Here is a 72,089-nt window from a genome sequence, read left to right as displayed (position 1 = left end):
CTCCATCCCGAGGTCCGCGTGCGGCTCCATCCCGAGGAAGGCCTTGCAGGCAGTGATGAAACCAGCTATATGCAGCACCCCCATCAGATTGAGGTGTTGCAACTCCAAATCCCACTCATTAAGAAGCCCGCGCAGGAACCAGTGCGCGGGGTATCCTAGCTCGCGCTCATGAAAGGTAAGGAAGGACACTACCTTGCCGGGACGAGGTCGTAGGAACTCCTCTTCCCTAGGGACCCTCCAATGCGCCACCTCCTGCGGTGGCAGAAAACCCTTCTTGACGAAAGACTCCAGCACCGACCTCCTCACGGTGGACGACCTCCAGTCCAACATCTTGCTCCGGCTTGCAAAAAAGGATCAGTAAGTTCTCCTCTTCTCCCTCGCCCTCTCCCCCTTCCTTTCCTAGAAACCTTCGTAGCTCTCAGGAATGCTCTCGGTAAGGAGGAAAAAGAAAGGCGGCGGCGGCAGACGACGAACAGGCAAAAGAACGAGGCGAACACCCTCTCTCTTCTCCTACTTAAAGGAAGGGGGCAGCGGTTAGGAAAGGACGTGCCGATCGAGAAGGCGAAGCGACGGGGCGAGAAACTCTCTCTTTCTTCCCATTTAATGCAGATGGGACGCCCCCTGATCGACGAGACGTGCCCAACGTGATGAAACGGCTCCTAATCAGACGGGACACGACCGTGACATGGCCCACAACTACCGCATGACCAGCCACTACCGCACGTCGGGCACAAAAACCAAAGCGTCACCACATGTGGACGGCTCCCCGTCTCCCCAGGCGTGACCTAGAGAGATCCAACAGCGAAACCTCCGCCGGGAGAGACCAACCGGCCTCCTGAGTCAATCGATTCACTCAGGATAAACACCTGAGATACAGGTCCCGGTTGGACGTCTCCGACTGGAGCTCTCCGAACCACGTCTCTCAGGACATCAAAGGTAAGCAATGTTCATTAAATACAAAACTGTTCACATGAGGACTAACCCACGATTGACAAGCGTAGGTCCTGGACGGACGTTTCCGACTGGAGCCTGATGAATCCCATCTCTCCGGTCTTCAAGGTAAAACACTATCAAAGCCCCTCTATTTCAATTTAAAACATTCATACATCCATATGTGCATTTCATTCCATACGCCTGAATCCCCCAGATGGTTAGGGCATGAACCGCCCAGGGGCTCAGGAACTAAGCATCGCACGTGCAGCGAAATGCACCAGAACGCTCCGTGTTGCGCCATGAAGCCGTGGCTTGCCTCATTCGACATGAGCAACCAAATAGAGCCAGGGGAGAAAACCGTAGATGAGCACCGTGCGGCCTTCGCCCGGTCTAGCAAACCGGGTCATCTCAACCTTCTCGTTCGATTCTGAACCTCTCGCCAAGCCTACAGAATCTCCATCGAGGGGAGGCCATTAGGCCACTTGGGTCGCTCTATGGAACGACCTAGGCATCTATCGGGCTACATGTAAAGGAGTATTGGAATGCCACAAGAGGGCTATGCCAACCCCGTCATGAATGACAGACCCGGATTCTGCTCAATCACACCCATTAGCGAGCTCACCGAGCTAGTCTTCGAGCCCAAGCGATCGGGACAGGCGATGAAACTCAACCCCCCTGGTTGTGAGGAACTGGATGGGGTAGCGCAAAAACAACTCACAACCCCCATGAAGGCCCGATAGGGCTCGGGGGTTTAAATGCCATGGGACCGTGACTCCGAACTCGCATCGATAGGATAGGCGACATCCGTCTATGGCTCTTGGGGCTGTGACTCCTGAAATCGCATCGATGGGATAGGCGACATCCAGCTACGGCTCTTGGGACCGCGTACCCTAAACTCGCGTCGACAGGATCGGCGACATCCGGCTATGGCTCCTGGGACCACGACTCCTAAACTCACGTAACGGCTTCAGACGGCTCCACTAACTAAAACTAACTCTCCTGATCCACGGCGAGCACCGACGCCTGGGTCTGCTTGCGACTCCACCTTACCCGATCCCACAGCGCGCACCGACGCCAAAGATCGAACTCTATTGCATCCAAAACTAAGTTATTTTTCATTCACGGCGCGCACCGATGCCAGGGCTTGTTTCAAAACTAAAGACTTCCTCGTCCGATCCCCGGCGCGCATCGACGCTGGGATCATTAAGTTCTATCTCAATCCAATCCCCGCGCATAAAAACACCTCTGCTGCACAATGACGCCGTGGTTAAACAAAATTCTGCCTCAAACTAAAAAACATGCATACACGCCTGCTAAGACAACACCCCCAACTAGTTTGGCTTGAACCGCCTGGGGCTCAGGGGCTACACCCGCGGGTGCGCTCGCACGCACCTACCGGCAAGACAAAAATCCCCTAGACGATTATGTCCGAATCGCCCGGGGGCTCGGGGGCTTCTGTTGGGTTCATAAACCTAGGGTCCCTCGGGACCGGCTTCCACGCCAAGACTCGGCCCAAGAGGACGGCCTTTTCTTCTCCTGGACTGGCCCAAGAGTCTGAACTCAACAGATCGGAGCACTCGCTTCAGGCCCTGGCCACCATCGGCCCATCTTTCCAACCGGAGCACCTCAGGCTCATGCCAACTCCGAATGGCCTCTTTGACCAGAGCGCTGGCTTCAGGCTCTGGCCGCCTTCACACGGCCTCCACTCGGAAAACCTGACCCGAGGACCACCTCCAACCTTGACCCCATGTCTTCGACCGGGGTTCATAGAAAACCCTGCTCATCGCTCATCTCCGACTAGCGCGCCAAAACCGACTAGGGACCATCCGACCAGGGACGCCCGCTCGGAAAGAATCAGAAGGCGTGCGAAGAAAGGCAAGGCATGGCTCACAAGTCAAAACCACTATACCAGGGACCATACCCTACATGGAACAGTGCTCTGCAGCCACCCTGACATGAAGTATTGTTGGGGCCGCTAGAAACTCCCATATGGTAAGCCCCCTCTGCGTGTCTCTGGACATCGATTGCGGTATGGGCTCTAGGATTTGCCATACCGGGTGAACATAGCACAGCTACTCACATGCCACTAGGCATCCAGAAGTATTTTGTAGGTACTGGCGTCATCCTTCCTAAAAAAGATAGCTCGACCTCCCGTGCACATCTGACATCCTACAGTGACATCGACGGTATTGGGGGGCTTCAACCATTATCCAGTTTTCATCACCGTAGGCAGCAAGGCTTAGAAATATCTGTACTCTCTCCCTCTCACCTGTAAAAAGCCATCCCCTTCATCTATAAAAGGGAATGTGCTCCCTCCGACGAGGGGAGATCAACTTCTTCAAGCTCAGACTCACTAGATCGACATCAACACTCCCAACCGCAGGACCACCTAGTTCCGACCATGACCCTTTCGGTCAGAGCTGACCGAACCTCTTGTACACCCCCTTCTTCCTCCTTCTTATTTGTACCCCCACTATAGACTTTGAGCACCTGGGCTCAGGAATAAAGTCACCAACCGACCCTGACTGGACGTAGGGCACATTGCCTGAACCAGTATAAATCATGTGTCATTGAGTGCTAGGCCATCTCCGATCACAACGTACAGCAAAACTACAAATATTTACTAGTTGGTCACTTTCTGCACCGACAATCGGTAACTTAATGAATCTACCCGAAGGATGCCACCCTTTGGGTAGAATCGATAACCTGACCTTAATCTAATTCGAGCAGTGGAGGTCGAACTTAACCGATGCAACCGTACTTGAACTAGATAATGATCGATAAGTAGTTTATACTAGAGCTCGCAAGAGGTCGGCCAGACCGATGTAGCCTTACAAACAGAAACATAAGCCATGACGGTACTTACAGACAAGCCAGAGGTTGGCCGGATCGATGCAGCCCTGCTTATTAAAGAACTCACCAAGATCTACACTACTCCTACTCCTAAGGGTTGGTGTAAAGCCAAAAAAAGTAATTGGTATTGATTGATTGAATGTCTTTTTACAATAGTCATGGTCGAATATTTATACCCGGAATCTAAGCAAGAATCCTACTCAAGTACGACTTATTGCAATCTTTGGTATAAGAGAAAACATTCCTAACTTAGGATAACTTGGACCCTAATCTTTCCCTTTTTGCAGAGTTCGACATGTCTTTCCCGACGCCAACCATGACTTATTGACGTTATCTACTGATGTCATCTGAAGAGAGCCGATTCTAGTGCCGCATCTGAATCAGCTGATATCGATCCTTATGCAATCGATTCCTTGATGACGCAATCTTGGAAGCTTCGAATTCCTGTGTTCTTCTTCCCAAATTTTGGTGTAAACACATGCCCCCCAATTTTGGGATAAAAGTAATTTTATTCTAAAAGTACCACGTCTGCACCATAGTCACGGGTAGAGAATCTGGATCTGGGGCCTACTATCCATCACCTCCACCAACATCCTTACCTGCTTATGAGCTCATACTTCAAAGTTTCACGAGAGCACTATTGCTTCATGGGCACTTGGATCCATCCTTCCAGACCGACTATAAATGTCTATACGACTCTGGCAAGAGCAACCCAACAACTTAGTTATGTTCCTCTTATGCTTGCCTCCTCGAGTGCCCTTGGCTCTGCCAGACCTTTCATGGTCTAATTTCTTGCTATGAGGGTTTTGAGCGGTTAGAACAATTATTGTGCATAGGGTGATTGTGTCGCTCATTTCAGCGCCTTGTCGAGCAAGAGGATTAGTTACTGCAGTTAGAAGAATTCTTATGACATCACCTGAGTTTTCTCACCATGATCACAGAGCTGTTCTAGTGTTTGCAAGGGTTAAAATGTGTGGACACCTTTCCCTTGTTCACTTTATCAAATGCTCATCGGGGAAACCACAGACTTCTTTTCCACGGTTTCCTAGCCACCGAGAAATCGGTTGGATATATGGGAGGTCTTTTTAGTAGGCGGCATTTTCTCTCCCCTAATGCCACTTCTATCTGCTGGCCGATATGACGTGGTCCATGACGACCTTTGGCCTTGTGGGGATCCAGACTCCCTTCAATCCAAAGCAGTCTTAGTGGGTTGATCGTCTGTTAATGTAAACCTTTTGTATCAATCCCACGGTATCTTGTAATTATGGGGAGCAATAAGTCTGAATCCATTATTTTTTATGATCCGTTCCCTGAATTTCCGGAGTGTTGATCCATTTACATAACTGACTTTAATTCCATAACCCCGACAAAGCCTATCTTCTCACCTCCCAGGCTATATATACGGGCCATGGCTGTGGATCAAAAAACAACCTGCTTCGTCACAAACCTTTTGTGTCTTTGGTGCGATTTGCTTTTCAATAGGCTTGAAGGCATGGAGAACAGCAAGCGATTTGCTGAAGAGGCCCTTGACTTGTCTGTGCCACCATGCCAGCGTCTCGTCATCGAGAGGATGCAACCTGTGATCTTGAGCGGATGGACCTTCATCTGAACATGCTATAGGACGTTTTCACCATCTCGGAACATAGGGCCGACTCCACTCAAGCAAGGCTAGCCGAGGCCGAGGCCAGAATCACGGGTGAGATGTCCACCATAATTTTTCTATTTTTTCTATGTTTTGTCTTCAAGATCTTGATTATCTCTCCCTCAAATCTTTCCAGACCTATCGGCCCAGTTGGAAAGCCTTCAATCAGCTACAGAGTATGCGGCAGGATTCGTCAATGCTAGGGGTGCCATGTCGGTGGTTCGCCTGTATGATGTCCCAAACCGTATCAAAGAGGTTGCCCTTCACGGTATTCATCATGGTGTTGTCGTGGCATTAGCTGTCGCGCAAGCTCGTTCTGGCCACGAGCTTCGACTTCTTTCCCATGGTTTCCCAGCCACTGAACACCCTAAGGACCATGAGCGCCTGGTCAAGGACTTCTTCAACACCGCCAACTCCATAGCCCTTGCTTCCTAGGCTGAAGACATAGCGAGCAAAATGTTTCCTATCCTTTAGCTTGTAATAGGAGAAGCTAGCAAACAATCTCTTTGTTTTAAGTGGCTTCTCTTTTGCCCTATACTCATGTTCCATGTACCAATTTGTCTGTGTTTGTTTTTGCTCTATAGGCGATACATATCATATCGGCTTTTATCCCTTCGGGTCTATTTTTTGAACTAGAGGCGATACCCTTCTGGTACTAGCTATTAGAGCCGATGACTGAACAAATCGGCTATCAAGTATTAATCTAAACACTGGGATAATATTTCTTTAGATATTTTCCATTGATTGCTTTGTCAAACTCCTCTTCTCCTCCTAGTGTTTCCAAAATATAAGCATTGCTAGGCGCACAACGTTTAATCCGATAAGGTCCTTCCCAATTAGGTGACCACTTGCCGAACTTGATGTCTCTTGACCCGATCAATAATTTTACCTTCTAGACCAAGCCCCCTTCAGAAATTTTTTTTGCTCTTGACCTTCTTATTGTAATACTTCATAATCCTTAGCTTATTGGCTTCGATATTCTCAAGAGCACGCAGTCGATGGTAACTTAAGTCTTCTAAGTCATCCATCATAAGATTCTTGTAAACTTCGGCTGACAAATCATTTTGCAACGTGGCACGTCTCGATCCAGTTTGAATCTCCTAGGGAAGTACTGCATTATGACCATACACAAGTTCATAAGGTGATGCTTTAATCGATCCATGACAGGCCACCCTATATGCACATAATGCCTCATTAAGCGTTGAATGCCACTTCCTTGGTTGTTCTTCGATCTTCTTCTTGATCAGCTTAATCATAATTTAATTGGATGCCTCTACTTGGCTATTAGCCTGAGCATAGTAAGGAGAAGAATTTAATAACTTAATTCCCATACTGGTAGCAAAATATCTGAACTCTTCTGATGTGAACATGGTCCCCTAATCAATAGTGATAGTTTGAGGAATCCCAAAATAATACACAATATGCTCCTTGACAAAATCAACCATGCTCTTTGAGGTTACCGTCTTCAAAGGAATTGCCTCAACCCACTTAGTGAAGTAATATGTTGCTACCAATATAAACTTATGTCCTTTACTTGAAGGTGGAAAAATCTGGCCAATTAGATCAATTCCCCAACCTCAAAACGGCCATGGTTTGATTATTGGATTCATAGCCGATGCAGGCGATTTCTGAATATTACCAAAACGTTGACAATCCTGGCACCCCTTATAATATTCAAAACAATCTTCCAGTATTGTTGGCCAGAAATATCCAGTCCTGCGAAATAATCCATTTCATCTTATAAGCCGATTGATGAGCTCCACATATCCCTTCATGTATTTCATCCATCAACACCTTGGCCTCTTCTTGATTTAAGCATTTAAGCAACACCCCATCGACTATCTTATAATATAGCTGATCATCTAGCAAAACATACTTAGTCGATTTATACCTTAGTTTCCTGGTAACCTTTGTGATGGATTTTTAAGGTAATCGGCTATTTCAACTCTCCAATCATTAGTCAAGGTTTCACTACTTAAGATCTCTTAAAACGCTCGATAACCTGACGCACTTTGAGCTAACCATTAGCCTCTTGATTATGTGCTCTCGGAATATGCTGAAGGGAAAAATGAGGAAACTCTTTGAGTAACCTCTGGCATTCATCCTAGTATCCCCTCAGAATATCATCTTTACATTCATATAGGTCGATCAACTGATTAATAATTAATTATGAATCTCCAAATACTTCGATCGACTCGGCCTTTACTTCATGAAGAAGCTGAAGTCCCTTAAGAATAGCTTCATATTCTGCTTGATTGTTGGTAACTATTGGTTCAGTTGGAAAAATAAACTCAAAACTTGTCCCCCGAGGTGAAACAATAACAATACCAATGCCACCACCTTACTTGCATGATGATCCACCAAAAAATAACGTCTAAGGTATTAGCTCTACATAGCCAATACTTAGCTTATGATGTTGGGTGACAAAATCGGCTATTACTTGCCCTTTGACTGCTTTAGCTGATTCGTACCTCAAATCAAATTCCAACAACGCAAGAATCAACTTCCCTATTCTCCCATTTAATATCGGCATTGATAGCATGTGCTTGATCACATCAGCCATGGAAACAACTGTACACTCAGCCGATAACAAGTAATATCGTAACTTAGTGCAAGAAAAATATAAGCACAAGCATAATTTTTCAATAGGAGAATATCTTATCTCTGGATCTAAAAACCTTCTACTTAGATAGAAAACAACTCGTTCTTTTTCTTCAAACTCTTGCATTAAGGCCGATCCAATCATTTTGTCATTGGCCAATACGTACAACTTAAAAGGCTTACCTTGCTGAGGAGGGACCAGCACAGGCGGACATTTCATATATTCTTTTATCTCCTCAAATGTCTTTTGTTGTATGTCACCCTATTGAAATTCTTGATCATTTTTCAACTTCAACAAGGGAGAAAATGGCAGAACCCTTTCCGATAAATTTGAAATAAACCTCCTGATAAAATTAATCTTACCAAGCAAGATTGTAACTCTGTTTTGGTAGTTAGGGGCACTGCCTCATCAATTGCTTTTATACTTTTTGACCAATTTCGATTCCTCTCTCATGGACCATAAAACCTAAAAATTGTCCAGCGGATACTCTAAAGGCACACTTATTGGAATTCATCTTTAGACCATGTTTTCTTGTGCACTCCAAAGTCTCCTACAAATCAGCTAGATGTTCCTTGTACTCCTTAGATTTTATCATCACGTCGTCAATGTAGATTTCAACTATTCTGCCGATCAACTTATAAAAAATATAATTCATCGCCCTCTGATAAGTTGCACCAGCATTCTTCAAACCAAAGGTCATAACAACCCATTCAAATAAGCCGATTGCGCTAGGGCACCTAAAACATGTTTTTGCTATGTCTTCCTCAGCCATAAAACCAGACGCTAGGATCAAGACGAGGGCCCCTCCACGTAGAGGGGAAAAAACAGAAAGGATCGCCGCCAACCGGCTAACTTCATGTCGGTCGCCATGGCCGATCACGCGGGCACACAGCCCTGGCAAGACCCTCTAGGCCACTTTCACGAGCTCATGGAGAGCCCGTGCACCAACCACAATTATCCGATCAACCATGTCTACAAGGACTGCAGCTCCTCAAGCGCCTGGTGAGGTAGGCTGACAGGCCAAAGGAGGAAGAAGACAGGGAGGCAGCCCACCGACTGAAGGACGACGATGATGATGCCCTCTCCGTGGACCTTGGAACAAGCTATGTCTTTTACTCTTTTCCTAAGTTTAGTCTTACCTTTACTTAGCGAACGCTCCTATCAGAGCACCCCGACCCGAACACTTTTCGGCTCAGAGCGCTCGGGGGCTTCACTAGGGGGCTCTACTACCCCTTTGTTGTTGTTTTTACCTTAAGTACTCTTTTGCTTTTGTATGGAGAAATTCCTTCCTACCCTAACGAGGGGGTAGTTCGTTCCTTTTTTTACCTTACGTAACTTTGCTTTAGAACATTCTGACTGATCGCACCCCGCCTTTCCCGGCTACGACCGGTCGAGCCTCGTGGCCACGCCCCGGGCTCACAAAGTTGTGACCTACGGAACAAATGGGCAGGTACGAGATAGAAAGAAATTTAAAAAAAATTATGCTAAGGGAAAACTAAGGAACGAAAGGGAACAAGCTTCTCCGAATGGAACGACTCCATCACAAGAACAAAAACCAATCGCAGTCATTAAAACACACCACGAACGTCTTACACGGGGGCCCCCCACGAACTTAAAACTTCCTACATTTACTAACTACTATTATATTTTTACATGCTACTAGGCTGGCCCAGTGACATCCGACGACGGTGCAACCGATGAAGGCGCAGGCTGCTCACTTCCCGATGGCACGGCATCCGGCTTGGCCAAAACTGGGGCAACATTCACCTCCGACCCAGGCATCCTCGCCATCCGAGAGCTATGCAGCATCCTCTCCCATGCACGCTTTTGGCCAGGTCTTCATGATGGAGTCCATCACCCACTCGGCGGAGACTTGGTCTACCACCGACCGCATGTACGGCAGCAAGCTCTCCCCGATGGACTGGATGTCCGCCCATGCTCATGCCTTTCAGTGTATTCGCTACATATGGTGGCAAAGTCCAGGTGCGGATGGTGCGTCCCACCGTGGTTAGCACCCCCGACGCTCTGTAGAACCAGCCCGGATCTAATAAGATCCCGAACCTCCCCCGGGACCTCTGCCAGCTGGATGGCGGGTGCGCTGGTGCTCAGCGCTGACCCAAAGATCTCTGAAACGACGTGTTGGGCAACGTTGCGGATCTGGTCAAGATCCCCCTCAAGAGCACGACGCTCCTAATGGGACTTGGCCAGCTCCTCCGTACGTCGGCCAAGCGTCGCCTTGGTCATCTCCAGGTTCTGCTCCAGCACCTCCACTTTTCCGCCCAGCTCTGCGAGAAGAGCAACGAGCTCAGAAACGGGCTAGGGAAAAGCCAACACAACAAAAAACAAAAAGGGTACATACCGATGTGAGAAGCCTCGAGGGTGGATATATCCTCCGCTTGCCGAGCCACCTGCACACGCAGCCGGGCACTCGCGTCCTCCGTCTCCATCACCTTGGCCCCGGAGTGCGACCACCTCTCGATCCGCCTTCGATCGGGCCCTCCACTCCACCTCTAGGGCCTTCTCCGCCGACTCCAGGGCGGTGCGCTCCGGATCAAGGGCTGCCAAGGCCTCCTGAAGCGCCACCTCGGTGTTCACCAGGGACGCTCGCAACTCTGCCTCAGTCTCGCCTGGCAGACCCTTGCCGCCTTGAGCCCTTGCTCGGTCGCAGTCGCTCGCTCCTCCGCATGCTGCCCCTCCGCCTGCACCACGGCCGCCTTGGACGCCTGGTCCCAGGACTCACGGCAAGCGAACTCTACCCGATGCTCAAGCTCGGCCATCCGGGCATACTCTGACTGGAGGAAGTGGGACTTGCGGGACGACGTCTTCCTTATCTCCTATGAAAGGTAGGCATGCTAAAAACAACCGATAAGGGATTCAAGGGGGTAAAAGACAAGTACCAGAAACTCACCTCCGCCACGAGCTGCATGTCGCCCTCAACCAACTATCGGGCGAACAAAGCCTACTTCTGAGCGCTTTCAAGCTGCGCGGTCAGCTTGGTGAGTTCTGATACCGCGACGTGCCCTTGCCCTCCGAAGATGTCCCAGAGCTGACGCTCCTGGGAGTCCCGAAGGACGAACCGCACGCTCGCTGGGTGCTTAGGGTAGGGCCATTCTAGGTCACCCTCCGACACTTCTGTCGGAGGGCCCAGCCTCCAACCGTGCCATCGCCAAGTCCCGCGGTAACATCACCGGCCCGCCAGAGGTCCTAGCCACCAACTGGACCACCGCCAGGCTCTGCGACGGCATCAACGGCTCCGACGTGACATCACCGGCGGGTTGCTGGCAACGGCACCGATGGCTCCACCGGGACATCTGCCTCATCGTCAGATGGGATCTCCACCACCTCGTCGTCCTAGGCCACCGCTGGGCGTCTCGACCCTGTCCCGGCCACGTCTTCCCTCGGTGCCTTCGGCTCCGACGACAAGGGCGAGCCACGTGATCCTCTACCCGGCAAGGCAGGGAAGCTCGCTTTCCCTTACCTCCTGTTGCGAGAGTCACCTCCGATGCCACCACGCAGCCATCGGCACCAGAGATCGCCGCTAACACTGATGCCATAGCCGCCGCCTCCTCAACAGCCGAACCGAGGGCACCATCCTCAGAACAGAAGGTCTTGCCACCGCGACATGCTGACAGAATGGGCTTCTAGGTCTCCTGCACAGCAGTCGGGGCAATACTCATCCCCAGCATCCCCAAGCCACTGACGGAAGGTATGGGTCAGTCACACTCCAACAAAAAGCTCAGCCAGCGAAAAACCAAAAGAAAACGGAAGAAAGACATACCTGGGTGGCGAGCGTCACAACTCTAAAGGCCAACCCTTGACCTCGAATGCGCCTGCGCATCGAGGACCACTCCCGGACCGCGACCCCGCTGCTTTACTTCGGTGGGGGGGCAATGTCATCCCTACTGGCTCCTGCCCGACCTGTAGGTCATCCCAACCCCCAACTCGGGAATCCTCGACCAGAGCAACAAGCGCAGTATCCTCCGACTGCGACTCACGCGGCACACGTGCCCCGGTCCTGCCCCATCAGATCACCCGGCATGCTCGACTACGCCCATAGCAGGCAGGTCCTCCTCCCACCGCGAGGTCACGCTGTCGGCACCGGTCCTGAGCGACGCGCGAGTGTCAGTCTGCCCCTCAAGCAGACCGCCTCGCCTTGCTCACCACGCAAACAACAGGTGGGGGCAGGGCCGACGACGCTTGTCAAGGGGCGCGGTGACCGCGTCCGCTTCGATGCTCGCTCACCGACGACGTCCATGCCCGCTGCACGTTTCCTCGAATGAGGGATCCACCGCACAACGCGCGACCACCAGCTCATCACCAGCGAACGATGTTGCGGTATCACAACACTCCGCCGAGGTCGCAACGACCCCGCTTTCCTCCTCGTCAGAGAAGACCATATCATCCAGATCCATAGGATCATCTGACGTGAGTTCCAACTCAACATCACTCCTACATTCCTCGGCCCTCATGCGCTGGACGATCTCCTGCTCCTTCTCCTACTTCCGTAGGATCTCCTTATTCTTCTTCTTCTTTCGAGCCTCGGCCGCCTTCTTCTGAGCGGTCTACCGAGCCACGCCCTCCAATCCCTTGGAAGGTGCAGTCGGGACTTATACCTCCCAAGCCCCTACGGAACGAACAAACTAGATCAAAGAAATAGGAAAGAGCAGAGAAGAAGCACGAACAAAAACAAGGGAACGCACCAACGTGGATGCGATCGAGGCATTGAGCGGTATGGGTTTTCCTACAACCATCTCCCCGGGCCTCAGCTGCAGCACCCTGGCCGACGCGACTCCTAGACCTCGCCCTCTGGCAACTCCTCCGGCGACGCGCGGTTTAGGTCCAACCGGCCGCCGTTACTCCCACATCGGCTGCATTCTCTCCTGCCAACGACGCAATCTGGCTAGCGGTAGAGGGTGTAGAACACCCGCACTCTATCGAGGCCCGCACCTAATGAGCTTCCAAAGCTCCTCTTCGATGGCCTCCACCCTTGTGCCTCCCCTTACGGCCGCAACCCCACGACCAGCTTTCCCGCTCCTCCGGCCTCCTGCCGGTGAACACTAGAAACGGCGCCACCTCCGGGTTCCTGATGTAGAACACTCCCCGTGCCACCCCCAGTTGGAACTGCATGGGGTGTACGCGGCGTACGAACCTCCTACGCTCAGCTTCCTCTGAAGGGCGAAACCCCCCATCGCATGGCCTCAACCGAGCTCCCCACCGTCAAGGTCCTCCCGGAAGAAGAATCACCGGAAGAGATCCGGTGCGGCTCCATCCCGAGGTCCGCGTGCGGCTCCATCCCGAGGAAGGCCTTGCAGGCAGTGATGAAACCAGCTATATGCAGCACCCCCATCAGATTGAGGTGTTGCAACTCCAAATCCCACTCATTAAGAAGCCCGCGCAGGAACCAGTGCAGCGGGTATCCTAGCTCGACGCTCATGAAAGGTAAGGAAGGACACTACCTTGCCGGGACGAGGTTCGTAGGAACTCCTCTTCCCTAGGGGACCCCTCCAATGCGACCACCTCCTACGGCGGCAGAAAACCCTTCTTGACTGAAAGACTCCAGCACCGACCTCCTCACGGTGGACGACCTCCAGTCCAACATCTTGCTCCGGCTTGCAAAAAAGGATCAGTAAGTTCTCCTCTTCTCCCTCGCCCTCTCCCCCTTCCTTTCCTAGAAACCTTCGTAGCTCTCAGGAATGCTCTCGGTAAGGAGGAAAAAGAAAGGCGGCGGCTGGCAGACGACGAACAGGCAAAAGAACGAGGCGAACACCCTCTCTCTTCTCCTACTTAAAGGAAGGGGGGCAGCGGTTAGGAAAGGACAGTGCCGATCGAGAAGGCGAAGCAACGGGGCGAGAAACTCTCTCTTTCTTCCCATTTAATGCAGATGGGACGCCCCCTGATCGACGAGACGTGCCCAACGTGATGAAACGGCTCCTAATCAGACGGGACACGACCGTGACATGGCCCACAACTACCGCATGACCAGCCACTACCGCACGTCGGGCACAAAAACCAAAGCGTCACCACATGTGGACGGCTCCCCGTCTCCCCAGGCGTGACCTAGAGAGATCCAACAGCGAAACCTCCGCCGAGAGAGACCAACCGGCCTCCTGAGTCAATCGATTCACTCAGGATAAACACCTGAGATACAGGTCCCGGTTGGACGTCTCCGACTGGAGCTCTCCGAACCACGTCTCTCAGGACATCAAAGGTAAGCAATGTTCATTAAATACAAAACTGTTCACATGAGGACTAACCCACGATTGACAAGCGTAGGTCCTGGACGGACGTTTCCGACTGGAGCCTGATGAATCCCATCTCTCCGGTCTTCAAGGTAAAACACTATCAAAGCCCCTCTATTTCAATTTAAAACATTCATACATCCATATGTGCATTTCATTCCATACGCCTGAATCCCCCAGATGGTTAGGGCATGAACCGCCCAGGGGCTCAGGAACTAAGCATCGCACGTGCAGCGAAATGCACCAGAACGCTCCGTGTTGCGCCATGAAGCCGTGGCTTGCCTCATTCGACATGAGCAACCAAATAGAGCCAGGGGAGAAAACCGTAGATGAGCACCGTGCGGCCTTCGCCCGGTCTAGCAAACCGGGTCATCTCAACCTTCTCGTTCGATTCTGAACCTCTCGCCAAGCCTACAGAATCTCCATCGAGGGGAGGCCATTAGGCCACTTGGGTCGCTCTATGGAACGACCTAGGCATCTATCGGGCTACATGTAAAGGAGTATTGGAATGCCACAAGAGGGCTATGCCAACCCCGTCATGAATGACAGACCCGGATTCTGCTCAATCACACCCATTAGCGAGCTCACCGAGCTAGTCTTCGAGCCCAAGCGATCGGGACAGGCGATGAAACTCAACCCCCCTGGTTGTGAGGAACTGGATGGGGTAGCGCAAAAACAACTCACAACCCCCATGAAGGCCCGATAGGGCTCGGGGGTTTAAATGCCATGGGACCGTGACTCCGAACTCGCATCGATAGGATAGGCGACATCCGTCTATGGCTCTTGGGGCTGTGACTCCTGAAATCGCATCGATGGGATAGGCGACATCCAGCTACGGCTCTTGGGACCGCGTACCCTAAACTCGCGTCGACAGGATCGGCGACATCCGGCTATGGCTCCTGGGACCACGACTCCTAAACTCACGTAACGGCTTCAGACGGCTCCACTAACTAAAACTAACTCTCCTGATCCACGGCGAGCACCGACGCCTGGGTCTGCTTGCGACTCCACCTTACCCGATCCCACAGCGCGCACCGACGCCAAAGATCGAACTCTATTGCATCCAAAACTAAGTTATTTTTCATTCACGGCGCGCACCGATGCCAGGGCTTGTTTCAAAACTAAAGACTTCCTCGTCCGATCCCCGGCGCGCATCGACGCTGGGATCATTAAGTTCTATCTCAATCCAATCCCCGCGCATAAAAACACCTCTGCTGCACAATGACGCCGTGGTTAAACAAAATTCTGCCTCAAACTAAAAAACATGCATACACGCCTGCTAAGACAACACCCCCCAACTAGTTTGGCTTGAACCGCCTGGGGCTCAGGGGCTACACCCGCGGGTGCGCTCGCACGCACCTACCGGCAAGACAAAAATCCCCTAGACGATTATGTCCGAATCGCCCGGGGGCTCGGGGGCTTCTGTTGGGTTCATAAACCTAGGGTCCCTCGGGACCGGCTTCCACGCCAAGACTCGGCCCAAGAGGACGGCCTTTTCTTCTCCTGGACTGGCCCAAGAGTCTGAACTCAACAGATCGGAGCACTCGCTTCAGGCCCTGGCCACCATCGGCCCATCTTTCCAACCGGAGCACCTCAGGCTCATGCCAACTCCGAATGGCCTCTTTGACCAGAGCGCTGGCTTCAGGCTCTGGCCGCCTTCACACGGCCTCCACTCGGAAAACCTGACCCGAGGACCACCTCCAACCTTGACCCCATGTCTTCGACCGGGGTTCATAGAAAACCCTGCTCATCGCTCATCTCCGACTAGCGCGCCAAAACCGACTAGGGACCATCCGACCAGGGACGCCCGCTCGGAAAGAATCAGAAGGCGTGCGAAGAAAGGCAAGGCATGGCTCACAAGTCAAAACCACTATACCAGGGACCATACCCTACATGGAACAGTGCTCTGCAGCCACCCTGACATGAAGTATTGTTGGGGCCGCTAGAAACTCCCATATGGTAAGCCCCCTCTGCGTGTCTCTGGACATCGATTGCGGTATGGGCTCTAGGATTTGCCATACCGGGTGAACATAGCACAGCTACTCACATGCCACTAGGCATCCAGAAGTATTTTGTAGGTACTGGCGTCATCCTTCCTAAAAAAGATAGCTCGACCTCCCGTGCACATCTGACATCCTACAGTGACATCGACGGTATTGGGGGGCTTCAACCATTATCCAGTTTTCATCACCGTAGGCAGCAAGGCTTAGAAATATCTGTACTCTCTCCCTCTCACCTGTAAAAAGCCATCCCCTTCATCTATAAAAGGGAATGTGCTCCCTCCGACGAGGGGAGATCAACTTCTTCAAGCTCAGACTCACTAGATCGACATCAACACTCCCAACCGCAGGACCACCTAGTTCCGACCATGACCCTTTCGGTCAGAGCTGACCGAACCTCTTGTACACCCCCTTCTTCCTCCTTCTTATTTGTACCCCCACTATAGACTTTGAGCACCTGGGCTCAGGAATAAAGTCACCAACCGACCCTGACTGGACGTAGGGCACATTGCCTGAACCAGTATAAATCATGTGTCATTGAGTGCTAGGCCATCTCCGATCACAACGTACAGCAAAACTACAAATATTTACTAGTTGGTCACTTTCTGCACCGACAATCGGTAACTTAATGAATCTACCCGAAGGATGCCACCCTTTGGGTAGAATCGATAACCTGACCTTAATCTAATTCGAGCAGTGGAGGTCGAACTTAACCGATGCAACCGTACTTGAACTAGATAATGATCGATAAGTAGTTTATACTAGAGCTCGCAAGAGGTCGGCCAGACCGATGTAGCCTTACAAACAGAAACATAAGCCATGACGGTACTTACAGACAAGCCAGAGGTTGGCCGGATCGATGCAGCCCTGCTTATTAAAGAACTCACCAAGATCTACACTACTCCTACTCCTAAGGGTTGGTGTAAAGCCAAAAAAAGTAATTGGTATTGATTGATTGAATGTCTTTTACAATAGTCATGGTCGAATATTTATACCCGGAATCTAAGCAAGAATCCTACTCAAGTACGACTTATTGCAATCTTTGGTATAAGAGAAAACATTCCTAACTTAGGATAACTTGGACCCTAATCTTTCCCTTTTTGCAGAGTTCGACATGTCTTTCCCGACGCCAACCATGACTTATTGACGTTATCTACTGATGTCATCTGAAGAGAGCCGATTCTAGTGCCGCATCTGAATCAGCTGATATCGATCCTTATGCAATCGATTCCTTGATGACGCAATCTTGGAAGCTTCGAATTCCTGTGTTCTTCTTCCCAAATTTTGGTGTAAACACATGCCCCCCAATTTTGGGATAAAAGTAATTTTATTCTAAAAGTACCACGTCTGCACCATAGTCACGGGTAGAGAATCTGGATCTGGGGCCTACTATCCATCACCTCCACCAACATCCTTACCTGCTTATGAGCTCATACTTCAAAGTTTCACGAGAGCACTATTGCTTCATGGGCACTTGGATCCATCCTTCCAGACCGACTATAAATGTCTATACGACTCTGGCAAGAGCAACCCAACAACTTAGTTATGTTCCTCTTATGCTTGCCTCCTCGAGTGCCCTTGGCTCTGCCAGACCTTTCATGGTCTAATTTCTTGCTATGAGGGTTTTGAGCGGTTAGAACAATTATTGTGCATAGGGTGATTGTGTCGCTCATTTCAGCGCCTTGTCGAGCAAGAGGATTAGTTACTGCAGTTAGAAGAATTCTTATGACATCACCTGAGTTTTCTCACCATGATCACAGAGCTGTTCTAGTGTTTGCAAGGGTTAAAATGTGTGGACACCTTTCCCTTGTTCACTTTATCAAATGCTCATCGGGGAAACCACAGACTTCTTTTCCACGGTTTCCTAGCCACCGAGAAATCGGTTGGATATATGGGAGGTCTTTTTAGTAGGCGGCATTTTCTCTCCCCTAATGCCACTTCTATCTGCTGGCCGATATGACGTGGTCCATGACGACCTTTGGCCTTGTGGGGATCCAGACTCCCTTCAATCCAAAGCAGTCTTAGTGGGTTGATCGTCTGTTAATGTAAACCTTTTGTATCAATCCCACGGTATCTTGTAATTATGGGGAGCAATAAGTCTGAATCCATTATTTTTTATGATCCGTTCCCTGAATTTCCGGAGTGTTGATCCATTTACATAACTGACTTTAATTCCATAACCCCGACAAAGCCTATCTTCTCACCTCCCAGGCTATATATACGGGCCATGGCTGTGGATCAAAAAACAACCTGCTTCGTCACAAACCTTTTGTGTCTTTGGTGCGATTTGCTTTTCAATAGGCTTGAAGGCATGGAGAACAGCAAGCGATTGCTGAAGAGGCCCTTGACTTGTCTGTGCCACCATGCCAGCGTCTCGTCATCGAGAGGATGCAACCTGTGATCTTGAGCGGATGGACCTTCATCTGAACATGCTATAGGACGTTTTCACCATCTCGGAACATAGGGCCGACTCCACTCAAGCAAGGCTAGCCGAGGCCGAGGCCAGAATCACGGGTGAGATGTCCACCATAATTTTTCTATTTTTTCTATGTTTTGTCTTCAAGATCTTGATTATCTCTCCCTCAAATCTTTCCAGACCTATCGGCCCAGTTGGAAAGCCTTCAATCAGCTACAGAGTATGCGGCAGGATTCGTCAATGCTAGGGGTGCCATGTCGGTGGTTCGCCTGTATGATGTCCCAAACCGTATCAAAGAGGTTGCCCTTCACGGTATTCATCATGGTGTTGTCGTGGCATTAGCTGTCGCGCAAGCTCGTTCTGGCCACGAGCTTCGACTTCTTTCCCATGGTTTCCCAGCCACTGAACACCCTAAGGACCATGAGCGCCTGGTCAAGGACTTCTTCAACACCGCCAACTCCATAGCCCTTGCTTCCTAGGCTGAAGACATAGCGAGCAAAATGTTTCCTATCCTTTAGCTTGTAATAGGAGAAGCTAGCAAACAATCTCTTTGTTTTAAGTGGCTTCTCTTTTGCCCTATACTCATGTTCCATGTACCAATTTGTCTGTGTTTGTTTTTGCTCTATAGGCGATACATATCATATCGGCTTTTATCCCTTCGGGTCTATTTTTTGAACTAGAGGCGATACCCTTCTGGTACTAGCTATTAGAGCCGATGACTGAACAAATCGGCTATCAAGTATTAATCTAAACACTGGGATAATATTTCTTTAGATATTTTCCATTGATTGCTTTGTCAAACTCCTCTTCTCCTCCTAGTGTTTCCAAAATATAAGCATTGCTAGGCGCACAACGTTTAATCCGATAAGGTCCTTCCCAATTAGGTGACCACTTGCCGAACTTGATGTCTCTTGACCCGATCAATAATTTTACCTTCTAGACCAAGCCCCCTTCAGAAATTTTTTGCTCTTGACCTTCTTATTGTAATACTTCATAATCCTTAGCTTATTGGCTTCGATATTCTCAAGAGCACGCAGTCGATGGTAACTTAAGTCTTCTAAGTCATCCATCATAAGATTCTTGTAAACTTCGGCTGACAAATCATTTTGCAACGTGGCACGTCTCGATCCAGTTTGAATCTCCTAGGGAAGTACTGCATTATGACCATACACAAGTTCATAAGGTGATGCTTTAATCGATCCATGACAGGCCACCCTATATGCACATAATGCCTCATTAAGCGTTGAATGCCACTTCCTTGGTTGTTCTTCGATCTTCTTCTTGATCAGCTTAATCATAATTTAATTGGATGCCTCTACTTGGCTATTAGCCTGAGCATAGTAAGGAGAAGAATTTAATAACTTAATTCCCATACTGGTAGCAAAATATCTGAACTCTTCTGATGTGAACATGGTCCCCTAATCAATAGTGATAGTTTGAGGAATCCCAAAATAATACACAATATGCTCCTTGACAAAATCAACCATGCTCTTTGAGGTTACCGTCTTCAAAGGAATTGCCTCAACCCACTTAGTGAAGTAATATGTTGCTACCAATATAAACTTATGTCCTTTACTTGAAGGTGGAAAAATCTGGCCAATTAGATCAATTCCCCAACCTCAAAACGGCCATGGTTTGATTATTGGATTCATAGCCGATGCAGGCGATTTCTGAATATTACCAAAACGTTGACAATCCTGGCACCCCTTATAATATTCAAAACAATCTTCCAGTATTGTTGGCCAGAAATATCCAGTCCTGCGAAATAATCCATTTCATCTTATAAGCCGATTGATGAGCTCCACATATCCCTTCATGTATTTCATCCATCAACACCTTGGCCTCTTCTTGATTTAAGCATTTAAGCAACACCCCATCGACTATCTTATAATATAGCTGATCATCTAGCAAAACATACTTAGTCGATTTATACCTTAGTTTCCTGGTAACCTTTTGTGATGGATTTTTAAGGTAATCGGCTATTTCAACTCTCCAATCATTAGTCAAGGTTTCACTACTTAAGATCTCTTAAAACGCTCGATAACCTGACGCACTTTGAGCTAACCATTAGCCTCTTGATTATGTGCTCTCGGAATATGCTGAAGGGAAAAATGAGGAAACTCTTTGAGTAACCTCTGGCATTCATCCTAGTATCCCCTCAGAATATCATCTTTACATTCATATAGGTCGATCAACTGATTAATAATTAATTATGAATCTCCAAATACTTCGATCGACTCGGCCTTTACTTCATGAAGAAGCTGAAGTCCCTTAAGAATAGCTTCATATTCTGCTTGATTGTTGGTAACTATTGGTTCAGTTGGAAAAATAAACTCAAAACTTGTCCCCCGAGGTGAAACAATAACAATACCAATGCCACCACCTTACTTGCATGATGATCCACCAAAAAATAACGTCTAAGGTATTAGCTCTACATAGCCAATACTTAGCTTATGATGTTGGGTGACAAAATCGGCTATTACTTGCCCTTTGACTGCTTTAGCTGATTCGTACCTCAAATCAAATTCCAACAACGCAAGAATCAACTTCCCTATTCTCCCATTTAATATCGGCATTGATAGCATGTGCTTGATCACATCAGCCATGGAAACAACTGTACACTCAGCCGATAACAAGTAATATCGTAACTTAGTGCAAGAAAAATATAAGCACAAGCATAATTTTTCAATAGGAGAATATCTTATCTCTGGATCTAAAAACCTTCTACTTAGATAGAAAACAACTCGTTCTTTTTCTTCAAACTCTTGCATTAAGGCCGATCCAATCATTTTGTCATTGGCCAATACGTACAACTTAAAAGGCTTACCTTGCTGAGGAGGGACCAGCACAGGCGGACATTTCATATATTCTTTTATCTCCTCAAATGTCTTTTGTTGTATGTCACCCTATTGAAATTCTTGATCATTTTTCAACTTCAACAAGGGAGAAAATGGCAGAACCCTTTCCGATAAATTTGAAATAAACCTCCTGATAAAATTAATCTTACCAAGCAAGATTGTAACTCTGTTTTGGTAGTTAGGGGCACTGCCTCATCAATTGCTTTTATACTTTTTGACCAATTTCGATTCCTCTCTCATGGACCATAAAACCTAAAAATTGTCCAGCGGATACTCTAAAGGCACACTTATTGGAATTCATCTTTAGACCATGTTTTCTTGTGCACTCCAAAGTCTCCTACAAATCAGCTAGATGTTCCTTGTACTCCTTAGATTTTATCATCACGTCGTCAATGTAGATTTCAACTATTCTGCCGATCAACTTATAAAAAATATAATTCATCGCCCTCTGATAAGTTGCACCAGCATTCTTCAAACCAAAGGTCATAACAACCCATTCAAATAAGCCGATTGCGCTAGGGCACCTAAAACATGTTTTTGCTATGTCTTCCTCAGCCATAAAAATCTGATTATATCCTGTATTGCCGTCCATGAAGCTAATAATCTTGTGTCTGGCTACTGCATCTACCAACATATCGGCTATCGGCATCGGATAACTATACATGGGTGTAGCCTTGTTCAAATCTCTAAAGTCGATGCAAACTCTTAGCTTTCTATTTTTCTTATACACAGGAACAACATTCAATATCCACTCTGTATATCGGCACGGTTGGATAAATTCCACTTCTAGTAATCTTTCAGTCTCCTCTTTTATATTATCAAGAACATTTGGGTTAAATCTCCTTGGAGCTTGTTTAAACGGCCGATATCCAGGTTTGATTGGCAACCGATGTTCAATAATTGATCGATCTAGACCAGGCATCTCATAGTATTTCCAAGCAAAACAATCTCTAAACTCCTTCAATAAATCCACCAACTCTTGTTTATACTCAGGATCCAACTTAGCACTTACATACGTCGGCCTAGGCCTATCTCCTAGAACCAACATCTATCTCTTCTAACTCATCGGCCGACGTAAAGCCCTGTCCTAGTTTACCATCCGAACCATCTATTGGATTATCTATTAAAACAAACTCTCAGAGCCGACTGCTTGGATCTGCTATTGGCTTTCATCATTGACTTTAATGAAGCATCCTTCCCATAGCTTACTAGAAAAACATTCGAAGTCTTCTAGCTCCCAATACATTGGATCAGATGTTGCGATACTTACAGAATCATCAGCGTGAACCAGCTCAACATCATCTCCATGCCACTGAATCAAACACTAATGCATGGTCGATGGTACACAACAATTTATATGAATCCAATCATGACCAAGGAGTAAACTGTATGAACCCTTTCCATCAATGACAAAGAACGTAGTGAGTAAAGTCTTACTTCCGATTGTCAATTCGACATTCATTGCCCCCTGGTCTTGGATGCATTACCCCCAAAATCCTTAAGCATCATGTCTGTCTCAATCAAATCTCCTGGTCCCTTACCAAGTTTACGAAAAGTAGTATAAGGCATAAGATTGACAGAAGCACCTCCATCCACCAACATTTTGCTCATCGGCTTCCCATCAACGAAACCTTTTACATATAAGGCCTTTAAGTGCCAATGCTTGACTGGCTTATCGAATATAGCTTGCTACATCACTGTCAACTTGGCAACTATCTCCTTATACTCCGATTCATCAAATCTGAATAGACTTCTTGGTCTGTTGGAGCTCTGAATTCTGATGGCAACAGAAAAGACATTTGAATATTAGCCGATGGTTGACCTCTATCGGTTGTTTGTTTAGCACGCCATACTTGAGGTCTAATGCAATTCTAACTCTCTGTTCCTTAGGCATTGTACCCTTTTTTCTGGCTTCTTGTCAAACCTCCTGGACACCATTGCCCTTCCTGTCAAACATACTCTTCCTCATTATCTTCTTCATGATCAGCCCAATTTTGATCAACAACTCGCTGCCCAAGCCAATCATGAATACTTATATTTTTTAAGCGCCGATCCATATTATTATGATGATACTTATCTTGAGCATGAATAGATCGGCGGTTGGCTTGAGATTGCCTAAACTCCCAATATTGCTCACTATACTCTGGGCAATTATTTCTAGTAGGCAATTTCAAACCTTTATTCCAACAATGTCTGAAGAAATGACAATCCCAATATGATTCAGCTTGCTTTCTTTCATACCTCTCTTTCTCCTATTGACGTTGGTATTCTTTCTCTTCTAACCAACGCTGATAATCCTTTTCTTTCTGTCGTTGCCATTTATTCAACAAAATTTGAGATGTAACACGCGGCCTTATTGCCCCATCCCTTAACGTATCTCCCTGCTCATATCGACTCTTCTATTGGTCACGACGCCTTCTAATCTCTCTATATTCATCAGCCGATATTTGCATCTTTGGGTCGATGGTCCCGGCTTTATTTGACCCTAGTTGATGTTAGGACTTTAGTCTTCCCTTTGAGCAATCTAGCATCTACCATGTTCTGATCTCTTGAAAAAGGATTATCATCGACTTTCATCTTTTGAGGTGTATCGAATTTGAGCTTCCCTTGTTGAATAGCCCTCTGTATTTCTTGCCAGAAAACTCTGCATTCATTAGTAGAATGAGAAGTATCATTATGAAACTTGAAGAACTTCTTATTCTTTAACTGATCAGGAGGCAACATAACATGATTGGCGGGCAACTTGATATGTCCTCTCTCAAGCAAGAAATCGAAGAGCTTGTCCAATTTTGTGACGTCGAAATCATAGCTCTCTTCAACTCTTTTTCCCCAAGGATTTGGCACCATTACTGTTTTCTTATCCCAATTCCATTCGGCTGCAACAATCTCTTCTTCTTTGTCGTACTCATTGCCGTCATCAACTGAATATGGATTATAGGTTTCAGCAATCGCGGCGCTCTTTTGGAATCAGATATCTCTACGCATATTCTAGAATTGGCTACTAAGTGCTGCCACTCATTGAGCCAACTGACTTAAATTGTCAAACTCTTACCCAAGCAGCTTCTCTCTCCACGTTGGCAACATTCCTTGAACGGTCAAAGCAGCTAGCTGATCATTAGTCAAGTTCAATGAGAAGCACAAATTTATGGTCTCTCGGAACCTCTAAAGAAACTCGGTGTCCAATTCATTAGTTCTCTGCCTTATGGTCATCAAATCAGTAATTTTCTTTTCTCCTATCCTAGTATAAAAATATGTATGAAACTTCTTCTCTAGATTAGCCCAATTGGCAATGAAATTGACTGGTAATGATGAAAACCAAAAGAAGGTTGGTTCTGACAGGGACAAGGAGAAGAAACGAACTCGATGGGCCCCTTCAATGGATGCTTCGCCCAACTGTGTAAGATACCAACTAACATGTTCTATTGTGCTTGTGCTATCTTGGCCAGTGAACTTAGCAAACTCTAGGAGCTTGCAATTTGTAGGAAGAGCAACCAAATCATACCACTCTGGATATGGACATTTGTACGAAAAGGTCTTCCCTTTTGGCTTCAAATCAAACTGATTCTTCATCACCTCGGTCACTCTGAGCAACAACTCATCAGCACTTGAACCTGGATTTCTCTGCAATTGTTGACCCATCTACGGATTAAAATTTCGAAAACCTTGATACCCCGGATTTGGAATCATATGAAGGGTATTGTAATCTGTGCCATAATGATATCCTTGCAGAATCTCTATCTGTTGGGTCCTTTGCTGGTTTGCTGCTTAAAGTCTCTGGTTGTAGATGCTAGGATCTGTATCTCTACGAATCCTTTGAATTGATGGCGCTATTTTTTAAGCCGATGACGGTATTTGGCCTGTTGTGCCAAAATTAACCATTTGATTCTAAACTTGTCCCGTCGGCTGTTGCACATGCTGCGCTGACGATCTAGGATTATACTGCATCTGATTAGTAGTAGTACCCTGCACTTGCTCGGATGAGCTCTGAACTGCCCGAACATCGTCATTACCAGTTAGTGCTGCTTCTTGATGGCTAGTACCAGCTTGATTAGTCCCCTGAGTCGACGGATATGGGATGTTGTAGTAAGCTAGTCCAACCTGATTAATCGGATATCCATGAAACACCTCCTTCATGGTATTGTGGAATGTGTTCAAGAAAACTGTATTATGGTTCAAAATGGCATCATGAATAGATTTGTTTACAGCATCCACGAAGAAACGCCTATCCTCAGCTTCGCCTGTATCTGACTGCCCATGCATCAAAACTCTTGGTAGCGGATATTTCTAAACAACTTTATTGTCACGTGTCTTGGTGTAGGATAACAAACACTTGTATTTAAATTCTTCTATAGCTTTACTGATGACATCTTTATCCTCATCAGGTAAGTCTTCATAAGGCACCATGAGGATGTCACGGTTGTTGTAAATTGTCATAACGATTGTGGGATCCCATCGGGCATGCTAGAACATGTGTCAGCACAAAAACGTGTCAATGCGTCTAGCACATAGCAAGCTAGAAGGATCTGCTTGATAGAGCAAGGCTGGAGATCCGCCTGGCTTCAACGCAGGACTAGTCGATCCTATAAATTCCCGATGGCATGCCAGTGAATTTGACCTGCAATTGACAAGGAGAGAAAGTTTATTCAGTAATTTTAGGTGGAACATGTCGATTTTGCCTAGATAGTTCCAAGTGTGCCGCTTCGGGAGCAGCCATACGGGAAAATTGACTAAATAACCGATACGCGAAGAAATCGGCTGTTAAGGACTGTGATGTTTGCGGTCGTGATTGATTTTATGATAACAAGTACAACACACCAAGATATAAGTGAAATCATCAGCTAGGTGGATATTAACAGAGTAAAGCATCGAGCCGATGAGTTTAACGAGAAAGGATATAACATGTGAACAAATCGACTGTCTAGTATAATGGATCTACAAACGCTCTGAATCTAATCTGTTCCATCAACAGTGAGGTTCGACAGGAACGATGGCAGCTATGATGATGATAACAAACTAAAACAGAAGAATCCATAAAACCATCTATACATTGACAGGTTTTCTGAAAGACATGCTACACGTGTGGAAGCACTGGCAAATCGGCTAAAATAGCCGACTTAGGTAGAAAAGGGATTACAGCATGTGAACAATCGACTATTTAACCTAGATAGATCTATAAACTCATCAACCTAATATGTTATCCTTAATAGTGGGGTTCGACCAGATTGATGCAGCCATGATAAGATGAAAAATCAAACATTTAAAATAAATAGATCTTTTCACATTTATCATACTCATGAAGACACACTGTAAGCATTAAAGTACAGGCGAATCGGCTATTTAGCCGATGCAGGCATAGCAAACAGCCAGGGTCATGCCTGGTCGAAAGCAAATCTACCAGCTAGCATCCTCCGATCTAAAGTACTAACAGTGGGGATCGACCAGATTGATACATCCATAATAGCGAGCTATATACCAGATTCAACTAGTTAGTAAACCTTCTCAAGATCAGACATGCCCTAACCGCGTACTATGCACGATCAGGATCGAATTAGAACTAGCCGATGAAACATAATCCGTCGTTTAAAGTAAGAACCTGTCGCAATGTAACAAAATAAACGATGGACTAAAAGGATGTGAGATCGATCTAGATCGATCTCGATCGGGCAGGTTGATGTTGCTAAAACTAATGATAATAAGAACATCAGCAAGATCGGTAACTTAATGAATCTACCCGAAAGATGCCACCCTTGGTTAGAGCCAATAACTTGACCTTAATCTAATTCGAGCAATGGAGGTTGAACTTAACCGATGCAGCCGTACTTGAACTAGATAAGGATCGATAACTAGTTTATACTAGAGCTCGCAAGAGGTCGGCCGGACCGATGTAGCCTTACAAACAGAAGCATAAGCCATGACGGTACTTATAGACAAGCCGGAGGTCGACCAGACTAATGCAGCCCTGCTTATTGAAGAACTCGCCAAGATCTACACTACTCCTACTCCTAAGGGTTGGCGTAAAGCCAAAAAAATAATTGGTATTGATTGATTGGATGTCTTTTTACAATAGCTAGGGTCCAGTAATTATAACCGGAACCTAAGCATGAATCCTACTCAAGTACGACTTATTACAATGTTTGGTATAAGAGAAAATATTCCTAACTTAGGATAACTTGGACCCTAATCTTTCCCTTTTGCAGAGTCCGACATGTCTTTCCCGACGCCAACCGTGGCTTATTGACGTTATCTACTAATGTTATTCGAAGAGAGCCGATTTCAGTGCCGCATCTGAATCAGCTGATATCGATCCTTATGCAATCGATTCCTTGATGATGCAATCTTGGAAGCTTCGAATTCCTATGTTCTTCTTTCCAAATTTTGGTGTAAACATCACCATACATGCATAGTGATAGTGAGTTTCACCTATAAATGAACAGATCCACGCACCTGAGGCATAGGTCACCAAGGTGAAACCCTAGTTGCTTCATATTCGATAACAAAATTGATGTTATCAGATTCATGTTGAAAAATACTTACTTTATGACTTTGTAACATAAAAGTGAATTGGCAGAGCAATTGTCAATTAAAGCATGGTCCTAACAAAATACTCCTTGTATTTTCAAAAAAGAGGGTAACTTGTCAGATCACTGAACTTGCGCATGAATATAAATTTTTCAATATGAATATGATAACATCAATTTTGTACAAAAATATATTAATGTAGTAATTATCGGTTAAATCATGTCCTAGCAGAGAAATACACCCGAATGGAGGGAGTACATTCTCATATGTATCACATCTAGTGAAAGGCGTAGCACTCTAGTGGCCATATGAAAAACTGAATTACTTAGTGACTTGTGAATAATAAAACTACCCACAAGCTTGACCTTGGAGATTTAGACAGACTGCTGAAACTAAGTCCCTGATTCAATACCTGACTCGAGAAATGGCATGTACTTGCTTGAGGCTTTATTTGGATGCTGGGCTGAAAGTGCATCTAGCCCTTTAGTGGGTTTTGGATGATTGAATGACAACAGTGATTAAAGGTCTAACCCAGTTTGCTAAGTGTGGACAGGTAATAGGTTATCTCATGGGTACTTAATGAAAGCCAAAATGATATGTTGTTATATAAAACAATCTAGTTCAAGCACAAGACAACAATGCAAATGGAATTCATGCAAAGGCTTATTTATTGTGGGATTTCCATGTTCTATGTGAAAGCAAGCTCGTAAGAATTAATTAATGAGACATGAGGGATTGCATATAGAATGGTCTCATATTTGAAGCTTGCTAAATTGAAATAAAAAAGATAACAATACAAATGAATGGTTGATTCAACACAAGATGTGACTTGATGGCTTGAGATGGTGAAGATAGCAAGGAAAGGCTTCGAGGTACTGAGCAAGGGTGAAGGGCAAGCGACGGCTTGGCGGCCGAAGAACCTAGCTAGGGTGAAGAAGGAAGTACTTGCATTTAGTTGAGGTACTAATCAAGCTATGATGGTCCATGTTAATGTGGAGGATCAAATCATTATTGGTGTATTTGATGGAAGTGACTTGATACATTTGGGATTATTCAAAATTGATGAATAAAATCAAGTCACGTGCTCAAGATGTCTATGCTCAAGTGAAAAGATCAATATCACATGTTGGCACCCTCACTTGATGAAGATTGGAATACACAGCTTCAGTTGAAAGAGATCAACTCAAAAGGTTTAAATTCGTTATACTTTTAAATTTGAGTTAATAGGAAATGTCGTACTATTAAGAGGGATGCATCATATTGATAGATAATGTTTCATAAGTGCTCAAGCCAACCCATGTGAGTTTTGAGTGTTTGAGAGACAAAGGAGCTAGTCTGTTTTTTGCTGGTCTAGGCAATACTGGACGTGGCCGATATGTGCCCAGCCATGATAAAATTCTTATTGTTCTCGGGTTGGTTCGTCAGGAGTTCCGATGTGGGTCGGAAGTTCTGACGGTCGGGAGTTTCGACGTTTCACGCTTAACTGACTCAGAGGTTCACTGTCCTAGTCATACCGGACGTGTCTGGTATTTATGGACGACCAGAGGTCAACGACTAGTTTTCAAAATGCCTTGAGGGTCGGAAGTTCCGACATGAGTCGAGAGTTCCGACGGTCGGAAGTTCCGACATGCGTCGGGAGTTCCGACACCTCACAAGCTTCAACTCAGTTATCTGGTTTTCAAATATGCTGAGGGTCGGGAGTTCCGACGTGAGTTGGGAGTTTCGACGGTCGGGAGTTCCGACATTCATCGGGAGTTCCGACGCCTCACATTGTCACTGTAACTTAGTTACCGTTGGGGCAGTGTAAGTCATACCGTCCGGTATGGCAACGGCTATAAAACGACTAGTTTTTCCAATGGGGCTATAAATACCCCCCAAGCCTCCACCTTTGGAGGCTACTGATTCTGCTGATCCTCTAGCACGTTTTTGAGCTTTGCCAACTCTCACAACCCTCTCTTAGTGAGTGTTTGATCAAATTTGCTAAATCAAATTATGGGTTGAGTGAAATTCAAAAAAAAACAATTCAACCACTTGAGCACTTGTGCATATTGTCAATCTCGTGATTCACATTTGTTACTCTTGGACTCTTCGGTCCTAGACGGTTAGGCGTCGCCGGAGAGCACCCGAGAGATTATGGTGTGCCTCGGAAAGTTTGTAACGATTGATTCCGCCGTCTCGGAATCAACTAGTGGAAGGAGGAAAAGGAGTTGAAAGAGACTCCGGCTAGAGTGACCTTCGTGGTACCCTCTAGGGCTAACCTTCGTTGGGTCGCCCACAGCCCCCTCAACGGAGAGTAGGACTCGAACGAGTCCGAACTTCGGTAAAATAAATATCGTGTCTCAAGTCGCATTTCCTTTGATATTTGTGTTGCTCCAGCTCTTGTGCAGGTTCCCTGTGTATATTGTCATCTCTAGTAGGTACCTGCAGTTTGGCTTGAAGATAGAAACCGAAAGGAGCAAGTTTGGGGCTGCTCTGCAGAAATCGTGTATACCGGACACGTCCGGTATTCATACCGGACATGTCCAGTATTTCCTACCTGTGCTAAAAAATATTTATTCTCTGTTCTAACTTTGTGTTGCAGAGTTGTAGCTTCTAGATATATTCTTTATACCTTGTTTACTCTGTGGCTAACTTGTGAGGGGTGGTATTACTCTTAATTTAGAGTTTTCATTTTGGAAACTCCCATTTCTAATTGTTTCCGCATTTAAAGGTGTTAATTTTCAGAAACGCTTATTCACCCTCTCTAGGCGCTATCCTAGGTCTTTTCATGGGCGGGTCAACCTAGCTTGAGAGTCAGCCATGCAGCAAACACAACAATTTTTTACACACCTCCTCAGTTACCGAGGTTTTGAAAAAAATATGTGATTTGATTTGCACATTGCCAGTGACCTCTTTGGATTAGGGGAAGGGTTGATGGGGAATCTGATGTGCTTTAAGCTTATAAATTGATCGAGGGAGGTAGGCCAGACCGGAGGTGGCTGGTGAGGGGCGGAGCAGTGAGGCGGCATCTTGCCACCGGCCACAAGTGATGGGGGATGATGGTTGGGCCAGGTTTTGGTGAGGGAGCTCGATTACTTTGTGGTAGCACCACGGGAGGATGACCTGAGGAGGGCAGTAAGTGGGAGAGTGGACATTGTGCATGTTCTAATTGATCAAGTGTGGAAGACAACCAAAGGAAGATGAAGACAGGTGATATATTCGACCCAAATCCAATGGCTTACCTGTGTTGGCTGAGAAGAACAAAAAATCAGGCACCTATTGATTAGCAATTCCCTTTTTTATAAAAAAGGAAGCAGCTAAGGTTTCACCCTTGGTGGCCTATGACTCTAGTGCGACAAGTGAAACCCATTGTCACGATGGCATGTTGTTGTCAAGCTCGAGCCACCTACCGCCTTTGTTGATCCTCCCCTTCTGCTCAACTAAAGGGAGGAAGGAAGAGGAGAGGGAAGAGAGAGAAGGGAAATAGATGCATTTATCCACCCCTATTTCCTAGTGTTCATAAGTGGAACAAAAATAAAATAACGATGTCCCGAGACATGCATATTAACTAGACACTAGCTTCTATGGGCACAGAGGTTTAAGCAACGATTGCACTCTCTAGGGAGATAACGGCAAGCGTGTTGTGAGCCCTTGTTCTTTAATAACCGACGTGTGTTCATGACGAGCTGGGCATGAGTTGGATCCTGCACTAGCGGATTTTGTCGCGACCTGTATCATAATGCTCTTGCCAAATTTTGTCGAGATGTATATCATGTTCCTCACGCCTAAATTTGAAATTTGTAACTGATGCAACGTAAGAACGGTTCCATATTGCCTGATTTTATCTGACATAAAATTGATGTTATCAGATTCATACTGAAAAATACTTACTCATTATGACTTTGTATCAGAAACGTGAATTGGTAGAACAATTGTCAATCGAAGTCAAAACATGGTTCCTAACTAAACAATCCTTGTAATTTCAAAGCAGAGGGTGCCTTGTCAGACCAGTGAACTTTCACATCATTTTATATTTTTCTTTCAAAATATGAATATGATAACATCAATCTTGTATAAAAATATGTTAATATAGCAATTATCTGTTAAAATCCCGTCCTAGCAGAGAAATACACCCGAATAGGGGGAGTGCATTCTCATATATGTATGGCATCCAGTGAAAAGCGTAGCACTCTAGTGGTGCATTCTCATATATGTATGACATCCAGTGAAAAGCATAGCACTGACCCTATAAAAAAAAGTGAACTACTACTTGGCGACTTGTGAACAGCAAAACAACCCACAAACTTGAGCTCGGAGATTCGGGCAGACCCCTGAAACTACTTGAGCTCGGAGATTCGGGCAGACCCCTGAAACTAAGACTCGGGTAGCTTGGAGGTCTCACTTGATAAGCTCCGAAGCTCTGAATTCGAAGCCTGTGCGTATAGCGTAGCTATCTCGAGCGCCACTAAGCACCACCGACCACCGAACTCCTGAAGTCCCGGAGGCCGAAGCGTTGGGCCGTTGGCCATTTTTGCGGCGCCTCGTAAGCTGCAGGAGCAGCGGAGCATTGGAAAGCGAAAAAGCTCCACGCCGGTCAATATCCAGAACGATCGAACGAATAAGCATACAAAGTACAAACTGGTTAAAATTCTGAATCAGATCCAAGTCGCCTTATGCATTAACACACTGAATACATGTACTCATCAATTACTTAACACACGGAATGCAGACTGAATGAATGAGAATGAGATGAGATGTCGACGCCGAGAATTTCTAATCTAATAACGAAAAAAAGAATAGCATTTGGCTCCATACATACAAGGGAAAGGACAACACTTTCGGCGGCGGCCGCCGCGCTGATCGACGACGATCATTCAGAGCGCGGGGAGGGAGAAGAGGTCGTCGTCGCCGATGTCGCTGAACCGGCAGCCGTCGCCTCCTGGCCACATCGGGAGGCTGTCGAGGTCGAGCGTGGGGTCGTCGGCGAGGTAGTCGATGAGCTGCGGACTGGGCAAGTCGTCGAACGGGACGCCGCCAAAGGCCGGATCGCCGAAAGGGGTGAAGGAGAACACGTCCTCGCCGAGCTGATCAGGCAGGAGCGTGTCGGCGGAGAACGGCAACAAAAGGCCGCCGCCCGGCGCGTCTTTCTTGACGGTTGAATCGGCGGCGTCGGTGGGTTTCAGCGTCAGAGGCGCCGTCTCGCCAGGCATTGCCCGGAGGACGGAGACCGGCGAGCCCACCACCAGCTGGGACTCGTCGCTGGACTCTTCGGCGGAGGAGAGCTCGCCCACGACGTCGCCCGCGGCAGGAACGGAGTGGGGCGACGGCGGAACGAGATCAGGCGACGTTGGCGCTGCGGGGAAGTTGGTAGTCGCCGATGGCCCGCGGAGTCGGCGGGCCTCGCTGTCGTACTTCCTGGCCGCCTCCTCGGCGGTGTCGAAGGTGCCCAGCCACACCCGCTCGCCCTTGTGCGGGTCGCGGATCTCCGCCGCGTACTTCCCCCACGGCCTTCTCCGCACGCCCCTGTACCTCGGCTCCGCCACCGCGCCCGGCGCCAGGACCGCCGGCGCTTTCCTCTTGACACCGCCAGCGATCCTCCCGGCGGCCGCCGGGGTCGCTGTGACATGGCAACACGGCCGATGCTCCTCCAAGACGATCTCTTTGAGGAACTTACGCACCCCCCGCGCTCCAGCACCGTCACCGGCAGTAGCCTCATCGCCGGAGGAGTCCGTGGCGTCACGGTCGTCGCAGAAGACGCGAACTAGTTTGCGGACCGTGGTCGTCTCTGCAGACTCCTGCTTGATCTTCCGCTGTGATCTCATCACCGCCGCGGCCGCGGCCGCTGCCGCCTTGTGGACCACAGCTGCTGCTTCCACCATTGCTCCGCTCCTCAGTGACTTGTGGCGAACGAAGCGGGGATAGAGAGAGGAGTAGAGGAGGCGATACTAGATCGTTGCGTGGTGAGAGAGAGAGAGAGAGAGAGAGAGAGAGAGGGGAGGCCTGGCCGGGTCGTTGAGAGATGGGGGGAGGGAGGGAACGTAAAGAGATTTTTTGGGCAAAAATTTTAGGATCTGCGGTTTATTTGGCAAACAGCCCGATCATTAACGATTTGTTTAGCTAGGCTATCTCTTCAATAATGCATTGCCATTTATGCGAGATATTTTTTTGCTCGCAAATCTGCCTCATGTTGGTTTGAACGCCTTCAGATACAAATTTGGGAAGAAAAATGTGAGACGCGCCGCTCTTTACACTTCAAACCAGTTTTTTTTTTTCGAAAAAACAAATCTAATATTTAGTAGATCTACGCCACACGTAAGAAATGTACGGGCCAGAAAATTTTGTTTTGCTTTTTTTCTTATTATAAAATGCTTGTTCATTTTAAATTATTTGAAAAATAAATAATAAATTAAGTAAATGACATCTGGCGGGTCCAGGTGGATCTCATGTGCTGCAAGGCGACATGGAACATTTGCTAGTAAAATTAATTTGGCTCAATAACTGTTTTGCATCACAACATTTTTGTTTGCTTATTTATTTTCTTCCAATTTTGCGGATACTTTTGTAGTGTACTGCCCCATATGAAGCTGAAGTCTGAATTTGATTTTTTTTCAAAAAATAAAACTTTTAATAAAAAATGATTCATTTTGAATCTATCAATAAGAACTGTTAAGAATTGCGATGCTTGTGAAGAGCATGATATTCTTTGTGCAAGAAATGTATCGGAACTTTCATGTTAAACTAACTTGGTAAAAGCCAATATTTCTTTATATCGTTGAAAGTTGTTTTAGTAGTGGCTTGTTTTTCAAAGAAAAACTTAACGATATTTTCTTCACATTTAATGATTAAAATATCATTCTATATATCAAAATAGTCATATTTTATGTGAATTTTGTGTTGCGTGCTTTCTAAACTATCACATTAAGTACATACATATAAGCCCACCTTTTTCTTAAAACACTTTGAATAAATTTTGGCCTTTTTGTAAGAGCTTGTTTTTTGATATTTTGAAGACAAGGTATCCCATCGCTGGCGGTCGCCTATGTCATTGATATGTAGACCTCACGTGTGGTTGGCTTAAATTGGATCTACTCACCTACATCTATGCACACGCACGTAGGCAAGCTAGCGGCGTAACAAACAAAAGATTAAAAAAATCACCAGCTGTAAACTTCTTACGTCAAGCTAATTCACAGCTCATCCTTCGTACCACTTCTAGCACTTGTTCTGTTTTCACTTACCTGTATATGTTTTTAGTGAGTTGTCGCGTAACGTTAAAATTTTCAATCATGAAAATGAATGTGCATATCTTGAACATTTGAATCTGGATCGAGTTTTGAAGTTTGTTGTATTCACATGAATTTCCATTCCTCTTCATGTGAGAAATTGAATATTTAAACTAGGGTATGATAACAATAACCAAAGAACCACTAGTCGGCTCCATTGCATATGTGTTGTGCTACAATGCATTACATTATTTCTTATTCTTTCATTGTGGTAGCTTCATGTGCATATCATGAGCTACAACACAAACTTGCAATTCTCCTACATTTTGTTTGTATTCAATACAAGATATGTGATCTTCCACATGAACCTTTTGCAATCAACACCTATGTGAGAATTTGTTGGGTTTTTTATAGGAAATGTCTAAGTCAAGCTTAATGTATGAAAACAATTAGCTCTTTACATTGAGTTTGTAACAAAGTATGCCAACTTTTTGGCGCTCATTAGTTAGGTAGGTTATAGAGTGTCTAAGTGTACTCAAAAGGATCCACATCAAACATAGATACCATTTGAAGAGTACATTTAGGCACTCTATAATAAACCTGAGCAAATTGAGCCCGCATCGGCCTGGCCCGAGCCAATTGGATTTTTTGCCCACCCATGAACCTTAGTGGATTGGGCCTGGGCATAGATCCTGCTGGCTGCTGCCTAGAAAAAAATTCTTGGAGCGAGCCTGGGCCGAAATATTTGTTTTAGTTGTTTTACATTTTAAACTACGTAGGCGGCCCGCAAGGACCCGGTTTGAAAAAACAGGCCTAAGTCACCTAGTGGGATGGTCATGGGCGAGATTATTTTGGCCCCAAATAATCGGGCTTTTTTCGGTGAGGCCAAACCTAGTCGGCCAATGCTCAAGCCTACTCTATACTCTAAGGCACCTAGCCTAAATCAAATAGATTAAATTGGATGAGTTAGAATTGAAAACAATAACAAGATTAATGGATCAATCCATAGGATGAATTAGTAAAAAACTATTAGATATATGGATGAACACAGGATCTCAGAGGATGTGGTTGTAGAATTATTGAACAACAATGAAATGTTTAATAGATCACCAGAGCATCCAGTGATAGCAAGACCCAACCTAGAGTTGGAGTTGTACTATAACTAGTATATGATCCAAAGGCTATCAATGGATTATTGAACAATCCAACGAAGTAACCGATCAACAATCGAAGAATTTGGCTAAGTCCTTCACTCAAGGCTCAATGGATGATCTAGAGAAGAGAAGATGGTAACCGAACAGTCCAACGAAGGTGAAGTTCATCTTGGCACAAATTTTAGCTTGATGATTTATGTGTACGCTCTAGGCATTTCAATGTAGGAAGATAGACAAATCACAATTTCAATTGGACTCCAATGGCTAGCTCAGAGAACGTGGCCATGTGCCATCATTGGATGATCTAGTGGTGCACCTAGAGTGTCAATGGATCTTTGGTTGGACTATGTGGCTATATTTATTGTGGTCTCTATTTATAACTCTTTGACCAGCTTTATTAGGATGCCTTGGCACATTAGAGACCTAGGCTAAGCTGTGGAGTTAAAGAGAAGGCCAAGAGAAGTCATAGCCTAGGAGTGAGATTGAGTGCATGTGATCATCTTGAGCTCCTTGTTGGCTTAGGTGTTGCTCATGGAGCTCCAAACAGTTTTTAGTCACCTCAAAGGTATCAAAATACCAAGCTCAATATTTGTGGTCACTTGGAGAGCAAGGGTTGAAAAGCCAATATTTGTGACCACCTCAACACCATAGACGTAGGCAAACCCTAGTTGTTTGGTTAAACCCTAAGATAAATCACTTGTCTCTATGTGCTCTTTGTGTTTGTGTTTGATTTGGGCGTCACCTCCTTGTGCTTTTGTTGTTTGCTTAAAATTATGAGCTTGTGTATGTAGGTGCGTCCGAAGAAAACTTCAAGAGATCATCATCTTCTACCTTTGGTAACTTGTCAAGTTCAATCCTTAGTGGAAGTAGGATATAGCCTAGTTAGTGGCACCTTGCTTGTGTAGATGTTACTTTTGTAGTTGTTTAGAGTAAAGTAGCCCGGGTAGCTTGTGCTTACTCTTTTGTTTTCTTCTTGCTCTAGCTCTTGTGTAGTCTAGGTGATTTAATCCCCTTGTGTTCTTCAATTGGTTGCAAAGCTAATTCAACATCAAATACTAATTGTTTTTCCCAAGTATTGTTTAAATTTTGTAGATCACCTATTCGCCCCCTCTCTAGTTGATGACTTGTGTGGTACAAGGTTCTTTTAGTGACCAGCAGTCTTAATGGTTTATCATTTTCTTACACGAGTGGCCAAAAAATTTTCTAGAATAACTTACATCTCTCCCAACCATTCTATTGAAACAAATATAATATTTAATAGATCAATGCCAACATGTAGGAGATGTATTAGCCAAAAAAAGTTTGCATATTCTTCTTATGTGCATTCTTTTAAAACTAAAATAAAAAACACTATAAGAATAAAGTTCTAGATATCACCATTGTAAATACAACTGTAGGTGAGATCTAGGTCCAGGTGGATCTCATGTAATGCGAGGTGACATGAAAAACTAAGCAACAACTTTCACTTATGAGATTAACTAGGATTAGCTTAACATCTTTGTTTACACATTTAGTTTCTTCCAATTCTATAGATACTTTGGTGGTGAACTTACTCTTTTTAAGAAAAATGTTAACAGTTTATCAAATAGAAGCATTTTGTTTTGGAACTATAAATAATAAGTGTTGAGGATTGTGATGCATGTCTAATTATTTTTTACAATCTTGCAAATATGAAGTTATGATATTCTTTGCTGAAGAAGTATACCAAAATTTTCTTGTGCACACTAACTTCATAAAATTCAATACTTCTATAGATTGTTCAAACTTTATTGAGTGGCACATTATTTTTCACAAAAAAGTTAAACAATGTCATTTTCACATTACCAATAAAGACATAATTTTACTATTATTTTAATTTATGTAAATTTCAAATAATCACATAGTTATTTATGTACACTGTCGGCTTTTCTTAAGAAAAACACTTCTTGTAAATTTGGGCACGACTGTAGGAAGTTTGAACGTTTAATATTCTTAAAAAGAAAACCTAATTGAAGTGACTTTAAATTGCTTATGAGGGTGCACTGCTTATATTGATGATATTTGTACCTGGTGTATATATGTTTGGGTTTAACTAACCTCACTCTTCCACATCTATGCTGTGCACGCTTGTGGCGTAACAAGTTGTCTAGAAACATGCTAGCTGAAAATTCCTTCATGCTAAGCTGATTCACACCTCATAATTCTTATCATTGTTAGTGCCTATTTAGTTTTCTCCTACCTGCATAGTTTGGTAGTGAATCACCCTTATGAAAGTGGCATCTGAATTTGATATTTTCTGACAAAGGTAAAAGTCATAAAGGAAGTGTTTTTATCTTGGATCCATCAGTAAGAAGTATAATATTCTTCATGGAAGAAGTATACCAAACTTTCATGTCAAATTAAGTTAGTAAAATTGAATATTCATTTATACCATTTAATTTTTTAGTAGCACATTATTTTTTAATGAAAATTAATGATATTATCTTCACATTTATTAATTAAAATATCATTTCATATCACTATGTAAATTTGATTGTTGCATTTTCTGTACAATCACATATTTGCGTAGTATATGTAAGGCCACCTTTTCTTTACTTAATTTTAAATAAATTTGGGCCTATTTGTGAGCTCTTGCCTGTTTGATATTTTGAGAACAAGGCATCACACCCATGTTGGTAGCTAAGGATGAAAACGGTCGAACTCGGTCGAAAAACTCCTCAACCGTTTTCTACTTTTACATTTGAAATACGAAAGCGAAAGCGAAAGCGGACAAGCCGGACACGAAAACGAACACGAACTTACGGAATATCTAGAATTTCGAAAACAAACCAATTCGAGTGGAATTATGTCGAACACGGTCGGTATGCGAAAATTCAATACGAAATACTGACCCACAGTGCATAGCATTAAACAAGTGCACGACCAAATACATAACAAGTTCACAACTAACAAGTGCATGATCTAGTTCAAGTGCATAGCATTAAACAAGTGCACGACCAAATACATAATAAGAGAGATGAGGCTGGACGCCGTCTATAAGAGAGGGCAGCTAGCCACCGGTAGAAAGAACACAGTTGCGTGGTGAGCAGCCTGTAATTGGGCTGTATGACCTGTGCAGTTGGTCAAATTCGGTTTAAACCGAATTTTGAATTCGGAATATTTCAAATTAAAAGTAGAAAAGTAGAAAACGGTCGAAAAAATGTGTAAACCGTTTTCTACTTTTACATTCGAAATACGAAACATCTCAAATGCGAAAGCGAAAACGGTAAAGTCGAACAAGAAAATACGGATTCGGTCGGATTAAATATAGAAAACGATGCGGTTCGGTTCGGGATATTTTCGTTCCGTTTTCATCCTTATTGGTAGCCAATGTCAATGGTATGTGGACCTCAGTTAGCTTAAATTGGACACACACACACAAATCTATTTGTAAGCACAGACAACCTAGCTTAATAACAAGGAAAATATTAAAAAAATGCTAGCTATAAATACCTTATGTGAAGCTGACTCAACTCATCTTTCTTACCCCTTCTAGTACTTATTCAATTTTCACTTACTTGTATACGTCTATAATCAGTTGTTGTGTAACATTATAATTTCCAATCATAACAAAGTACATCTCTTGAAAATTAGAACTTAGTCCATATACATTGTTTCATAGTCTTTCATCATGACTAATTCATGATGTACACATATCATGAGGTACAACATGAATTCGTAATCGTCATGCACTTTTTTTATAATCACAACAAGATTTGTGGTCTTTCTAGAAAATCTTTTATGAGTGACAAATATTTTTAGTGATTTTATTTTTTATTGAGTGGATGATAGTTTTTCTAGTATAGGTTACATATTACCCAACAATTTTATTGAAGAAGTCTAATATTTATTAAATCCAGATCACAAAAAAATAGTTATTAAATCCACACCTACGTGTAGCAGATGTATCAACCAAAAAATATTGTTTTTCATTTTTCTAATATGTATGTTTATTTCAAAATCTTGAAAACAAATTACAAGAACATGTTGTAGGATGCACCATTGTAACTACTACTGCAAATGACATATGGGTCTAGCTAGATCTCATATACTGTGAGGTGACATGAAAGATGAAATAACAACTCCATGATTTGAGTTAAGCTATCATGCAGCTCGGCACCATTTATTTTTGTTCTATTTTGTAGATGGTGAACAACCACACTATGTCTGAATTGGTCGAAAGAAGGTAATAACTTGTCAATAATAAGGCATGTTTTATTATGGATCTGTCAATAAGAAGTTTTGAGAATTGTGTTGTACGAATTTTATTATGACGTTGTGAATATGAAGACCTTGATGGTTCTTGTAGAAGAAGTGCATGAAAATTTTGTTGTCAAATTGAGTTGATATAATTATATGTCGTTGTTTTTGCGTGGCATATATTATTATTCATAGAAAAGTTTGGGATGTTATTTTCACATTACCATTAAAAGTATCACTTTATATTACTAATTAATTTAAATAAATTCTAAATAATCATATATTTAAGTATGTCTAGGGTCACCTTAATTTTGTTTAAAAGATCAATTATGATATATTTGTGCGTAATTGTAAGAGCTTGCATGTTTATTATTCTTAATAAAAAGAAGACCTAAGTACAGTGACCTTGAGTTGCTCCAGAAGATAGAAGACCTAAGTATAGTGACTTTGAGTTGCACGTCTAATGAGTTGTTGTGTGACGTTATAATTTTAAAATATAAAAAAGAATGTGTCTCTTTAAAATTAGAATTTAGACTGATTTTTAAAGTGTATTGTAAACATGAATTTCTTTCTGATAACAATATTCAAAGAACCACTAGTCAAATCCACTGGAAATGCCCTTCACTACATATGTTATTTCATATTTCTTTTGTCATGAGTTCATGGCTAATGCTGCATAGCATGAGGAATAACATGAATTCGTCGATAAAACTCTTGTTTTCAGAATAACATGAATTCATAGTTCTTATGTGAAAACTCTTGTGTTCAAACCAGGATTGGACCAACAAGGACCAAAAAAAAAATCTCCTGCAAACATGAGCTTCAGAAGTAAATTACAAGTTATTTTCCTTTTTTTTTAGGAAAAGAGAGCTTTATATCTTACTCAGAACCAAGGTTACAATCTCGAGCAATATAGGTTCTTTTCCTACTAAGAAGCAAACAACGATTTGCATCAAATGCAATTGTAAGTCAAAGACAATCGTATCAACCAAAACGTCGAAAAGTGTAACAATGAGGGATCAACATTCAGTGGATATGATTAGATGAAGACAGAACAGGGAGTACGAACCAATTACTCACATACCATGTTTTATTCAGATAGCCACAAAATTTAAGAATGATTGGCCGCCTAAGAACGCCATGAGATGAAATGGGCCATAGCAGTACAGCAGGATATTTGGTGAGATGCACTAGCTACTTGTCTTCTTTGGCGCTCACAGGAACGACAGATATTTGCTTTTTGCCATCGCTTAGAAAAATGGGAGACTGCTTATAGAACTCTGCTGTCATATACTGCAATCGCATTTTGCTGCCAGATACTGTACTGTACTGCAGTCGTGGCTGCGTATAATTTAGAACTGACGTGGCCAGCCACGTTGGGGTTTTTCTGTCGTTCATATTCGCATTCTTCGTCCTTCGTTTTACTTATAAATCATACTTTTTCAACCAACGAATAATATTTTTATCTTCTATCAAATCAGCCAAGCGAACATGACACTTGTTGGCTACGTTTAGTTGACGTTCGAACTCGGCCGGGAAAGATTATATCTATATAGGCTGATTCGGCGTACACATATACAAACAAAATTACAGACGAGAAATGTCCCGATGTTGTATCAGGTGACAAAAAAAACAGATTTAGAACTAGAAGGACGAACAGTAATGTGCTGATGTATGATGCCAAATTTAGAATCTTTTTCACGCTCACTAGCGCCGGAACATTTGGACGGACGTCCGGACTTCTGCGCCTACGGTTCGTTTCCCGTGCCGTTGTCGTGCGCTGACACGGGACGTCCGGACGTCTGCGCCTGCAGTCTCTTCCCGCGACGTTGTCGCGCACCGACACGGGCCCGTGCCGCCTCGAACGTCACCAACATCGAGAGGAGGGGAGGGGGCAGCTGATGCCCAGCCGACGCAAGGAGAAGGAGGAGACACCGAGGCGAAGCAGCAGAAGACGGGGAGGTAGATGCAATAGCCGATCTACTTTTGAAACATCCATCGAAGGCAGATGAAACACTTGAAACACTTGCAGAAACACCTGAAAATACTAGAAACCATTATCAAAACATACGCATCATCCAGATAAAACATTTACAATATATGTGTGAAACATATGCAACATGTAAATAAATATATTTGCAACATATGTCTAAAAAAACAGATGCACTTAGAACAAAAGCTTGCAACACACGTGGACAACCATTGCAACATATGCAACATACCGATCTACTTTCACAGCATTTATATAAAACACTTGGAACATACCTCTACGACATTTAAAACATACATATAAAACATACGGATCTTGACGTTGACACGGAGGTCACCGGTGTAGAGATCATCGACGATATGGACCTCGGCAGTGGCCTCAGATGACTGGATCCACCGTGTCGCCGCGCTTCGCTAGGCCCCGCCGGGCGTCGCACCTGGCACTCGCCTCCCAGGGTACACCGGTCTAGGCACCAGCCTCTAGCAGGGTCTGGGACGTGAGAATAAACAGGGAAGGAGAACGCACTGGGAGGTGCGTGAGCCGCTCGACGCCGGGAGACGGCGTGTAGTGCCGGGCTGCGGCGTCGGATCGCGATTCGTAGGCGGTGCAAGCGGCGGCAACCCTACATTACGGAATCTTTTTCAGCTGTACTCCGCAGCAGAGCAGTCCATGGCAAATGATACGTGGGATGCAGAATCCTTCGTTATATGCGTTTAAAAGGAACTCCCTTTTGTCAACTGATTTTAATTTGTTGGGTCTGGATTCATCAGACTGCTAATAGGAGAACTATATAACCAAAGTTTTTTTTTTATTACAACACTATATAACCAAAGTAACCGCAGAGGTTCGATGAGTACGTCCAAATCCAGGCTTTGTTTCTTCCTCACCAGCAGAAAAACCTGCAGTTCAGATTGAGATCACGTGAAGTCAATATCTACGCTACTATGATCCGACTGAGTAGACTGAACCAATCTCAACTGTCCCTTCGATCCTCGCGTATCCAGTCGACGAGCACCCGACACCGCAAAAACCAAGCGCGCGGCAGGCAGGCACTAGTCGCTCTGGCCAAGCCAGCCCCGCCTTGCTCGTCGGCACCAGGCGACGCGGACGTACGCAGCAGCGCAACGCAAGGACGCGCGTGGAAGATGCCGAGCCGCGGGGCGGGGCGGAAGCGGACGAAGCGAGCCGGCCGGCGTCCCGGCAGCGGCAGAAGCGGCCAGCGCAACGGACGAGCGCGTGGGGCGCGGGAAGGAAACTCGGGCGGGCGGTGTTGTTACGCTGTCCAGAGTCGACGGCCGTGCTCTACTCTAGGCCTCTGGTGACGCGCGACATTCTTTTATGGAAAAAGACGGCGCCTGGACGTATACTGCTGCTATCTGGGAAGGAAAAGATTAACGGCGTGTGCTTCATTCACCTGCACTCCGTCTATCCGATCAAGCATGCAATTCCGGCCCGTTGGTTTCGCTGAAAAAAAAAACGAACTATCGTTCCGATTAATTGGTTGTGAAAGAAAAATACGGTTTCGATTAGAAAAACAAACTGAAAAGTACGGATTATAAGATAAACGCACAGGGTCCTTGGCCTTGTCCAACAAAGAATGCAATCTAGACTTGTAGGTGCATAGGGTAGCCAGGCAGTGGGTTCAGCTTTCACGTACGTCCATAGCTGCATGTCTCTTCTCAGCTACATACATCTCCTCTCCGCCCACCTTTTCACCTGCAATTTGATTGACATCGATGCTCGTGTACCGATAGTGCGCCTGCGAGCATCTGCCAGCGGAATAAAGTAGGGGTATGTAGGTAATCTTGCTCAGTCACTAATCTGGCCTCGGTAACGTAGAATTGCTTTCTTTCACGTACGGATGAAACGGAGTATTATCTTAAATAAAAAAAATAGGAGTGAGTAGAACGATTGAGTGAGGACGGGTGATTCGGTACTTTTGCCCAGCAGCAGGGAATGCTATACTGCTATGAACACAATTTCTTTTAATTTGCTACCATTTATATAAATAAATCACCATGAGCCAAAAGAGCCGCCCTTTTTTTCTGAACTCTCTGTGGGCTTCAATCTCGGTTGGTCCGTTCTGGATCCTGCAGATTCGGTCCAACTCAATCAGAACCAGTTAGCAGACCGCGCACTAACAATTGGAGTACATGCCGCGATTAAACAAAGGATGACGATAACCCGCGACCCTCCTATCCCCGCACGACCCGTTCCGACCTACTATATTTAGCGACCGATTAGTTTCCGTTTGCGGCAAGCCTAATATATTTAATATGTTCTTTCTCTTTTAAACAAAAACAGCCATCCAACATGGCCACAAGCATTGTATAAGGTGCCAACCTAGACGGTAAGTTATTATACAACTAATATGTATGATTTAGAAATGCATTTGAACCTAAAAGGATGACTGAAAACTGAAAAAAAAATAGTAAAAAAACATGACTAAAACTCAAACTAAAAAAATGAAAAAAAAAACTTGACTGACTGAAAACTAAAAATAAAAAATCATTTAACTAAAATTAAAAGAAACAATTAAAGAAACTGAAAACTAAAGTAGACACCATAAAAAAATAACGATATTAGTAAAAGTGAAATTACCAAAAACTAAAATAGCAAAAAGAAACTAAAACTGAAAAAATGACAAAATAGCTAAACAAACTAAAATTGACAAGCAAACAGAAACTAAAAAAAAGACTAAAAGGGTCATTGACACAAAAAAAACTGAAATATTTAAAAGCAAGAAATATTGAAGAACAACTGATACCTAGGATTTAGGAAGACATTCAAATCCGAAAGGAACAAAAATAAACTCATAACTCATTTGAATTGGAACTAAAAGAAATAATGAAACAAAAAATAAATTTAACTAAAAGGTACATTGAAACAAAAAACTAAAATATTTAAAAGTAGGAAATATTGAAGAACAATTAATATGAATGATTTAGGAAGGCATTCGAACATGAAAGGATGTGTGTAAAATTGAAAATCATAACTCATTGAACTAAAACTAAAAGAAACAATTTTACAAAAAAAAAAAAAAGTAAAAATTCTAAGCAAGTTATGTGGCAAGTTATATTTTGAGCAAGTAGCAAGTTATATTCTGAGCAAGTGTCAAGATATCGTGAAAATGACAAATTCGGAGTATTATGACTTCCAAACACTATCGCAACAATTTCTCAGGGTCAAATGCAAGTGACAACAACATAAAGTAGGAAAGACCATAGGTTCTTCAACTACATGATAAATTTTGCTTGCCTAAACAGTCCCGAAACAAAACAAGCAGCAACATGATAGGAGAGCTAAATCATTAGAACAAGTATTGCATAAGCTGCCAATAGGGAGGTATACCCATTGCAACAATCGAAATACATGCCTAGCTGTCTATGCTTGCTGCGGCCCCTAATCCCAACCAAAGCAGCGAACACTAATCCCAACCTAATTTGTGATCCCTAATCCTAACTTATGGGGGTGTTTAGTTACCCCAAATTCCAAAATTTGGCACTATGCAAAAAGAAGATTCCTCGTCACATCAAACTTGCGGTACATGCATGGAGTACTAAATGTTGACGAAATCAAAAACTAATTGCACAGTTTGGTTGTACTTTGCGAGACGAACGTTTTGAGCCTAATTAGTCAACGTTTGGACAATTACTACCAAATACAAACGAAATGCTACAGTAGCTACTATGGCTACCGTACTTTGCCGGCGCCGAATTCGGGCCGAACTAAACGAGGGCTATGTTGCGGACCCTAATCCCAGTACTTGCTTTTGGACGGTTGGTCAACACCCCGTTATGAGTACAAGTGACATAGAGTGGTGATGTCTCGTTATTGGTTCAAATGGTACAAACCGAATTCGGTGCGTATGTGACAACTAGAAGTGTGGTGCTAATCACCCCTAATCAGTCTGTCTACTGTAAATCTAATTGGTATCTGTATTGTAGCGCTCCTAATTAACATGGGTGAATGATCATGTGTAGCTGGACTATCAACATAAATAGTTACACACTTAAATACATAACTAGCTACTTCTATATAATATAAGTTGCTAGTATATAAAAATTGTTATAAAGCATATGCATCGTGGATCTACTTTTGTAGATCTCATCGTAAGGAACACAACGGTGCAAATGAAATTAAAAATAAACATTTGTTAAGAAAGTTATCATATTTTAAATAGTTGAATGGCCTTAGTTCGAAACTTCAATTAGCACGTATTGTTGGGCCAGCCCGGATCGGATAGCGCGTTCGCCTAACGTGACAGGTTTGTGGGCTCCGCCTTGTCTCCCCTGCACGTGTGACAGGTCTGTTCGGCTGGTATGAAAGCCGGCTAAATCGGTCTTGGTTGATTTGTTGCGAAAGAAAAATACTATAGATTCTAACTGATAAGACGACTGGTAAGATCAAACCGAGCTGGGCCAAGCCTGCAGCCTGCTTGCGCGCTCTGCACGGAGCGCTATCGGTAGCGTGTTAGACTTTGCGTTAAACAAAAGACGACGGGCCACCGCACAGACCCCGGACGCGGCGAACCGTCCCTGGTTCCGGTTGGTTGCGTTTCACTCGAATCAAGTCACAGCTCTGCTTCTACCTGACGGGAGCGGGCAGCTGCAGAGCCTTCCGCAAGTGACGAGTAGGAGCATGCATGCGCGAACTGGCATACGATATTTGCCAAGGCTCTCGTGTGCCAAATACTGGCGTGTGATCCAGGGGCGAAGCCAGCTGGCAGGCACAGAACCGTCAGGGTCTTCAGCTCCCTAGGAAACCCAAAAATAACTTATAATTTAGAATAGATGGATTAACGCTTAATTTCCTATCATACTATCAGATTTAAACATCATCGCTGAATAGATATGATTAAGTAGTACTCCCTTAAGTCCAGTTTATAAGGCATTTCACGTAAATTAAGAGCCGAGCTTTTATAATATTTGACAAATAATTTGGCTAATAATTTTTAACTATTATAATATAAACTTAATACTATTAGATTTGTAATCAAATGTATTATCAAGTAATCATGAATAATATAACATAAAATAAAACAAATATTTAAAGTGTAATTTAGAAGACTGTGTCATATTTGACTACGCCTTATAAACTGGATAGGAGATAGTAGATTGGATCATGACACACATACCACAGGTGGTGATAGAGGAGCGATGATGTTGTTGATAACGTTGGCAAAGACGGGTCCAAGCAGTAGACGGCAGAGAGGACGGTAAGCATCGTTTGACTTGGATGGAAGACAAGCCATCGTGTAGATCGTCGAGCAGTCACGCGAAGCCACTTCTCAAAACCTTATCCGCCCTCTCTCGGTGTAAGACCACAAGGGTAAGCGAGTTAGGAGGCCTCCTCTCCCAATCGCCAATGCACACAGACGTTAGGATGGACAGAACGATAGCGACACAGCAAATGTTCGGGATGGAGAGACAACGACGACGGCGCAACAGCGAAAAAAGAGGCAAAACCCTAACTTGAATATATGTGTTTTGGTGGTGGCCGATAGATTGTATGTATAGGGAGGAGGTCGTGGGCTTAATTTCGATGGAGCTTTCACACTAGCTCATTCGCCATGGCACCGGCCCAGCCTGGTGAGGTGAACGAGCAAGCACGTGTTGTCTCTCCCACACTAGATTTGGTGAAGTAGAAAGGCAAGACTAAAGTTCCACCACTTTCTTCATATGTATACATGAATGGGTATTTGAGTTTTATTTAAAATAATTAGAGATTGTCTTTGGGCTAAGATTATTTATCGCAACACTTGGTGCCACTCGGATCACATTTTCGCTTTCACCCACCGAAAGCGGTGATGGCTGTTACATAACTATTAGTCCTTCACAAACCACGAGGGGCGCACACCATTTGACATTTGGCAGGTTTGTTTGGATGTTGAGAAACCGTGTCGGGCACTTATCTATGACTCATGGAGTCATAGATTTTTCAGGGTCTCAAGCAAACAAGTTCACATAGCCTAGCATTGGCATCAATGTCTTTTACACACTCCCTCTATACTAAAATAAATACACTTCTTATTTTCCAAGTTAAACTTCTTTTAAGCTTGACTACATCTATAGAAATCAACATTTGTATACCCGTTAACATGTTTATTATAAAATATTTATTATTAATCTAATGATACTTATTTATATATATTATAATAAATGCTAATATATTTTTAATACATATTTGATAAAACTTATAAAATTGGCTTCTCGAGAAAAAGGATGTGCTCATGTTTTGTATGGGGGTACACGATTGTCCGTGCTTCGCAATCCACGACCACAAGGACCATGCATGAATTTGCATTTGGCCGCCTCAGTCTCAGGTGCTCTCGGTGGCACTCGATTCACAGCACTGCCGCCGAAAGCGGGCAACAGTCCAGGGCTCGAGCCTCGAGGCACACGGCACACCGCAAGCCAACGCACGAATTGGCATTTGGCAGGCAAGGCACGGCTGCACGGGCCGGTCCGGCAGGCCGACATCCTCGTATGCCGAAACGGTAGCGTCTATGTCAGTCACCCGGCGTCTCTACGTGCTTCATTTGAGTGGTACGTTAGATAGTACACGGCCTATGAATCAGTCTGTTGTCCTTCACCCTGTTCGCTTGTTGGTTTCAGCCAGCCCAAACCAGCCAGCCAACAGTGTTTTTCTCTCACAACAAACCAGCACCAGCCAGCCCAAACCAGCCCAGAAACCAACCAGCGAACAGGCCGCTTATAAACCAACAACTCATCTAAGTGGACGCATGCGTATTGAATTGGATAAACGAGAAGAGCATGTACTACAGGCCATCTACCGCCACCGTCCACCATTTTGGTGTAAGCAGGTGGACAAACATTTAATGCTTGTTGTCCTGTATAAATAGAAATTTACTATCAGTAAGTTCAAATATATATATATATATATATATATATATATATATATATATATATATATATATATTATTAGTAAGTAAAAACAGGTCGTAACTTTTATTATCATAGTATTACCATACATCTCTCCAGCTAAATTCACGAGAGACATATATTCTGTAACTAAACTAACATTACTTACTTTACACCCTGCATGGCAATATATTTTTTTATGTTCGGAGAAGGTCAAAAGAAGGTGGGCACGTACATTTAATGCTATCCTTTACATGCAGAGATTTTTTACACGCGCGAAGTAGGTCGAAAGCAGGTGGGCACATTTAATGCTTCTCATTTACATGTAGAGATTTTTCACGCGCGCAGAGACGCCTGCTCCTCCTACAACTTCACATGCCTACCGAGGCTTATCTTGCATATATAAGCATGTGCCATTCGTTGGTTCATCGCACCCCTCACCCCTCCCAATGTTTTTGCTTGTGCCCTTGTTGTAGTTCATATCTAAGGAATCAGTGGTCGTGCTGTGAGTTCATCGCACCGCTCACCCCTCCTAGTGTTTATAGGTGTCCTCGTTGTAGTTCATGTTTGAGGAATGAGTGGTTGTGTCCTCATTGTAGTTCATACCTAAGGAATCAATGGTTTGTGTTGTTGGTGTTGGTATTTGTTTACACAAGAAACGCCTTTAACAAGAACAGATTGCATAACAAAGACTACGTGATAGGTCTATGTTGCGAACTCGCCCCCAGATGATTTTATACTTTGAACGTGCACTTACTGAGTTGGCACTTGATTATGCTTGTAGCAAGTGGCTGGACGAATGCTTTATACTTTGCTAATCGAACTGCCAGGTAGTATCACATCACTCTATCTCTGGCTGCGCCTTTAAAACCACACCCTCTATCACATTCATCTCTACACCGCGCCATTGCTCTGCCATCGCTGTTGTTTCTTGCACGCTGCAGGTGATGAGCTATGGCTGTGGCAAGCAGCAGCGTGACATCAGCAGTGAGGGGACGTTGCTAGCAGCACCGCGGGGGCGTCCGTGTCCTACTACGGTAACAACAATCGTCCTGTTCGCTTGGCTTATAAGCTATACTTTTTCAGCCAACGAATAATATTTTTCTCTCACAACAAATCAACCAACGATACTTTCAGTCATGGCTTATCAGCCAAGCGAACAGGGCGAATGTCTGCTCACCGTCGCACGCAAAAGGGCCTAGCCTGGACGAGCGTGAGAGAGCGGCTCTAGGGAGGGTGTGCTACGAAGATCCGCATCCGCGCACCCGATTCAGGCTGTGGATTGGCAGGTTTCAGCATGCCCTTCAGGCGGCGGTGCTGTTATGTTCTGCTTCTATGGTGAGCGCCTCCCCAACCAACGCAAGTTCAACTTCTCGGCCGTGCATCATCCTATCATCCTTGAACATCTCCGCATTCACCTCACAATGCCCAATCGCTGCGGACTACGACCGAAGGTGTGGCTTCCTTGCACCGCTCGTGTTCCCTACACTACCAACGGCGCTATCGCCGCTACTGATGGTGGTGCTGCTGCCACCACCGGCACTGAGGCAACCACCATAGCTGATTACCATCATGGTAACACCGAGAAGAACATGGATGGAGACTTCATGGCCACTACTAAAGCCCCCTTTGGCACGGCTTCACCGGTGAAGCCAGAAAAACTGGTTTTTTCCGGCTTCTAGTTCATTTTAACCCCGGCTTACAAAACGGCTTCACGCTACAGTGCCTCGATTTGCGCAAAATAGATGAAGCCGAAGCCCGTATAAGCCGTGCCAAAGAGACCCTAAGTGTGTGATCTCCTGCAACCCAAATGATTTGTGTTGGATACGGGACCAGAGCCCTCCTCTATTTTGCACTCCACACTCAAAGAATCCCATTGATGGTTAGGAGTGTTTACTCAGAAGACTGTTTTTTATCTGCCTAGGAAATATTGAGAGGGGCCATCCCTTTGGTTTGTCCTTTTCTTTTTGTTAATAAATATACCTTCCTCTGTTGTATCCACTGTTTCCAATCTACAGATAAGGCTTTCCCTGCTATCAATCAGGGGCCAAGCTAGAGTTTGGAGACCCTGCTGCACCACGTTGCATTGGTACATGTAACAATCCATAAAAAGGATGGAACTATATAATTTATGTAAACGAAACCAACTTTACTTTCACCATATGTGTAGTAAACATTATTACCATGTTAGGTTTCCAGCAAATGAACTGCAAAACTAGATTTCATAATTATTATAATAGTACCTATTGTGTATCAGAATTGTTACTATTTTTATATAACTCGGGTCAAAATTCAAATTGTTTAAGTCCTCAAAACTCAAAAATTCCATCCTTCTATGAACGGGACAGAGTATTATGCTGCCCTAATTTATTAGGCATTTGTCAAGTGCAGCTTTGCCCACTTTTCTTTTGGTGTATTACTAAACCCTACAGATATTCAAATATAATTATGAAGCATATTTTTGCGTGAGATATTTGCCGAGGCCAAAACAAGATTTTGGTCTCTTTTTTGGGGTACCCATGGAGATTTTTAAGTCATATCTCTGCAAAAAAAAACTTGCTCCAACAAATACTTAATGTTTTAGAGGAAAATATGGTTCGACATGCCATTGAACTAATGACTTACTACCTCAGTAGGAAAAGAAATACAATTCCAGGAACATTCTTTGTTGAAGTATCTAAAGTTCAATCAAAATATATAGATAAAAATTTAATGTCCATGATATCAAATAAATATATATGCTACGAAAATATGCCTCGTGACAAATTCAATGGTACTTAGTTGATATCATAAAATACTAATATTCTTCTATGTAATACTTACTCAAATTTAGAATATTTTACTTGGATACTGTTTACACCAAAATTTGAAAGAAGAGTAACAGGGACTCGAAAGCTCCCAAAATCATGTTATCAATGAATCAATTGCGTGCAGATCGGAACCAGCTGATTCGAATGCAAAACTGGAATCGGCTTTCTTCATATAGCGCCAGCAGATAACGACAAAGGCTATGATCGGCGCGAGGACGAGACATGTTGGACTCTACAAAAACGGAAAGATTAGAGTCCAAGTTATCTTAAATTAGGAATGTTTTCTCTAGGGTCAAAATTATGATGAGTCGTGCTTAGACATGAGTCATGCGCAGGTCCCAGGTATAAATATCAAAGCCCGACTATTGTAAAAGACACACAATCAATCAAATACCAGTTATTTACTTTTTCGACTCCGGCCACCCTTTAGGAGTAGGAGTAGAGTAGATCTCGACGAGTTCTTCAGCAAGTACGGCTGCATCGATCCAGTCGACCTCCACTGCTTGTCTGTAAGTACTGTCATGGCTTATACATCTGTTCGTATGGCTGTATCGATCCGGTCGACCTCCACTGCGACTCTGGTATAAGTTAGTTATCGACTCTTGTCTGGTTCAAGTACGGCTGCATCGATCCGGTCAACCTCCACTGCTCGAACTAGATTAAGGTCAAATTATCGGCTCTATCTAAGGGTGGCGTTCCTTCAGATAGATTCATTAAGTTACCGATATTGCTTATTGCTTCCATTATTTATTTATTTACAGCAATATCACTTCGCCCGATTGGGATTGATCTAGTTCGGTCTTTATATCTTTTTTAAACCATCGTTTGTTAATCTAAACTGATCTAATCTGCACTTTAAATGATTAGTTATGTTTTATCGGTTGTTTTACATCAATCTTGATCATGCATAGCGTGCTGTTAAGGCATGTTTGATCTTGAGTAGATCTATTGGCTAGCGAAACTGTTTCATGGCCCGTTATCACGGCCTGTGTGATTCTGTCTCACACCCCACTGTTAGCATCGTGGAGTGGGGATCATTATTTGGTAGATCTGTTCTTGAGAGGACATGACCTTAACTGTGCGCTATGCCTGAATCGGCTGTTTTAGCCTATATCGAGCGCTTTCACGAACAGTTCGCATCACGAGATCGTTGAAATAGCGATAGGTTGAAAGATGTATTAGCTCCATGATCGTATTATTGTATTATGGTCTGTATGATTCTGCCTCATGCCCCACTGATATTAATAATATGTTAGGGTCGTCGAGTCTATTGTTGTTTCTACGACCTGCATGATTCTGCCTCATGCCCCACTGATTATAGCGATAGATGAGATCTAATATGTTCATTAAATTTATCTCTATTAAATGATTGAATGGTGATAAACTTTTTTTTAATAAAGGAGTTCGGTTACTTGCAGTCATTGGCTTAGCATGAACTAATTATTGTTAATATCTTATTGCTATTGACCAATATTTGTTTAAAGAATGATATCCATCATGAATGATAACCGATTCTTCTTACACAACCACATGAGCTTTAACCGGTTTATTCTTATGAATATGCTAGAATCGACTATTTAGTCGATCTCCTTTCATATCGGCTCTCAGAGCCGCACATTCGGGACGTCTGACAACACCGGCTTGTAATTGCGAAGTATTATCCCAAAACACAGTAGCAAAGACACTAGGAACCTGATATTAGCTACGGGCGGATGGAACTTGGCAGAGCTGCCATTAACTCATTTTCTGCGTACATTAGGGTTCAAACTTTTGGCAAAATTTTGGCCAGTATTCACGAATTTTGGGTGTTTTTTTATGTGGCTGACATTATTGATTTCGGTTAAGAATACTGTAACTAGACGTCGAATAGGATCTGTGCCAACAAAAATACGTAGGTTAGTACCTTATCTAGAGGAGAGTTCCCACCTGCACCTTGCAGAAGGTGACAGGATCAAACTTCATCAACATGTTCGTTTCGTTGTAAACGATCGTGGATTATTTACTGCTGGCTGGTTTAGTGTGAGAGAAAAATATTATTTCAGCTTATAATCCACAATCATATACGTGCAAGCGAACATGCTGCATATCACCCCCTAACACCCCAACCCCACCCCAGCGCCGCCCCCGCGCCGCCGAGCACTATAGAACTGATTTATTTAATTTCATTGGACTGTAATTTCAGCCGCGACCAACACTAACAATTGAAACCCTGACATACGTATCTATTGAAATGTTGAATAAGCAGTTGCATAGTAACAACAATTAACAAGCGCCTACAAATATAAGAGTTGTACACAAATGATTTTGCCGAGCATTTTTGTACGAATTGGGGAAAAGAACCAGAAACTTACATGAGTACCGACGAGGGGTGGCGAGCGCTGATGAGGATGATGAGCGCAGTCTTGCCCTTGAAGCCTCCGTGCACAGCAGCCATCAATTGTTACCTCCGTGCGTCTCGCCGCCGCCAACCCTAGCCTCATTGCGCAGCCACAGCATCCGGTTCTCGCCTCCATGCTGATTGCGGAACCGCCGTGGCCAGTCGTGGCGACCTCACCTTCGGGGTAGGGAGGTAGGGCGCCAGCACGCCGCTGCGTTGGGGTGCCTCCATGCCGGTGTAGGCCGGGCGCCGGACGGACCGCGAGCGACCGAGGCCGGGGGCCTGAGCGCTGCCCGCGCTGGGCGACTGGGTGTGGGCGCCTGGGCTTACGGTGGGTGGATCGACCGAATCCGCCGGACAGACGACCATCGGGCCACCGGTTCCGAGCGACGCTAGGATTCTTGGCGCACGGGTGTAGCGGCGTTTCGGTGTCCAGCAGTATCGGAGACGGGAGGTTGACGACGGGACGATGGTAGCGGGGATGCGGTGGGATTTTTTTTTAGCCTACCATGCGGTGGGATTAAGAGATGCGCTGAAGCACTGGGCCTTCAGGAGTTGGGAATATGCCGTGTCCATCGATGGGCTTGTTTTATGAATACGATGCTAGCAGCATTGGTTTAGAAGCTTTCCACTAGAGACCCTATACCAAGCACATCATCCACAGCAGCGAAGCGCGGGCAGCAGTGGCTAGTAGGGTGAGGTGGCTCGCTACAAAAGTGTTCTAATTGGACTCGTTTTTCTTTTAATAAAAATGACTTGATTTGGAATGATTTTTTACTTTGGCTCGGCTTGTTAGGCTCAACTCGATAAGCTTAGCATGAAGCTAAGTCTCAAACAATTCAGGAGACTATAAATAAGATTATGCTAATTTTTAGAAAAGCTCAAAAAAAAATGGTCTTGGCTCGATATACAGCCCTGCTGGTGCACTAGGTTCTGTAGAGCCGGGCGCCGGTGCCGCACAGTCTAGTCTTGTATGCGACACTGCCGCATAAAATTTTCTTCCCGATCGCACGAGGCTCGGTCCGTCGGTCGCGGACCATACGCAACGCACACGGGAAAGGAAAGCCCGTTAGCCCCGTCACGCCGAGGATGGACCGGCACGCGCGGCCCAATTCCTGAGCTGCTTCGTCGAGAACCTCTCTCTCTCCTCTCCTCGCAAGTCCCAAACACGGCTCCGCCTCCGCGTCTCAGCAACCTCTTCCGTCTCCAGCAGTTTTCCAACCAAACCGTGTGATCCGTCCGACCTCGCTTCGCTCGCTCTCGCCGGCGGCCCGGAGCTCTCCACCTCCAACGACCCAGCCCACCACTCCACCCCCGCGCGGACAGCGCTCGCGGCGCCGATGGAGTACGACTTCCGGGGGAGCCGTTCGGGCTCGGGCCCCTACGGCGCGCCTCCGGGGGCCGCGCCCGGGGCAGGCTCCTCGCTCTACCCGCGCGTCGGGCAGCCCTCCCACGGCGGTGGCGGGGCCTCCACGGCGTCGCCGCGGGCCGCGCCATACCACCACGGCTCCGGGTCCGGATCCTCGGCTCCCGTCGTAACGCCGCTCGCTCCAACCTCCTCCTCCTCCTCGAGTAATTCTCTCCCTTTGCCGCTTGGTACTCATAATATATGGTATCATAATATCTGATTAATTCACGGGTGGTTGTGCTTGGTCCCGGATCGAAGAACTGCTCGCTATGTACTCGATGGAATGTAGCATGGTGGATCGACTGTCGGCTTAATTGGATGGTTTTTTTTTTTTTTTTTTTTTTTTGTGGCTGTTAGGTTAGCAGACCTCTTTTTGGTTGGGGTTCTAATTGTTGGGATCACGATGAGGGAACTTACTAAATCTACCTTTACACTGGCCAGTCGTAGCACACTTGCCGTTGTTCATCTGTTAATTGCCTGCAAGTCGACGCAAGCTGTGTTACTCTTCTAGGGCATGCTGTGCAGTAGAAATGGCTGCAGATTTGAGTGATACAAGCTGCTCCAAAATTTAGTTGCGCCTTGAATGTCTTGCGACAGGACTTGGTCGGGTGTTTTTGGTGCAACTAAGTTGCGGACTAAGACATGAAACGGTTATGCACAAGCCAAGGTGATTTAAGAATAGGTTTTTGTGTGTGTGTTGTACTATAGTATCTATGTTCGCATACACTTGGCAAGGAACACAACAGTGTCAGATGCCAAATGCTTATGAAATGGTTGCGTAAATATTTATTATGCATCCTCTTGTCAACATAATGGAAGTTGATAAGACGCTAGAGTGCTAGACTTTCCTAGGCGTATGTATGTATTTTAGTTTTGTAATTACTGAACACCGCAAACCAGTTGGTAATGCATTAATTGTGTTTCTTTGTTTGTTTTGCTGCTTCCATCATGCCAAAAACAAAAGAGACAGCAAACTGCTTTCTAGTGTTCTCTGTTTTGCTTCTGTCAACAACAGTTTGTGTTCTAATAGTATTGTATTCTTATTGCACAGAGGTGGGCATACAAGTTACGATAAAGCCTGAATTCCGCATTGCCCCACCTGTGAGTAATTTAATTTAATATTGAAGTACATTTTGTCTTGTATTGTCAGGAACCACTAATCTGCTGTTAGATACAGAAGTGTTACTTCAGTGAGATTACACTCTTGCCTAGCTGTTAGACAAATGTTTGTACGCTTGTTAATTCATGTCATTTTGAAAAAAAATATATATCATATATATAAATAAGAAATTTTTAGACTGCTGATAACTAAATCCAACAGGAGATGTTTTTTTAAAATAGTTTTTTGTTTCATATGGGGCAGTCTATGGAAGGCAAATTTGCTTTATCTGTTGTTAGTCAAGTTTAACCGCCGAGTGATGAACCATTAACAAATCTTACAGGTTTATCTAATTCTCAATGGACAATAACCCTTTTCTCCCAGCTTGTTGTAGATCTACCTAGTGCAGCTTATTCCATGATGAGTGGACAGCTTGGGATGAAATTGTGTCTAAACAATACATGGAACTAAGATCTGTGCTAGTAATTCTGTTCTCTAGAAAATTTGCAGATGGCTTCTGTTAATTGTTCAGCTGCTGTGCTATTTATTGGTTGTATATAACCTTGGTGTTATAGTTTGCAGTCAAATGGTTTGAAATGTATGAGAACGCAATTCATACTATATGTGGGTCTGTCAAAGTGTCGTACTGTATGTAGGGCCTGTCTAGTGTTTATTGTGTTCCTAGAAATGCACTCTACCATTCTTCAATTCCGTTTACATTTTATCGTTATTGAGATAACTCTGTGGTTAAGTGGCATTAAGTGTGTGCTATTCAAGCTTAACTCATTCACCTGTTGTATGTAGGGAATTCATTATCTTCTAATTAGTGTTATCTTTTCAGCCTCAATTGCCACCACAGATGGTAGAAATTCCTCGCAGCACCTTCAACTTTGATTTTGAGTATGAGAGAAGGATTCTTGCTGAGGCAGAGAAGGAGAACCCCAACTGGACTAAATTCGTGGTAGAAAGACAGGCACCACCTCCTGTGGCACAGCAGGCAAGATACAGATCCTTGCTATTTCCTTTCTTTCTTTCACAAGTCTATTAGTATCATTAACCATTACACGGCTACCATTAGCTAATGTTTCTACAAGTGCCTAGCGTGGGAAAAGGACCTTAAGTTGTGTATAGACTTATTTTTTGTTATTGATGTTGGCTTAATTGCAAGCTTTCCTAGCGTGACTTGTACCCACTGCTATTGTAATTTTGCCCTCGCACCATTTTTTTATAAAGGTTTTCCCAGCTTTTATAGAAAGCATACAAGAGGCCGTACAATGCAATCATGATGGGGCTACCAGCTTACAAAAGAGAACAGCAGTGCTCAAAACATGAGCAGCAAAACCACCTCTTTACACACCAGAACACAAATATAAACATCAACTACTTCAAGGTATCTTCAGAAGATACAATACGATTCGGCAAATGGAATGTTGCCACCCAAGTCTTGACTTGCTCAGCCTGCCCATCCATCCTAGAGCTGACCTTCGGTCTTGGCAGAACTTGCCATTTCTGCAAAAATAACAAAAGTTTGTATAGACTCTCATGGGGATTTGGGGAATTTATGCTCAATTGCCATTTTATTTCTAACAGTCCAGAGACCCCAAGCAATGATTGTGTAAAGAAAAGGCTTATAATTGTAGCAACTGCCTGACCAAGGCAGCCAGGACTCGTGAAACTCCTTCATGTTAGATGGCACCCTATCCCACCCCATTCCCCAATGATTCTTTGATGCAGTACCATATGAAGTTTGCCAAGACACACTGGAAAAGAACATGGTTGACATTCGTAGGTTTCTACAAAGAACAGAATTGCTGCACCCCTTCCACTTCTTTTGTTTTAGCTCAGTACCAGTCTGCAATCTGTCCTGAAAAGCCAACCATAGGAAGATTTTGATTTTCAGGGGCATTTCGTTTTTCCTTAGTTTCCTGGCACTCGTACTGTTTCTCCTCATTGTCAATTTTTGTTGATGTCTGGTTTGCTGTATAATATTGCGTTAGTTGAAAGACTAGAAGTATTTTGGAATTTGATTATTGAAGCAACGATAAATCAATACTGCAAATGACATAGCTGAACCTGTTGAAAGACTTGAATTTCTCTTCTCAGAAGGGCTTTTGATCAGTTTGTGTAATTTGAATAGTCCAACCTTGAGATTCATTTTAGGTTCCTCACTAACCTTCATCCGTTTAACATGATGCGTGGTGCATGCCAGCCAGATTTTGAAACAAATTCTATTGATAGAATTACTGACATTCCCAGTTTCATTTTGCAGGCTAGACCTGCATCTTCAGGGGATCCAGTTGTCGACAGCTATGTCTCAATGGGGCTTGGGCGTGAAGCTGTCTCATTTGCGGTGTTGAATTATGGAGATAATCCAACGAAGGTATGCTCTTTCCCCCTTGTTGTATTTTCTTTCATACTGCTTTCAGCACCACTTAATCATGAAAAAATGTCTTTCTAATAGCTAAAGGTTCTTCAATGCCGATAACATAACTATGTACATCCGGATTTCTGGGCAATTAAATACACATTTTCATGTTTCGTCCACTAAGGGCGCGTTTGGATAGACGCCCTCATGTGCCCAACCAAAAATTGGCCTTTCCGTAGGCAGGATTGAGAGTTTGGTTCCCAGCTGCGTTCATCATGTGGCCAACGCGCAGTTCACTTTCCGGCTGATGTGCGGCCGCCGATTCAGCCACCTAAATTTGGCCAGCCAACTATTAGGCAGGGCACAGAACGGCAGCAACCAAACGTACCCTAATTCTTTTCTTTACAAAGACTACAGTTGTCTCTTCTTGTCTTGTCAACATTATTATGTTTTGTCATGATCTTCCAAGAGATGAGTCATTGAAATATTAGTCTGTTATAGGAGTTTGCTCACTCATTCATGATTATCAACTGCCATTCACCAGTACTGCTCACTTCACTTAATATGGTTAGCATGTTTTTTCATGACGTCAGTTAAGCTGAGACAATTCCTGGTTAGCAATTTAGCAAATTTGCACTGGAAATAATGAAAGCGGAGCATAGAAGCAAGGTCTTTTTTCCAAAGAGTTTTTATAGGAATGAGAAAAGAAATGCATACCGTCCACAACAAGCCAATTTGTTATGCAGAAAAGAATAATTTGCTGTTTGGTAATTGCACATAAGGGGCATAAATAAAGGGTTTAAATAAGGAGCTTTGTTACTGTGCTTGGGAGGAACCACCGGTTCCTCCCGTTAAAATTATTTACTGCAGGTCTTAATTAAGAAAATTAATCAATTATAATTAAGGGCAATTTAGTACTTTTCCTACTCTACACAATCTCAACTCCCCCATCCAATTCGACGAACGAAGTTCCCTGCGTCGCGAGATCTCGCGCTTCCCAACTCGCCGCCTCGCCACCTCCCAGGTCGTTGGCTCGCCGCCAATCGCAGCAGCGGCGCCGACCGCCCTCACCACCACGACGCGTCTCCCTAGGGTGTCGCCCGCCTCGCCGCCAATCGCATCGGCGCCGCACTCGACGCCGATCCAGTCCTCGACGCCGATCGTAACGCTTCTCACGGCCGGCATCATGGTGCCGATGACCGTGGAGCACTCGAACAAGAAGCAGGTTGTGGCAGTGTTACGTGACTGAGCTTAAAGAGGACGTGGACGCTTACAGTGGCTGCGAGGAGCCGCTCCAGCAGCTGCTCAACCTGTTCGCCAACGTCACGTCCATGCTGTTCGGCGGCTGGTTTGGTTTGGCCTTCTTCTACTTCCCGAACAACCCAGAGGCGGCCCGCGACACGCGGTTCCTGCCCTCCGAGTACTACACGCGGTCACGCCTTCACCTCCGTCGGGCGTCGCTGCACGCTGCTGCTTGTCAAGGCCGTCCCTCAGAGGATCGTGCAGTGCCCGCGACCGGTGAGAGAGCTCATGGCGCTGACATGCGTGCTCGTCTGCGGCGTCGTGAAGACGGCGTTCGTCATCGCGGTGACCAAGGTGCGCGGACTATGCGGCGCTCGCGCTCGTCCTCGAAGCCGTCGCTGCCAGCGCTTGGTGCGTGCGGTGGGCGAGGGACCGGTGGTAGCTGCCGGTCGCACAGGGAGACAAGGGGGTAGAAAGTACTATTCTATCCTTTAAATTTATTTTGAAAATATTTTTTGACTTATATGTTTTTGGTTTCGGTCCCACATATTTTAGGTTCTGGCCCACAACTTAAGTTCCTCCACATTGGTTCTTATTTTATAGCCATCTGATCTATCTAAATGAATGGCTCTAATTTTTTCCAAGCACAGTAAAATTTCACTTAAATAAATAGTATCAAACTGACAAGTACGAACCTTATCTTGTGCCCAGGTGAAGGAGTTCGTGAAATCCTACAACATCCTCCACGAGATGGGCTTCACATCGCCAAACGTCCCCGAGCTGCTAGCCATCCACGACAACGACCCCGACAAGGTCATCCAACGCCTGCTCTCCTCGCCATCCTGATCCCAGAACAAGACGCCTCGCATTTGTATACTGCATCCATGTACAGCCCTGCCCTACGCTGGCAACCATCACAGATGATGTGGTTCTACTTCGATATACGTGTTAGCTGCCGCTAGCTCTGTGAACCGAGTAACACGCTTTGTATGTTGTACTTGTATACCGTCACCCGTTTGGTGTTTTTCCTTAAAAATGTTTTTGCACCGTTTCATTCACGTTTGAATCTTTTCTCAGCCTATATATGTTACTAGCAGGGAACCCCGCGCTATGCGCGGGCAATAGTGGAGAAAAAAGATTTGTATTGAGGCGTAAAAAAAAAAGGAAATAGGCTGTTGGTCATCGTTAATGGGTTAAACACTGTTCATAGTAAAAATGATTGCTTGGATGGTGATTATTACAAAATGATTGCTTGGATGGTGATTCTCGTCGAGAAACGTCATGTACTTGTCTTCATCCGTATATCCATTGACTGGCTAGTTCGTCGTTTTTCGGCAGTTTCGTTGCACACCTTAGCGTCGTCCTCGGCTCGGCTCGGATTGCTGCTCGGCGATGAAAATGATCGCTTGCTCTAGCGCAAGCGCAATGGTGTGGTGGTATCCAGTTATCCGCTCGTGCTGTGGCGTGATCAGTTATTCAGCAGTCTCTACACTCTACTGCAATACTGCATGGACATGACCTTCAAAAAAAAAATACTGCATGGACATTCCCCTGTCTGGTAAGAGGATACAACGCTATAGCAGCAGCGTACGAAATCTATGTCCAAAACATCTGTCGGATCGCTGGGCTCCCCATCACAGCAGCGTGACTGGCGATTCTGCAAATCTCCTATACAGGAGAGAGAAATTAGGTGGTGCTTCAGTGGACAGCATGGACAGCAAAGCATGACGCGTGAGCAAATACTAGACGTACTAGTCTACCAGTACAGTGTCTCTAGTGACGGCACTGCAGCTTTGTCAATTGTCATGGCATCACGGCGGCGGCGGCAGGCGGCCGTTGTCTCCTTCCCCGTGCAGCCAAGCTCCAGCTCAACGGTAGCAATCCCAAAGATAGTTTTTGTTACGAAGGAGGTGACAAATTTCCATCTCAACAGCAGGAACTGTGCCGCCTACTTAAACGCGCCATGTCGCCGCCGTTCTCTACACATCGACACGCACGGATGCAGATTGGTTGTCGGTGCACGATGAGGACCGTATGGCCGCTGCTCCTCGTGGCGACGGCGCTGTGCTGCGCCTCCCCGGCGGCGAGGGCCAGGAGCTGCAAGTTCCCTGCCGTCTTCAACTTCGGCGACTCCAACTCCGACACCTGGCGGCTTCTGGGCCGCCTTCCCGGCGCAGCAGGGCCCGTTCGGCATGACATACTTCGGCAGGCCAGCCGGCCGCGCCTCCGACGGCCGCCTCGTCATCGACTTCATAGGCACGTACCTCCTGGCTCCTGCAGGCTGCACTACACGCATCGCGTGCATCATATCCATCGCTTCTGTTTCTGAAATTTTTTTCTGAAAAAAGTTGGTGTTTGTCCGACCAACAGCGCAAGCGATGGGGCTGCCGCTGCTGAGCCCGTACCTGCAGTCGATAGGGTCGGACTACCGGCACGGCGCCAACTTCGCGACGCTGGCGTCGACGGTGCTGCTGCCCAACACGTCGGTGTTCGTCACCGGGACCAGCCCCTTCTCCCTCGGCATCCAGCTCAACCAGATGAAAGAGTTCAGGAACAGAGTGCTCGCCTCCAATTCCAAAGGTAACAACGGTATGCCACAGTACTGAACCCTGTCTCTTTCAGTCAAGCCGCTGAAGAGGGAAGACTATACTTAGAAACATGCTCTGAACTTCTTTGTTTCAACAAAAAAAAAATGTTAAAAAACATGCTCTGAACTTCAGAGTTCAGACAGGAATGTTCAGAGATGCTGGGTTGCTTTGCAGGCCAACTCCCTCGCCCGGTATGTCTTCGGCAACGCTCTGTATACAATTGACATCGGACAGAATGATTTTACCTCGAACCTTGGATCCCTCAGTGTCGAAAGCGTCAAGAGAAGTCTACCTTCAATCGTCAACCAGATCTCCTGGACAATACAGGCAAGTACTGTAGTAGAATCATCTGCTACTTCAAGTTGAATTATTGAAATGATCAAAAGATCAGAGGAGATTCAGTTGATTCCATGGTCCATGCATATTTTGTCTGATAGGACTTGTATAACATCGGAGCTCGCAACTTCATGGTGTTCAACATGGCGCCCATAGGATGCTATCCGGCATTCCTCACTGGAGCTTCCTCATAACAGCAACGACTTGGATGAATTTGGATGCATGAAAAGCTACAACAGTGGAGTGACATACTACAACCAGTTACTGAACAACAGCTTAACCGAGGTCAGAAAGAAGCTGCAGGATGCGTCGATCGTGTATGTCGACAAGCATACTGTAACAGCTTGAACTGTTCCGATACCCAACTGCTCACGGTAAGCTCTCCTAAATATTGTCACTGCAAATTTGGTTCATATTTACATCCAATGGAAAATTTGACTGATCTGGTGCTCATCCCAGGGCTGAAGTACGGGACTAGAGCTTGCTGTGGATATGGCGGTGGAACGTACAATTTCAATCAGTATGTTTACTGCGGAAACAGCAAGGTAGTGAACGGCAAAACTGCAACGGCAGGGGCTTGTGGAGACCCACAAAACTATGTCAGCTGGGATGGGATACATGCCACTGAAGCTGCAAATAACAAGATAGCATATGCAGTGATCAGCGGCTCCTATTCGTATCCACCTTTCGATCTTTCAAAGCTATGTAGCCCTTAGGCATCATCTAGTCAGACATACAGTGTTGTTTAAACCATGCCATCATAGAACATCTCTTGTAAAAGATGATGAAGATAGCAGCACTGATGTGTTAGGAAATAATTGGGTTTAAACTTCAAGCACTGAACCAAGAACGACTGAATGAGGATTGAGGATGGCATGTAGTTGTTTCAGTCGTGCAGGATTGCTACATGTGGTACTTGTTAGATTGAATAGAGTAGTGTTGTTACGAGTTCAGACTTTAGATCACAGTTCACTCCCAAATGCAAGTGCAATTCCTGCAAACAAATTCCAGATACTGATTCACAAAAACCACTTGACACAACACAGTTCAACAATTGTGCTCTTAATGCTAGCATAATTTCCAGACTAAGGTATTAAGAGATCAAGATACACTCTGAAATTAGAGTATAAGCAGATCACTACCACTCAATCTCAACCCTTCGGCACTCACCAACACATAGCAAAATAAAACAAGAGACACTTAAATTGTAGTAGAAAATTCAAGAGGTTTATAGCAGATGAGGTTTGAAGCTAATAATAGGCAAGGTCATGCCATTGCCAACACATAGCAAAAGAATAGCATGTTCCTCCTAAAGGCTTATAGCAGATGAGGTTTCAAGCTAATAATAGGCAAGGTCATGCCATTGCTAGTTGTTTCACTTGTACTAAACCACAAACTATACTTGTTATAAATAGTTAAACATAATCAGTTGACAGTACAGGTCAGAACATCACATCCTACTGCACAGGCTGCAAATACAGTAAGTTTCAATTTCTTATTCAAAAGGCCTACTTTGTTCAGCATTTTCTTTAATGGCTAATGAAGATAGATCCACCTTCTTAATCAACAGTTTACTAGGAATTGAATCTTACAAATAGCAAAACCATTGCAAGCAAAAGTATCCACCTGCCACAATTTAACAAGGCCCATTCCAAGCATGCATTCAGAAAGCAAGCACCATCATCAGTAACCACAACGTGAAGAGAAGCATAGATCAGTGCATTTCTCTGAAACAGGTAGTCATACTTCATTGATAGCATTAACACACAGGACGAAACTACAAACTTTTGAACAACGCAGACCCTAGAACATGACGAGAACAGATCCTAAACGCAGACCGAGAATAGATATGCTAGTAGTGATAACCAAGCGCGGCGAGCGAAACGCCTAAGCGCGCTCCCCGCGGATGCGGCGGGCGAGCTGGATGTCCTTGGGCATGATGGTGACGCGCTTGGCGTGGATGGCGCAGAGGTTGGTGTCCTCGAACAGACCCACGAGGTAGGCCTCCGCGGCCTCCTGCAGCGCGGCGACCGCCGAGGACTGGAACCGGAGGTCGGTCTTGAAGTCCTGCGCGATCTCGCGGACCAGGCGCTGGAACGGGAGCTTGCGGATGAGCAGCTCCGTGCTCTTCTGGTACTTGCGGATCTCGCGCAGCGCGACGGTGCCCGGGCGGAAGCGGTGCGGCTTCTTCACGCCGCCAGTCGCCGGGGCCGACTTCCGCGCCGCCTTGGTCGCCAGCTGCTTCCGCGGCGCCTTGCCGCCCGTGGACTTGCGCGCCGTCTGCTTCGTGCGGGCCATCGGGGTCGGGTTGGGAGTGGAGGGGGCGGGTGGGTGATTTGGGCTCGGAAACGAGTGTCTTTGGGAGAATATGGTGTGGTGCCTGGAGTGGGGATTCGTCGGGGGGTTGGGTGCGTTTAAGTAGCGGTGGGATTTCTGGAATTGGCGCGCGGCTTGAAATTTCTTTGCGGTTTTGGGCAAAAATTCGGGGGGGCTGGAGGGATCCGGGGAGCGCGGCCGCGGCGCCAGCGCTCGCGGGGGGGACGGAGGAGGAACTGGGTTTCGGCGATAGGGGAGCCCTTGGATCAGGGTGTATTTGACGGTGGAGATGCCTCCTGCAGCGCTGCCACGGATCGCGATCCGCGTGTGTGGCCGCCGTGCGTGGTGTTGGACTGTTTGGGGCTTCCGCTTCGGGCTGCCTGGGTCCTCTTTGCCCGTCTTTTTTTTTAAGTCCACATTACCCTCGTTCAATTTTCGTGAAAGTTCATTTTTCTCTCAGAACTTTAAAACCAGACAGAACATCTTCTTCAACTTTTAAAACCATTTATCTTACCTTCTTGGCCTGGTTATAAGCGGGTTTGTCTTTTTCTTTTTTATTTATTTCGGTTGAATCTTTGAAAAATCATAGTAAATCACAGAAAAAATATAAAATAGAAAATCTAATTTTGTTGGACTCCACATTAGGAGATCTACACAGTAAACATATAATATGGTATGCTTTAGTACAAAATTTTTGTTGTAGCTTTAGATCTATATTTTCTGTAATTAAATGGAATAATTCATAACTGTAGTTTCTATGGTCTAATTGTAGTGAAATTTTTATGGTGGCCTAATTATTGTATGATTAAACTGTAATAAAAATTTCATACTCATTGGGTCATGTATAACTTAGTTATAGATTTTATTTAGGTTTATGTTGGTTAAATATAAATAAATATATAACTAAGCTATATATGATCTAATGAGTATAAAATTTTTACTACACTTCAATCATACAATAATTATTTCATCATAAAAATTTCATCACAATTGAACCATAAAAACTACAGCTATGAATTATTCCAATTAATTACAGAAAAACATAGATCTAGAGCCACAGCAAAACTTTGTACTAAAGCATATCATATTATATGTTCACTGTGTAGATCTACTCATGTAAAGTCCAACAAAATTGGATTTTCTATTTTATGATTTTTCTGTGATTTACTATGATTTTTCAAAGATTCAGCCGAAATAAATAAAAAAGAAAAAGACAAAACCACATTTAAAACTGCTTATAACAGGGCCAGGGAGGTAAGATGAATGGTTTCAAAAGTTGAGAGGTGTGTTTTACTCGATTTTGGAGTTTAGAGAGAAAAAGTGGACTTTCGCGAAAGTTGAGGGTGGTAATATGGACTTTTTTCTTTCTAATTTTGCTGCGCAAGAAGATAGGGCCCGTTTGAATATTGCTCATGCATGATAGGCCGACCTACGAAAGTACCAGGATGGGTCATTAGGCCCATTTCGAATTGTGCTGCACAAAGCTCATGTTTTGTGCAGATTAGTGGCCTGAAGCCCCACTATACTTCTTTCATGTTATTACATATTATTATTATTATTTATTGCAATTTATTTCTCGTATTTATTTAAATCCCATAGATTTATTTATTGCAATATATATTATTTATTTAATCATAAAGTAATCCTGGAGATTACACCTGGGAAGCTTTTGTATAGTCTTGAAGACTATACCTCGTTGTAATCCTAAAGATTACGCACCGACATTTACTAACCCTATACATTGATTGTGCATGCATGTCACACATCGCAAAGAGGGATTTTGAAATGCTCACCATGGACGGCAGCAACTACCTCACTTGGGCTACCGACGTCGAGATCAAATTCGATGGCATGAGCCTCAATCATACCATTGTCGAGCCCGAAGCTGACAAAGATGAGCGCACAAAGCCTGATAAAGCAAAAGTGTTGCACTACCTGTGACACCGTCTCCACCCAAACATGAAGTGTGAGTATATGATGAAGAGGGATCCACTGGTCTTATGGCAGTCCTTGAAGGACCGCTTCAGCCAACAGCTGACGATTGTGCTCCCTAGAGCAAAACAGGATTGGATCAATCTATGCTTCCAAGACTATAAGTCTTTGGTAGCGTATAACTCTCCTTTTCATGGGATTGCGACCAAACTGCATTTATGTGGCCAGAAGATCACTAACGCCAATATGATCGAGAAGACTCTATCCACCTTCCACCCCGGCAACATAGTACTATAACAACAATACATGAACTCAAAGTACAGGAAGTACTCTGAGTTGAGTGAAGTAGTATCTCTTGCTCAACAACAGAATGAAGTCCTCATGAATAATCATTCTGCCCAGCCTACTAGTTCCATGGCTATGCCTGAAGCACATGCCAATGTTGCTGAGAGTTCTCGCAACCGCAATAGGGGCCGTGGAAAGGGGAAGTGGAAGGGGAGGAGAGGTGCCATGTTCAAAGGCAAAGGAAAGGGAAAGCCCAAGGGTAGAGTCAGGCCCAAGAAGGAAAAGGGTGACCACAATGGGGAAGAGCAAGGCGATTGCTGTAGATGCAGAGCAAAAGGGCATTGGTCCCATACATGCCGCACCCCCAAACACCTTGTTGACCTTTACCAATAGAGCAAGAACAAAGGGAAAGGTCAACATGAGTCTCACTTCACCACTTAGCCTGAAGCTCAGCCTAAGAAGCCCGACAACATGCCTGTCAGTGCAAATGTGGAGATGTCCAAATGGATGAGAGTGAAGATGACCTTCTTGAAAATGATATTGATATATATATGGAGCCCTACAGTAATCTCCAAAATTTCATGCCAGCCAAAATTTCCATACTGTCATATTCACTATAACTGTCTAAGTGTTCCATAACATTTACTACGATGAAGTAACTCAAGTCAAGTGCTCACTATCTAGGAGCGATGGCGATTCGAATCGATTCCTAACCAGCTGGTGATTTATTCCTTACACAAACCTCACTCACCCGCTAAAGTGAGATATTGATCACCGAGTCAACTTTCCAGGAATCTCGAGTTTGCCAAGAACCACATGTACCCGGGGGCCGACCGACTGCACTTTGGTCTTATCATCCCGCCCCCGTGTCCTACCACACCTGCTCCGGTACAGTGCGTTGCGGGCAATCTACTCGGCCCAAAAAATCTTCCAGCTTCGCGGTCGGAAGGTACTTTATCCGGCCAGCTAAATGTAAGGCATGCGTTCAACATGACTCGAGGCCCAACAACGGTCGGTCCTTAATCGACACAGACGGAAACACTACAGTCCAAAACTCTGCAAGTCTCCGTCCGGTCTCAACTTCATTTAACACTTAGTTATACCATGACTTCATAGTCATCCAAGCAGATCCAGGTAACCACCTATAGCTCGCAGGTGACAGGAAATCACCCGACTTCTACCGGTCTAAGCCAGCTAAGCATTGACTCGACTGCGGATACCAGGGTAATAAGGATATAGTATAACAAAGGTAAGCAAGGTATAATGCAGCAACGGTTGCAAACAACTCCTGAACGTAATGCATCAATTTAAAATAAAGTATTTAATTAAATAATTGCAAACCGAGAGAAAATGCTCCGGGGCTTGCCTCTCTCGAAGGAGCTCGGACGGTGATCGGGGCACTCCGGAAGTTCCTCAACGTCCTCCTCGTCGACTTCTGGCACTTCCTGCTGCTGCACCTCGAGCTGCTCCTCAGGCTCCTCGGGTATGACGACTGGGTTCTCGGTTTGCGATCCTGTATGATGCAATGCGCGTAAGTGATTATGCAAATGGTGCATCGAAGGAGATGAATGTAATGGATATGTTGAAATGCAAGGTAGTCAACATCATCCAAGAACTATACTACAAGCACATGTCATCTACTGCATTCTCTTCTACTACTAATATGTTAAGTTAACATACCTTATGAAATGCTTCAAAGATACACCAAAGCTTTACTAATTTCCTAATCACACTTAAAGCAACACTTGCTTAAACTCTAATTAATAATAGGTTTGAATAGCAACATATATTTTTGATGTTCCTAAAAATCTGAGAAAATTACAGTAGCATACTACTACCCTAAACAGACTACCATAAAAATTTCATGGCATTTGGATAAGTAAACTATCCTACACAAAAATGACAAGCTATAGCATAAAAATGAGCATGAAATTACTTTGTACTATGAAAAGTGTCAAACAATAGAATTAGTATTTTTCCTAGGTTCTTAATAGCATATAATGACTGTACAAAAATTATCACATGCATGTTTTATACAAAGTTTGCTCTCTAACAAAAATAACAGAATTCAGCCATTAAAGGTACTTGAACTACACCTCAAAATTTTCCCACAACACATGCATGAAACATATTTTTCCTAAGAAGTACATGACACTAGAAGATTAACAAACTTAGAATCATATTTTTCTGAATCCTATAGAATTTTCTACATATTTTTCAAGTTATCAGCAATATTCATGATTAAATAAAGTTCCACAGAAAAGTATTTCAAAAATGGCATGCAATAATTTTCCCTAGTAGATATGATAATAAGGAACCTAGCAAAATTTGTTTCAACAAATTTGGAGCAAGTTTGACCATCCAAATATTTTTCAAACCATTTCAGATTTCAAATAATAAAGAATAATGAAAATCAATTCACTTAAGCGTTACTGGGCCGGCCCGAAGGGAACAGTTGGCCCACGGCCATCACCGGCCTTCGCGGCCCGAGCGCGAGGGAGAGGGAGATGGCCCAACAGGGCGTCAGCCCCCGGCCTGGCTCGGCCTGGCCAGCCGAGGCATGGTGACACGCCGGGGCGCGCGCGCTGGCGCGACGGCGCGGCTCGGCCAGCGGCCGGCGGCCGTCTCCGGCCATGGCAGCGCAAGCCAGCGAGCGCAATAGGTGTGCGAGGCTATGGCGCAAGCGAGAAGGCAGCTAAGCACGGCTGAGAAGGGGAGAAAGAGGGCGCTCCACGGCGGCCGAGCACGGCGGCGCCATGGACGTCGGTGGCGAGGTGCGGGGAAGCTCACCCAGGGCTCGGAAGGCGGCGCAAGCGTGAGCGTGAGCCGAAGGAAGGCGAGGCGCGGCTATGGGCGTGAGCAATCGGAAAATGACGCGGCGGTGCGAGAGCTTGGCGTCGGTGGAGCGGCGGGCGCGGCGAGGGCGGAGCTCGAGCTCTCGGCTCTGGAGGGAAGAAGAAGAAGAAGCGTGGGCGCGAGTGAGCGAGTGCACGGGCATCAGCAGGTGAAGGCGGGCGCATGGGCGCGGTGTCAGGCCGTGGCTGCCGCGCGGCGGTTGACGCCGGCATGCGGTCGCCACGCGGCGGACGCTTTCTGCCGCGGTCGTGGCGTGGCGCGGCGAGCAGCAGGGGGACGGCGTGGCGCGCGGGGCTGGGCTGGGCCGAGGCGCGATGGGCTGGCGCGCGGCTGCGGGCGGCTTGCTGGCGCGCTGGGCCGGCTTCGGCAGGCGGGCCAGAAGCGAGGCGGCGGCCCGCGAAGGAGGAAAAACATTTTTCAAATAAATTTTTCAAGGAATTTAAATGCCATCTTTTAAATATTATTTTGAGCAAGAAAATGACCTCTTATGAAAATGTACCAAAAATGAAAGTTTCTTAGAATTTAATTCTCTACAACTTTGCTTTTATGACCAAAGTCCAAATCTATCTAGATTTTAAATTATAGAATCAAAGTTAAATTTTTAACTCAAAACCCTAATTTTGGGAAATTACTTTGGGAAGCAAAATTTTGAATTAATTTGAATACAAACCTTGCTCCAAAAATTGTGCTAAACAAATCTAGATGATTTACAAGCATAACCAATAGTTTCTACTCAACTAGCAAGCAAGAATCAGAGCAAAACAACTCTAATAAGTGTATGCATCATTTACTTTTCATAACATGTTTCGTATGTTTCGAAGTAATGTTTCAGTTGTTATATGCAAGATTACGCATGTGTGATTAGGATGCTTGATGATGCACGATATGCATGATTAGCAATGCCTAAGTGCAGGCATAACACCGGGGTGTTACAGCCCTCCCCTCTTATAAAAATCTCGTCCTGA

General features: G+C 44.9%; 3 protein-coding genes and 2 pseudogenes across 3 annotated transcripts; 3 read left to right on the top strand and 2 right to left on the bottom strand.

Moving 5' to 3' along the window:
- Positions 1-32,785: 32,785 nt before the first annotated feature.
- On the bottom strand, positions 32,786-33,934 carry LOC136525179 (ethylene-responsive transcription factor CRF1-like). The gene has a single exon (XM_066518172.1). It carries the CDS (start codon positions 33,918-33,920, stop codon positions 32,916-32,918), a length of 1,005 nt encoding a protein of 334 aa, XP_066374269.1. The 5' UTR covers positions 33,921-33,934; the 3' UTR covers positions 32,786-32,915.
- Positions 33,935-55,803: 21,869 nt separating this feature from the next.
- On the top strand, positions 55,804-61,865 carry LOC136527697 (uncharacterized). The gene is made up of 5 exons (XM_066520506.1): positions 55,804-56,269; positions 57,157-57,206; positions 58,046-58,201; positions 59,474-59,584; positions 61,523-61,865. Exons 1-5 carry the CDS (start codon positions 56,038-56,040, stop codon positions 61,655-61,657), a joined length of 684 nt encoding a protein of 227 aa, XP_066376603.1. The 5' UTR covers positions 55,804-56,037; the 3' UTR covers positions 61,658-61,865.
- A 294-nt stretch (positions 61,866-62,159) lies between these two features.
- On the top strand, positions 62,160-64,620 carry LOC136529478 (GDSL esterase/lipase At4g01130-like; annotated as a pseudogene).
- An 818-nt stretch (positions 64,621-65,438) lies between these two features.
- Positions 65,439-66,189, bottom strand: LOC136528023 (histone H3.2). Its single transcript, XM_066520909.1, has one exon. It carries the CDS (start codon positions 66,031-66,033, stop codon positions 65,623-65,625), a length of 411 nt encoding a protein of 136 aa, XP_066377006.1. The 5' UTR covers positions 66,034-66,189; the 3' UTR covers positions 65,439-65,622.
- Positions 66,190-67,806: 1,617 nt separating this feature from the next.
- Positions 67,807-68,888, top strand: LOC136525669 (uncharacterized; annotated as a pseudogene).
- Positions 68,889-72,089: the final 3,201 nt, after the last annotated feature.

The sequence above is a fragment of the Miscanthus floridulus genome, chromosome 19, assembly GCF_019320115.1.
Source record: "Miscanthus floridulus cultivar M001 chromosome 19, ASM1932011v1, whole genome shotgun sequence".
Classification (NCBI taxonomy): domain Eukaryota; kingdom Viridiplantae; phylum Streptophyta; class Magnoliopsida; order Poales; family Poaceae; genus Miscanthus; species Miscanthus floridulus.
Note: the sequence above shows the minus strand (reverse complement) of the source record. Positions and strands in the feature narration are given on the sequence as shown.

Bases quoted from the DNA above. Each gene is read 5' to 3' on its own strand.
- LOC136525179 (XM_066518172.1), bottom strand. From the start codon at position 33,920: ATGGTGGAAGCAGCAGCTGTGGTCCACAAGGCGGCAGCGGCCGCGGCC.
- LOC136527697 (XM_066520506.1), top strand. From the start codon at position 56,038: ATGGAGTACGACTTCCGGGGGAGCCGTTCGGGCTCGGGCCCCTACGGC. The intron at 56,270-57,156 runs GTAATTCTCTCC...CTTATTGCACAG, and splicing joins AACCTCCTCCTCCTCCTCGA to AGGTGGGCATACAAGTTACG. The intron at 59,585-61,522 runs GTATGCTCTTTC...TCTTGTGCCCAG, and splicing joins ATGGAGATAATCCAACGAAG to GTGAAGGAGTTCGTGAAATC.
- LOC136528023 (XM_066520909.1), bottom strand. From the start codon at position 66,033: ATGGCCCGCACGAAGCAGACGGCGCGCAAGTCCACGGGCGGCAAGGCG.